Raw genomic sequence first — 72,089 nt, 5'->3', positions numbered from 1 at the left:
ACACGGCACTGAGATGCATCTTCCGGAGGTTCCAGTGATCCCAATCTCGGGTAGTTGTCGGGACGATCATCGCTTGGGAGTTCCTTGTTGCATCCTGGGTTTGGGTTCAGATTAGGGGTTCTGATCTTTGTTAAGTTTGCCGGATTCTGTGTACCCTCGTGCGTCCCCCAGGTTTTCCCCCCCACAGTAGCTAGCTCCAGGCTGCCTGCCATTGGAGTTTCCCCCTGTCACTCTTGTAACCACTCCCTGCCAACTCTTGAGAATTCCGTGCTCGTCACCCCATTCCCACGATCCCACTGGCCCTGAAGCCCCGTGTCCGCCCCCGTCGTGTTCCCATTGCTCGCTGTGGCACACGTCACCGCCACGACGTCTGTATTTATTGGGCAGGGAGGGCTCCCGTCCTCCCCTGTCCCACCCCTATACCCTTCCGCAGCTCCCCAGCTTCGGGGCCAGATTCGTCCAAGCGAGGTTGGAAGCAGGCTGCGGCTTCTCCATCGCGGTTCTCGTGGCCAATAAAGCATCCAGCTGCCACGCAGATGGATTTGGACGAATTCCCGGCCTCTTCGTTTCTTACCTTGCACCGACGGAAACACGCGGCCAGCCCACCCCGGAGCGCAGCCGCAGAAGCTCCTGGAAGTAGCGGCAAACACCGACCCTGACGAGAAGCCGAGGAGCCCAAGCTGGGCGCTCGGGAGCCGACCGAGGCCGGGAAAAGTAACGCACAGCCGCTGTTCCTAGATCATCTCGAGAAACAGCCCATCTCCGAGCGAGCCACGTGTATTAACTTGCAAATGAAGCCTTATCGGCAATGGTTTCAACATACGTGAGGCAACCCCCTTGCCCTGGCTTGCTTTCTTTATGTCTGTATTTTAATCATATAAAACTTCTACCCATATATCACTTTATAGGTGCGAATTATACATATTACACATAACAGTTTGATAGGAGGCGGAGTTGGTAAATATGGCTCTTCAGCAATTTTGAATCGAAGACCCAAGCTCCCAAGCTAAGCCAAGAGTTGGGGTCTGTCCAGAGACACAAGAGTTGGATGGAATATTTTAAAGGTGGGCCAGCACTCATGCTTAAAAGAGTAGATCTGTATGTTGTTCAGCATTATTTGCAACACCTTTTCCTTCTACGTAACTTAGAACAATTTGTATGTGTTGTCCTATATTTAAGATTACTTTGAATTTGGCATCCTATCAAAATGATGTCTCCTTTAATTCTCTTTAGCAATGGTATGTGCCGATTTCCACTCTCATCTGTGATGATCCACTCTTGCCCATAAAAGGTGATGTTGCTGTGTAGCAGCCAGAGGCCCTGCAAGGCCTCCCTGGCAGTCACTCGCCTAAGATAAGACATGCATAGTCATGATGAGTGGACCAAAGCAGCCCCTCTTCCGCCCTCAGACCCTTGTTATCTCTCTGTAAGGCTATAGGTCGTATTCTCCTCAACCCGGGCCATTGGACAATTTCCAACACCCTAGAATCCTACATAAACCCCCATCTCTGCCCAATTCGGCAGAAGAGCTGTCACTGGAAACCTTCGCAGGAGCTGCCAATAAAAGACACCGCTGTGGAACTCCATACAGACTTCTCCTCTCTCCATCCCTGCATCTGCCGAGGCACATAGCAAGCAATGAGCTGAAATCACTAAGAGCTGAATTCACTAGAGCTCAAATCACTCCAGAGTTGCTCACTAAGTTGCCTGTGGCTGGAAGCTAGCCTGAGGGCCCAGACAGGCTGAGCTGATTAAGCACAGCGCTATCCGGGACACCTATGGCGGCAGCTGCCCGGGGGGCTGGACGGACCCCTGGGACCCCAGACTGCCATATTGCTGTGCAGTGCCACTGTAAACAAATTTAGGTTAGGCATAGGTATTTTTAGAAGTACATACTCTTCTATCCATGGCCACCACTTCGTACACAAATTTCACAATTTACATTCTACAATTAGGAATTCCTACACTCTGTTTTCCCCATGAACAAAATGCAAGCACAGGTTGTGCAAAGTGAAATTGTACCAACAATCTGATTTGGATGTCTGATAAACAAATTTCAGTTTCCAGATAATTATGCATAGCAGAAATAGTATTACAGCCCAAACTAATGACAGTATTTCTTGTATACATCCAAGTTTGGTGTAGCCTAATCCATTCATCCATGTGCAGTTCATTCAGCATTCCTGTGAAACAGAAAAGAAAGGAAATATGCTTGGTTGAAAATGCAACTGGCAATGTTAATTAAAAAGTAGGTTTTGAGATTCAGGTGGAATCTAAACTTCTAATTCACAAAGTGCTTGCCAGATGACTGGTGACAGATGACTGCTGCAGCTTCCCCTACAATTTCAAGGTGGGGTCTCCTCTGATCAGATTATTTGGAAAGAGTGAGACTGTAAAATTTTAGAAGTAGAACATGTGAAATCATGGGGGAATGTTTATACTCTTGCGGGAGTCTGTTAAAGGTGTATGGCACTCCCAGGCAACCACGAATTGCATTTTCTTGTGTTCCAGTAGTGAAAACCTTGGATATAAAAGATATGCCACTTCTATAAAAACATATCTCTTGAATGCAGGGCTGCCATCCATGATTGGGACATTTTCTGAAGTTGAGCTACCAGTTCTGCAAAATTTAGAACAGCAGCGGTTAAAGGCACAGTATTGGCATACAATTGTTTGCAACAAACTGTAAACCATGACTATTGCAGTCAGGTAGAAAAATTATAAAAGAAAGGCCTCATAAAATCAGGCCTGCTCTGTTAGATTGATGGCTGGCCTGTCTGTGGTAGATAGGGACAGGCGAACGGAAAATCTCGGGATGTGACGGAAAGCAAGACCCTTCCCCCCTCATCCTGCTATAGATGATCAATCACCCCTGAAGCATGCAGCCCCTCCTAACTCCAGCAGTTTTCCACTCCTTACTAACCCTAGCCAGACCCACCGTCCCCTTTTGACGTAGTAAAACCCCCTTGACTATTTAACCTCACGAGATGAGATAATAAACGCCATTTGACCATCCACCACATTGGTGTCTGTGCATGTCAGTGGACCGAGTGACCCGGGGAGGCCGGGTCGCCGTGCTGTGTCTTGATACCAGGTCGCCCGCCTTCTCATCAGAAGGCGACATAGTGGTGCCGAAAACCCGGGAAAAGAGAAACTCTAGGGTAACGGGTATCGTCTGGACAAGAGCAGCGGCCGGAACGGCTGGACCGATTCTCGGCGGGGGAGACGTCCCCGGACCAGCGACGGACATGGAAGCCATCGCGAAGGTCGTGAGTTCAGTTTATAAGCAGTGGGGGATTAAATGCAAGCTCAAGGATTTTTATCTCGCTATTGCGAGACTCTTAGAGCTTGGGGCGATTGAACGTCCCATGGAAATATTACACCCAGAGGTGTGGGAGAAATGCACGGCCGCGCTAGCTGAGGATACAAAGTCCTCAGGCAACAGCAAAAGCCTCAAGGCGTGGGGAAAAGTCGAACACGCCCTACGCAGGGCGCTAGAGGAGCAGAAAACATGGGGCGCCGCGCGCACATGTTTATTAGCTACACCCAAGCTGGGGGTAGGAGCGGCAACGCAAACCGCCCCCGAAAGGGATCTGCCCGGGAGCGGGGACCCGGGGGGCCGGACGCGTTCCCCCCCTCCCCGAGCCCAAACCCCCCCATGGAACCTCCCGAAAAACCCGCGAAATCCCCATCCGTCCCTTCACTGCCGATCAGCGATCTGGTGCCAGGAGCGCGGCAGCGCGCACAGTCCTTTTGGGAGGAACTGGCGAGGGAAGCCAGAGACGCAGAAAACGCGGCTCAGAAAGAGGCGCGGGCGGCGCCGCTGCCATACCCAGCCGAACATGGCGCCGGCGACCGAGGGGATGGGCGGGGCGCGGAGGCTCTTGGCGGGAAGAGCCCGGAGTCGCGGGTTCTTGCTAATGCGCATCCGCGGGGAAAAGAGGAGGAGGAGAGCGGCAGAGAGCGCACGCCCAATCGGGAGCCACGCTCAACGCTGCTACCATTTAAGGGAGAGACCTCCTCCTGCGGGCGACAGGGCAAGCCCAGGGGGCGGGAGCAGCACCACCCCTGAAGGGAGGGGCGGGGCTGGAGCCGCACAAAAAGGCACCGAAGCCCGGAAGTGCGCTGGCATTCGACTTCCGGCTCTGAGTCCGGCAACAGCAGCTCCACCAGCTCGGGAGAGCTGACGGAAGCCGACTGGGACTCAGAAACGGAGAGAGCGGAGCTAACGCGGTTTAAAACAAAAGCGAATAAAGCCTTAAGCCACATCGAAAGGCAATCACAATGCGAACCAGCCCAGTTTACCGACTGGGGAAAAATAAAAATAGCCTGTGCAGAATGGACCCCTTCAGCCGCGGTCCAAGCCTTCCCGGTGAGGATCACCGGACCAGAGGGGAACCAGCAAAGGATATATAATCCGGTAAACCCCAAAGACATACAGGCAATTGTCAAAGCGATCTCAGAGAAAGGGATCAACTCAGCTATGGTCTCCACCCTCGTGGACGGCCTTTTTGGCAATGACGACTTGCTCCCCTTTGATATCAAACAAATAGGTTGCATGATACTCGGCGGTGCGGGAATGATCGTGTTTAAGCAGGAATGGGAAGATAATTGTACAAAAGAGCTAGCCCGAGCTTCTGGGGTGGGGCAGCCACTGCACGGGTCGAGCCTATCCAGGCTGCTGGGAAAACATGACGAGATGGTTACACCTCAGCAACAAGCCGCACAGATGCGGGCCGAGGAAGTCAGGGCCACCACTCGAGCCGCTAGGGAGGCTATTCGGGCTGCCTCTCTGGTTGTGGCCAAGCCATCACCGTGGTCCACCATAAGACAGGCAGAGAGCGAAAGCTTCACGCAGTTCGTAGACCACCTGCAGGCGGCAGTAGACTCCTCTACCTTGCCTGCGGAGGCAAAGGGCCCCGTGGTGGCGGACTGCTTGCGCCAGCAATGCAACTCCGTCACCAAGGACATCCTGCGCTCCCTGCCAGCCAGAGCCAGCCTAACCGACATGATCAGGCACATCGTAAGAGAAGAACACCTAACACCCATCCAGGCAGCTGTTCGCACCCTAACCAGTGCCATGGCGTGCTTCAAATGTGGTCAGGCAGGCCACATTGCAGTGAGCTGTCCCCAGCCAGCACAGCAGTCCGCGGCGGTGCCCCCACCCCAAGCACGCCCGAGAGGGCCCTGCTGGAGCTGTGGGAAGAAGGGGCACTTCGCTAGGGACTGCAGGTCCCAGCCTCAGGGAAACGGGAAAGGGAGGGGGCGCACTGGCCGCACTCAGCCTCCTCCCACTGCGAATGCGAAGCGGCCCATTTATGCCAACCCCCAGTGGGGCGGGGGGCCCTCATACCCCATGCCCCCACAGGAGGCAGCCAGCTTCACACCCCCACCAGCGACACAATTGCAGAGTTTTGCAGCACCGCCAGCGGCACCTTCGTATCCACCACCACCACAAGCCGCGCCTGTGCCACAGGGCCAGCAGGGGACGCCCCAGAGCGGAACCCCTGGGTGGCCCTGGCCATGAAAATAGGGAAGGAGCCCCTGATGGTGTGGGGGACATGCCGCCTTTATGGCAGTCAGGATCCCCACGTCATAGGGCTTCAGTTCTGGGCGGACACGGGATCAGACTGCTCGGTTTTTCCCCAAGCGCTTTGGCCTCAGCATTGGCAATGTAAAGAGGTCCCCCCAGTGAACGGAGTGGGAGGGCCATCCCGGGCATGGAAAAGCACCCAGATGGTGGCTATAACACTCCACACGAAAAGGGGACCGGAACAGACGGTGGCAATCTACCCCTACATTCTACAAAGCTCTCCACCCTTGATAGGAAGGGATGTCCTTGCTATGTTAGGAGTCAGGATCACAAATTTATCATGAGGGCCACTGCCGTACACCCACCGCTGCCAATCAGACTGACCTGGAAATCGTCAGACCCCATATGGGTTGAACAGTGGCCCCTGTCAAAGCCTCGAATGGCAGCTTTGCTGGAACTGGTCAGCCGCGAGCTGCAGAAGGGTCACATAGAACCCTCCACCAGCCCGTGGAACACCCCTGTATTTGTAATTCCCAAAAGGTCCGGAGAGGGTTATCGCCTCATCCACGACCTGAGGGAAGTGAACAGGACGATCCAACCCATGGGTCCAGTTCAGACACTGCTGCCCACGAACTCAACCATCCCCAAAGGGCAGCCATGCGCAGTGCTGGACATCAAGGACTGCTTCTTTTCAATACCCCTGCATGCTGAGGACAAGGAACGGTTCGCCTTTTCCGTCGTGTTCCCAAACGGCGAGCGACCTAACCTCCGCTTCCAATGGAAGGTGTTGCCGCAAGGCCTCGTGGACAGCCCGACCATATGCCATATCACCGTGGACAGAGCATTGATGCCAGTCCGACAATCCTACCCCGCTGCGACCATCATTCAATACATGGACGACATCCTCGTTGCTGCACCATCAGCAAGCCAAGTGGATCACTTGGTGACCACGATCACGGAAACTCTCCAGGCCAATGGCTTTGAGATTGCGAACACGAAGATCAAGAGAGGACCCTGCGTGACCTTCCTGGGAGTGGGGATCACAAACTCCTACGTGACACCCCCCAAGGTGAAGGTCCGCCGAGACATCAAGACGCTCCATGACATGCAGCGCCTTGTGGGATCTCTGCAGTGGCTCCGCAACATCATCCTGATTCCCCCCGAGGTCATGGACCCCCTATATGACCTCCTGAAAGGAAAGCACCCCTGGGACCCCAAGGAGCTGACGCCGCAAGCAGCGAGCTCCCTCGACTTCGTCGAGCATCAGATGTCTACTGGCACGCTTGCCAGGTGGGACCCAGATGCGCCGCTCGATCTATACATCCACTTCACACAGAAGGGAGGAGTGGGAGCACTGGCCCAAGGGCCTTCCGAAAAGTCCCGGCCGATCCAATGGGTGGTCCTCGGAAGACCAACTCGTGCGTTTTCCCCGGGAGTTGAATGCGTCGCCAACCTCATCATGAAAGGCAGGAGACTCGCCCTGAGACACCTGGGAACCGAGCCGACAAGAATCCACCTCCCCTTTCGCAAGCGGCCGACCACGGAGTCAACCGCAATATCGGAGCACCTGGCCCTTGCTCTCACCAGCTTCGGAGGAGAAATCTCCTACGCCACCAGGTCACCTTGGACTCAGCTGCTGACCATTGTCGATATAGACATGCCGCCAAAGGTCATGGACCGACCGCAGCCGGGACCGACGGTCTTCACAGATGCTTCCTCCACGACTTCTACTGCAGCGGCAGTGTGGCAGGCAGAAGAGCAGTGGCATTGCGTCAAAACATGTGACCCCACACTGTCAGTGCAACAACTGGAAGCAGCAGCAGTGGTCTTGGCGTGCGGACTCTTCCAAGATGAACACCTCAACATCGTAACAGACTCTATATTCGTGGCAAGGCTTTGCCTGGCCATGTCAGGAGCAGGCGTGTCAACGTCAGCAGCGGCCTCAATGCTGGAAGAGGCGCTCTCCTCGCGACGGGGCACCGTGTCTGTCATTCACGTCAACAGCCACAACCCAGTCAAAGGCTTCTTCCAGACCGGCAATGACAAAGCGGACGCCGCAGCAAAGGGAGTGTGGACACTGCGGGAAGCTCGGCAACTGCACGAGTCGCTCCACATCGGAGCCAAAGCACTGGCAAAGAGACGCGGGATCTCGACAGTGGACGCAAAACATGTAGTGGCCACTTACCCTCACTGCCAGAAGTCACCCCTATGGACCAGTGGGGTCAACCCGAGAGGTCTCAAGGCCTCGGAAATCTGGCAGTCGGACTTCACCTTATGTCAACTGCTAAAGCCCCGAGCATGGCTTGCAGTGACAGTGGACACTTACAGCGGAGCGATCGTAGCCACACAGCACCCCAAAGCTAACTCTAAGGCCACAATTCAGCACTGGCTGACAGCTATGGCATGGCTTGGTATCCCCAAGCAAATTAAAACTGACAACGGTTCCAATTTCATTTCCAAACCAGTGCAAGAATTTGCCTCGAAATGGGGCATCACCTTAGTACAAGGTATCCCATATAACAGCACCGGGCAGGCCATAGTTGAGCGAGCAAACCAGACCCTGAAAGCTAAGCTAGAAGTATTGGCAAAGGCAGAGGGCTTTGCCAATTCCGTTCCCCCAGGAGACCAAGCGCATATACTGGCAACAGCTTTGCTGGCACTGAATCAGTTCCCTAGAGGAGATGAGGCAGACAGTCCTGTTCGAAAGCACTGGGTCACCCGAGCCCTAGAGGAGGGCCTGCAGGTCGTAATCAAAAACGAGCTGGGCGAATGGGAACGGGGCTGGAGACTGGTGCTCACAGGACAGGGGTATGCGGCGGTTAAAAAAGAGGGCAAGATCAGGTGGTGTCCACTTAAGTCAATCAAGCCAGACCTTCAGAATGAGACTAACGAGAATTGCGAGTTTCTGTTTACAGGACATGCTCGTGGGTCGTCCCCGTAACGCGTACATCCCGGTTCCGGAGGAAAACGACGAACCACCAAAACGCCAGACAGCACCCAAGAGTCCTACACCGGTGAGACCCAGACAGCAACGGTGGCTTTGTGCGATCTTGTTATTAGGGCTCATCACCGGAGGGCGAGCTAACCCAGACTATCACCCCCATCAGCCATTCAGGTGGGTCATGCAACATCTTTCGAGTGACAAGGTATTCAAAGAAATCACCACGGCAGGCACCCCATCCTTTGTGTTCCACATCTCCGACCTGTTTCCAGGACGACCAAAAATACGACCCCAACACCCACACGTCATGTACATGTACCTATCCTACTGGTGTCCGGCCTCCAACCCAGGGAAGAAGTACTGTAACTACCCAGGGTGGGGATATTGCGGACACTGGGGCTGTGAAACCATTGTCACAGATGCCAGACCATCAGGAGAAGGGTGGGAACCGCAGGAGCCCGGCCATGCAGATGCCTTCCAAATAGGCCGCTTAGCCGAGTCAGACTCAGACCCAATCTTCTGCATGATAGAGGCTACCTTTCTATCCTTAAACGAATCCAACCCAAACCTAACCAATTCCTGCTGGCTTTGCTACGATGTTAAACCTCCTTTCTATGAAGGAGTTGCTCTAAACACCCCCTTCAGTTACTCCACAGCCGAAGCCCCCCACCAGTGCAGATGGGACACTCCCCGTAGAGGAATCACCCTGAGTCAAGTCACAGGCCAGGGCAAATGCTTTGGCAATGCAGCCTTGGCAAAGCAGAAAGGCAACCTCTGCACCGAAGTCGTCAAACCCAACAGAAAGATCAACAAGTGGGCGGTCCCATCCGCATCTGGGATGTGGGTTTGTCAGAGATCTGAGGTGAGTCCTTGCGTGTTCCTTGCCAAGTTCAATGACGCTATCGACTTCTGTGTCCAAGTTCTGATTGTTCCTAGGGTCCTGTACCATTCAGACGAAGAGGTATACCACCTCTTTGAGGAACCCAGCCAACTCCACAAAAGAGAAATAATAACGGGAGTGACTATCGCAATGCTGCTCGGCCTGGGAGCAGCTGGCACAGCCACAGGTGTCTCGGCCCTCGCGACCCGACACCAAGGGCTTGCTCAGCTGCAAATGACCATCGATGAGGACCTGCAGAGGATCGAGAAATCCATCTCCTTTCTGGAGAAATCAGTCTCCTCGCTTTCGGAAGTGGTCTTACAGAACAGGCAAGGACTGGACCTCTTGTTCATGCAACAAGGGGGACTGTGTGCCGCCTTGAAGGAGGAATGCTGCTTCTATGCGGACCACACAGGAGTCGTTAAAGACTCCATGGCAGAACTCCGAGATAGACTGGCTCAAAGAAAGAAAGACAGGGAAACCCAACAGAGCTGGTTCGAGTCCTGGTTCAATCAATCGCCATGGCTCACCACTCTAATTTCCACCCTGATAGGTCCGCTAGCAATACTGCTTTTAACCCTTACATTCGGACCTTGCCTGCTAAACAGGCTGGTCTCATTTGTTCAAGCTCGCCTAGAACGGGCCAACATCCTGTTTATAGGCCAGCAACAAATGCTGTGAACCAAAAAACCGAGAACACTGCCAGTCGCAAAGGTTCTCTAAACTTCCCTTGCAAAGATTACTCAGGTTTACCAAAACCCCTTTTCCCTTATCAAATTATAACTTTGTACCTCACCTTAGTGCCTATGTTTATAACTACCTCATTCATTAGGAAAAAAGGGGGGGGGAGATGTGGTAGATAGGGACAGGCGAACGGAAAATCTCGGGATGTGACGGAAAGCAAGACCCTTCCCCCCTCATCCTGCTATAGATGATCAATCACCCCTGAAGCATGCAGCCCCTCCTAACTCCAGTAGTTTTCCACTCCTTACTAACCCTAGCCAGACCCACCATCCCCTTTTGACATAGTAAAACCCCCTTGACTATTTAACCTCACGAGATGAGATAATAAACGCCATTTGACCATCCACCACATTGGTGTCTGTGCATGTCAGTGGACCGAGTGACCCGGGGAGGCCGGGTCGCCATGCTGTGTCTTGATACCAGGTCGCCCACCTTCTCATCAGAAGGCGACACCTGTCATTTCTTCTAAGTGCAGCTAGCACTTTGCAAGTTCCCATCTGAAAACAATCCTGGTATGAATAGTTCGTTAACATAACAATCTATTCCTGGGTGAAAAACAACTAGCACCTGCATAAACATTAAATCTATCCCATGGGAATCAGTGAAGAAAATATGTAAACAATTTAAGAATAGAGAGATTTGATGGACAAGTAAAATACCTTTTACTAACCAATAGAGTAATTAGCAAGAAACCTACTCACCAATTGGAGTCACACACGAGGTCTGTAAAACTGTATAAAAATGAGTTATGTGAATAAAGAATGGGCTTTTTCCTGCATGAAGAAAAATGGAGTCTCATGTGATTTATTCCAATACATGTCTGTCTGTCCAGCTTTTTTCCTGGCCAGACAGGAGAATTAGGAGGAGAGTGTGAATGAGTGAGAATACCTCTTTCCTCCAAGTCTGTTAACACCCTGTCAATACCCAAGTACGTGGCTTCTTGTATTGTAGCTGTTAGGTTTGGAATATTGGGTACCATAGCTGTTAGTGGAGCTGTCTTGGCATTTAAGTGCCAGTAATCAACAGTTAACACTGACTGCTTTTCCAAGTCAGCATTAACTATAGAAGTTTTGTTTTGTGCTGCAGCAGGAATTTTTGTATCAGGGAGTACAGGTGCTCTATGAAATAACTGCACTACAGACTCCCAATTTTTGAGGGGGCTAGGGTCATCATTTGAACTGAAAGACCACATGTTGCTATCTGGTAAATGCCAGGTTTGGCCATTCAGAAGATCAAAATTCAATATGTTTTCATTATGATCGTTAATTGCAAAGTAAGTAGCCAACATCCACTCCTTGTGGGGGAGCAGCTCAGCAGATACTGCTTGCTACATTTACTCCAGTGATTTTAACTCTTTGCCATCCAGGTTGTACACTCAGCTTCTTGGCATCCTGCTGCATTAATATTTAATGTTGTGCTTCTGTATCTATTAGAAATTGTATTAATTGTTGATGAGAACCAACTGGAATCCAAATGTATGGACCATTGTTATGTATGTATAGATAGTATTCAATTTGTGGGTTTTTAATCTCACCTGACTTATGGCCGTAATGCTTTTGCAAATCAGCCACTTGGATTAAATTGTTTTTTGGGTATGGTTTGAATATTTCTCCTGCAATTTCACCAATTCTGTCAGAGGCCAGTGAATAATGTGCACAGGAGTGCAGATCTCATTGTTATCCTGATCAGATTTGAAATCAGGATTTTCTACAGTTTTATCATCAACACAATCACAGCAAATATCCCCATCCCAAGTCTCGGGGTCTATATGATGTACCAATTCGCAGAGTCACGTATCTAAAGCAGGATGCAATTTCTTCAGCAACAGTTTCTCTCTGTGTTCCACTACAGTGAGCAGAGTTTTAAGGTGGTCAGCCTCAGTTTAAAGATGATAATTTTTAATCCTAAATTTATCAACTTGGATTCCCAGTTTTTCTCCTGTTTCCCTCTCAAAGGCTAATGATGACTTCAAAACTTCAATTTCTGACTTTAAAATAGTATACTCTACATCAGAAATCTGCTCAGAAACAAATGAATCTTTAGCTTCTCATTGTGCACAAGACAAACAGGCTCCTAAAAGTGCACAAATTGCACCTTTACCTTTTCCCTCTTTATGCTTCTGATCAGCCAGACATTCACCACTTTCTCTCTATCCTTCCAAAATTTTTGAATCCGCTTCTTCCCAGCCTGGGAAGGGGCACATTTAAATTTTTGCAACAGACTATCCATGAAATCCTGCTAACTACACCAATTTTGTTTTGCTGTTGTGTAGCGTCAGAGACACTAACACGGACACAGACAGACACCAACTTAAGGAATAGTGTAATCTACTATAATGCAAAACCGCAAAGAATTACAAAAGGATAAGCAATGCACATAATCATTACTACAAAAGAATGCCTATGATGATTAAGAAAGATACATCACCAGTTACCCTAATACTTTATCCCTTCATCCAGACATCCTTTAAACATCAGCTGAGAGAAGCTATCACAGCGAAGGGCTGGAGAACCATGCCCGGGAACTGGGAAATCCTGCAGTACATCCAACTTTGCAGGATTGTCACAAGGCTTCCTGACTTTGCTGTGATAGTAGCCCAGCTGTTATACTGTTAAACAAACAAGCTGACATAGATTCTAGTTTCATTCTCCTGCTGGCTTTCTCACAAAGCCTGGCCAGAGCTCAAGGAGGAACCCAGGGAATTGTCTTTGATCCTACATCCCCCTAACAAAGCCAGATGTGGCCTTGTCTGGTTTCTAGATACGGAAAGGGAAATACATGTTTTGCCAATAAATGAACACACATAACAATACTTAGCTGAGTGAATATATATATAACATTTAGTTGGAAGGTTCATCTAGAGGTCTACTTTGGCTCAGGGCCTGTTGTTCAGGCCTTAGTACTTCAACTAGCACATTGCCAAACACCCCACATATTTAGCAAAAATATATTGTGTTTTGTAGTGGATATGGTACTTAATGAACCTTTTCCCTTCTGTTTGTATTCTAATGGTGGCCCAACACCACAAAGGCAGAAAGATGTAGCCTTCTAGTTAAGAAAAATTAATCTTCTCCATTTCAGATTAATTCCTTTGCAGAGTTTGCTTTAGCTGTATGAGGTGATGCAAAATAGAAAAGCAGTTGCATTTCTGGCCCAATGCATTTGTTGGGATTGGATTTGTGGGGCTTTGCATTTGCAGGACTGTGAGTTTGTTGGGGTTACATTTGCATGGCTTCAACTTCTGGGAGCCCAACAATATTCTAGGCTGCATCCAAAGCAGTGTGACCAGCAGGTCAAAGGAAGGGATTCTGCCCCTCTACTCCACTCTTGTGAGACTCCACGTGGAAGACTGTGTACATTTCTGGAGCCCCAACATAGGGAGGATATTGACCTGTTGGAGCAAATCTACAGGAGGCCATGAAGGTTATCAGAGGGCTGGAGCACCTCTGCTATGGAGACAGGCTGAGAGAGTTGGGGTTGTTAAGCCTAGAGAAGAGAAGGCTCCGAGGAGAACTTAGAGCACCTTCCAGTACCTAAAGTGACTACAAGAGAGCTGGAGAGGGACTTTGGACAAGGGCATGAGGCAATGGCTTCAAACTGACTGTGTGACTCGACATAAGCAGGCAGCTAGAACAACTGTTGGAAATTATAAAACTTTTCTAATTATTTTTTTCTAATTAATGGCTTTAATTAACTTTTAAATTGTTTTAACTAATCATAAGCAGTGTATTAATCATAAGAAGTCAAGCAGTGTAGTTTTCCACTCTGGCCAGCACATAGCTAACTTTCTTTTCACAGACTCTTATTGCTAAAGTGTGATTATTAGATTACTGAAACTTTTAAGTTTTGCTAAACTAACCCTGATAAGTTTCAGTGAACAAAGCTTGGGAGAGTTAAAAGCTGGACACCTGGAATCCAGAATTTATAGCCCTCCAAGGACATGTTGGAGTAACCAGAAGATAAAGAAAAGACTAACGAAGACATTTCAGCCTGAGTGCTGGAGACTCCCTGTCTGGGAAAAAGATAATAAAAAGACTGAAAAACATGGACTAACTGGCATAAGAAGTAAGAAATCAATAACCAATAGAAGACAGAAAACTAATAATGAAGATAATTATGTAATTTAAAACCAATGAACATTAATTTCTTTGTTTGCTAAAAATAATTACATAAGTGAAAATTTTTGAAAGTCATGTGCATGTACGTGGAGCCATCCCTATGCACCCTGGCCAGAATAAAGTAATGCCTACTCCCGAATACTAAAAGAAATAGTGCTAGAGAGTTTCATTTAACCCAACATTTTTGCTGACACAACCACAAAACTATGGCTGAAATGCAAAAAGTAAATTTGTTTCATTACCTCGCTAACCAGAGGATCCCGAAGCAACACCCGGGTGGAGACACACAAGTGGGAATACAGGCATTATTAGGCTCAGTCCATGCTAGTGGGTGGCAGATCTACTGTTTGCACCAATTTATCCAGGGCCTGTGCACGCATAGTTTAGCACCATGTTGTGATGTCGTCTGTGCTTTTTATGATCTCTGAGCTTTGATCTCTCTCCCAAAACAGGGAGTTCAAGAATGTCCATGAGAGTGCCTCCAAGTCTCTCCAAACACCTACGTTGTCTCTAAGCAGAAATTCTACTTCTCAAAACAGAAGATAAACAGCAGTGGATGTTAAAAATAGGTTAGAAACTGTTGCAAAATAGTTGATAATTGTTAAGCATGTACTGTTAGTTTGGTTATTATATTGTAAAAGGGGTTTAAAGGGTAGTTATAAGAAATATGGTACTCAATGTACCATATTACACCTAAGTAAAGTGCACCACCCCCAAGCGAAATGAGCCAGCCTGGACAGAACTGTAATGGGCCAATCAAGTGCCTTAAACCTTCATGCAAATGAAGGATCCAAAAAGAAACCAATCCAAAGGACAAAAAACAGGATAAAAAGGGGCATCTGACCCACTGAATTTGTGCCGCTCCACCTGGAACATCGGGGACATCACTGTTCAAGAAGACCCAGCGCCGGCGCTGCAGCATCCTTGATGGGAACTCTCCTGCTTGGCCCGCGGGCCCCCTTGCTTTAGGCTTTTTTATTATAATAAATGCTGAAATCACTTTTAGTACTGGGAATGTGGTCCCGTTTTTAACAGTGGACATAATATATGGGGTTTCCCACACTGTTATTCTCCAGGCCTTGGCATTCCCAGCTGCAAGGTCACTTGAGCAAATCTACAATCCTCCTCACCATTCTTCCACTTTTAACCCTTTCCACCCAACACTGACAGAGACTGGATATTTGGAAGAATTGTTTTTCCTGTGAGGGTGGTGAGGAACTGGAACAGGTTGCCCAGAGAAGCTGTGGTTGCCCCATCCCTGGAAGTGTCCAAGGCCAGGTTGTATGTGGCTTTGAGCAACTTGGTCTTTGGAAGATGCCCCTGCCCATCGGAGGAAGGGATTGGAGCTATATGAGCTTTGAGATATCTTCCAACCCAAACCAGTCTAGGATTCTGATTTGTGGTGCAGTGCATTTGTTGGGGTTGTATTTGTAGGGATTTGCACTTATGGGGGTTGTATTTCCATGGCCATACATTTATGGGGGTTGCTATCGCGGCCCTGCACATTTGTTTGGCTTCCATTTTTGGACCTGTTCCTTTTTGGGGCCGCGCTTGCAGTTGTAGGAGCGCTGCCGGCCTCGCCCGATGCCAACCATAAAATTAAACCCCGACTGTGCCCACCCGCCCCAGTTTCCGGCTGCCGGCAGTATGGCTATTGCGGGGCGACGGGCGCGCAGGCGTAATAGTGTCGTGTGACGAGGGGAGCGCAGAGGCGCTTGGTTGTGGTGGCGGTGGAGAGTGTTACCCGGATGTCGCGCATGTGCAGTGGCGTCCGGACGTGTCGGAGGCGACTGCGGAGCGCGAGCGGCCGGAGCTGCGGTGACGAGGCGACGGTGACGACGGCCGTCACTGGGCGCCTGGGTTCCCCCTCCCCCGTGCCGCCGGCCTGAGGGTGGGGGGACGGAGGCTTAGCCCGTTCTGCCGTACCAGCTGAGACGAGAGTAGGCACATTCCTGCAGCCATCGCTACCCCTCACCCCAGCCGCAGGCCGCGCCCGGAGAGCGGCCGCTCCGCCGCCGCCCGCGGCCCAGGTAACATCCGCTCTCGCCTCTCGTCCGCCTGCCCGCCGAGGCCGCCCGCAGCACGCCCTCTCCTACCGCTCGCCGCCGAGGTTGCCGCAGGACCGGGCCGGGCCGCCCCGCCGCGCTGGAGGCGTGCCGGCTGCTGCTCCGGGGAGCCGAGACAGCGGCTCCCCCCACCCGCCGCCCGGGGGCTTCTCCTCGGCCCCGCTTCTCTGGCTTCCCCTCCCTGGCTCCTTCCCCATCTCCCCCTCTTTTCCTGAACGAGAAAAAAATATGATCGCCCCGCCTTCAAACTTCTAGTATTATTTTTTTAAGATCCCGGCAACGGCTCTCCAACTGGCCTGTTCCCAGCTAAACTTTCCTCCGCTGCCGTTCGTGCAGACTGCTCTCATCCTCCTCTCTCCCGCACGCTAGAAAAACGCTCTAGGTGGTTTTATGTGAGCCGCTTCTCGTTTAATTCTTTGAAATCTGCCATCTTATTTGCAGTAACAAAGAACGGTGCTTTTAGCTCATTTTCAGACAGCATGGGGCTGCTCAGCACAAGGGGTATTAATTAAGATCCTTCCTTCACTCCCTCCCTCCCTGCATAGTTGAGCCTTATATGTTTTTCCTACAAAGATGGGTTAATTTGTGGGGTAATCTAGTTGAGAGTTAGGTGTGTTATCATTTAGTACCCAAATTGTGCTACTGCAAGCTAGTTCTTCTCAAACACATACGGTTGGAGTAGGATCGTGGTGTCTTTTACCACCGCTTCTCAAATTATCTTGGTTAATAATAGTGTGCCACTGTCAACAGGCAAGAGTGAATTCAGGCTCCTGCACTGTTGTTACTTTGTTCAGTAATGTAGATAATTCCATGCAAGGTTGTTGAAAGAGTTGTACTGCCCTATAAAATTAAATGTGTTTTTGTATTCTAGCATCATGATAAGTAGACAACTTGTCCTTCTGGCCCTCCTCTTATTTTTCTTGGTTGGATTGTGACTGGAAGGAGTTTCTTCTCACTTTGCAGTCATGAACCTCTTTTGATTTGCTTGTTGTGTAGGCATGTTTAATATTGATATAGAAACTTTATTTCAAAGAGCTGAAGCCTAAAGAAAAGCAGTGTCTCTAATTAGAATTCCTTTTTTAGGTAGATGGCTCTTTACATAATGCATTTGGTGGAAGCTAACACAATAGGGATGTGAGTTTTGAGAGGAATCAACAGATTTAGTGGAGAACAAAGGTGTGCTGAAAGCAGATCCGTGGATCCTGATGAGGAGCAGCCTTTGCTGTGCTGTTGTTAAGGTCTTGCTGGAATTTTAGGACTCTTCTATGTTGCTGACCTTGTGAAAAAATCTACTTTTGTTTGAGGCTGGAATTTTCTGTGTTTCTGGAAGTGATTTTTTTTTAAAGTTTGAGCAAGTGCAGAGAACATTATCTCTGTGCAGATTACAATAAAGATGTTATCTAATACACCTATTTCTAGGGTATCAAAACATTACATACAAGTGAAAAATCACACTGCTTTTGCCTGAGCAAGGTTTGATTCTTCCTTTTATTGCTTGGTGTAGCCATAATTGTTTTCTCTGTGAGCTTTTGACAAATTACTGTTTGCCCTTGTTGAAGGAAGCCTTCTGCAAGAAGAGGAATCTTGCAGGATCCTCTGAGGAAGAGTTCAGATTTGCCATGTCATTCTATGGCAAGGATTTTCACCACCTTCTGCTCTCTGAATATGGTCTCTCCTGCCGTTTCTGGGTTTTTATCCTCATCCCCAGGTGCTAGGATGAGGAGGGGATGACCTCTTGCTCAGTGGGACCCCAGGGGTGCTCTCTCACAAGTGAGGTAGTTTGAGGTGCCTAGAACTGTATTGTGGAAATAGATCCAATTGTAGAAGAGCTTACTGCCCTTCTCACTCTCATGGTGTAAGGTGCAGTAGTCTTCCTTCTCTGACCATACAGAAGTCTATATTGAAAAGAGGAGTTGTTTTCAGCTGTATGCTTTCTCAAAAATAAAAATGTGGAGAGGGGAGTGGAACCAAAATGAAAAAAAGAAACTTTCTAGGATTTAAAATGTATGTGTATGTAGTCACATCAGCGTAGTAGCTCTACCTTGCTCACTGTGTCCTGCCCCCCTCCATGCATTCAAAAACAAGATATGGATTGGGATGTGTTTTTACTGTTGTATTAGTTTCTTGAACAAGATTAAGAAAACTGGAACTGTGTGCAGCAGAAACGTTTGCTCTGTTTATAGGATCAGTCTGTTGCATTTGTAAAGTGCTTTTCAAAGCAGTCAAAGTGCACAGGTTGAAGCTGAGAGGAGTAAAAAATGCTGAGAGCTGCACTTGGTAGCAGCTTCTTCCACAAAGAAATGGTTGCTCCTACTTTTTTAACTGTGAATTGATGTTAAGATGAAAGAGTTGCCACTCAGTTGTCTTAAAACTCTTTTCCAGTTCCTATTATGCTGTCATATGTCTTACATTTTTGTAGCTACTGACAGTGAGATGAGCAGAATTGAGACTTATGATTCAGGTATGCACACAAAATTAGTATTCTGGGGAGTGTTGGCTCTTACTGTACAGAACAGTGTGTGTAGTACTTTCTTAGTACTCTCTCTTGCTCTTTAATGCTAATTGTTCTTATGTCTACAAACACTTTGTTCCTGTTCACCCTTTGGGCAAGTAGATAATAATCTAATATGCTGGAATGTATCTGCAGTTTAATAATTCATATCTTCATCAAATCATAAGCTGCCTTTTTATTGGTTTATGGATTTTTCTTTATCATAAAACTTATACTACTGCATTATTAAACAGCAAAACTGTAGTAATGTTTTGGTGGTTAAAAGCTATCAAATGTATATGCTGATTTTCTGACATCTTTGTGTTTGTCTAATTTTGGAGACAAAAGCCTTTCTTGTCCTTTATTCATGTGAAATGTTCTAGCAAGATGTCAATTTGTATGCTTTTCTAATTAGCCAGTTTGTTAGCATCACATTACTACTTAGTATCAAAATGCTGGAAATCTGTTTGGGATGGCTGTTACTAGTAAATCACATTCCAGAGTATCAGTGGCAGGTTCACTACCCTATTTGTTTACAGTAGGATTTATCATATCAGTGTCGGGCCTGGATTAACTGTCTTGCCCAAAATGTTGGATTACTGATTGCCTGGATCATATTCCTTTGGGCTACATCCCTGATTTCCAGCTCCATAACTGCTTGGGTTGTCTGCATAAGTGTATTGTTTCCTTTTTTTGTTGGGGGTTGATTGTTCTCCTGAAATTGCAAAATGTGGCTTACGGTCACACTAGGGCACTTAATGGGAGTTTAGGTGAGGTCTTCAGGCTATATAGGATGTATGGAAGAATTATGGTGTTTGTTCAAGTTTGCATCAGTCTTGAAGGAAGAGTTTCAGTTAATGGTTACATATCAATTCTCTGAGATAATAGTGTGTTTGTTGCAGCTCATCAAGGGTGATTTTAATTATCTGGCAATCTGAACTTCTTTTGTCTTACAGATTTACTTATTCAGAGGCTTTTATTCTTGTTCCAATACTTAGAGTATTACAGAATACTAGTTGTTCACTTGTTTTATACCTGTTAATACCTACCTGTTAATACTTAGTTATTGAAATAAATTACTTTCTATAACAGAATTATAGAATCGTTAAGATTGGAAAAGACATTTGAGTCCAAACATAATCAAGTACTTCTCTATAACTTTGTAACTTGTTAGCATTTTATATTACTTGTCCCTTTTTTCCCTGTTCTGCTCTCATCACACTATAGCAAAAGGGAGAGAAATACCTTTTTGTTCCTTGGTGAATGAAGCTGAGAGCTTTACTACAAGCACTGTCTCCTGCTGCTGTTTTTCTCGTGTTCCCTGTCTCTTCTCTCTGCCTCTTTTTTCCCAAAGCACTCTCACCCATTTCTGTTTCCATGAAATTCCTGGGTAGAGGGAATTAAGAATTTCTTTGCTCAATATATTTGGCCCTATGTATTCAACTGTAGATCTAAGCTTGAACTGTAGTGTCCATTTGTAAAACATAAAAACTTGGATTGTCTCCAAAATATACTAATACTTCAGAGAAAATATGTCATGGCACTTATCAATTATGTGCCAGATTGATATCCACTGACCTCACTCCCTCTTTTTGGGGATCAAAATTGCAAGATTAAAGACAAGATTTCTGTAGATGTAACTTCTAAAAGGAGGCTCCTGAATTAATGAGCAATTATGCATCAGCAGTGTTTAACAGTATTCAAAATCTTAAACTGGCCTGGTGTTATGGGTTGGCACTGGCACAGTGCTAGTGTACTTATGAAAATATATTTTCTTAAATGGTTACTGTGAGATGTGATTAGAAACAGAGTAGAGTAGGTTTAAGTTTAGAAATAAAGAAAAAAACTTATACTATAATAAAAGAAACACACAAGATTTAGAATGAAAACCTAAAACATTCTTTTTCTTTTCACTTAATTTCTACTAAAGTATAGTGAGACAAAACTTTGGATTTTCGATTAAGTTACTACTTCTTAGATAATTAATTTTAGTTTATCAAGAGAGAGAGGAGTTTTTCTTGTAATATAGTCTTTTACAGGAAACAGTTGGAATTTTTTATGGTTTTATGTTACACATGGCACTACTCGGAGAAAATCTGCTATTGTGATATCTTCTTTCTATATACAGTGTTCTTACTACTGTCTATGGACTAGAACTGTTTATAGGGTTCTTTTTAAGGTTGTTTTGCTAAGTACTAGAAAATAACAATTTCTTATTTTGGGACAACAGTACCCCTTATTTTCTCCTCCCCTGCGGCCAAGGGTTTTGAGAACAGAGATTTAGTTTGACTAAAACTTCCCAAAAAAACTCACTTCTTTATCAACCCACGACACCTGGCTTTCAAAAATGCTGCAGAATCAGCTGCTCCTACTGAGCACAGTGGCAGCTGAGGGGTGACTTCAACATTTCTAAAGATCGTTACACTTAAACAAGGGTTTATTTGCTTGATCTTAGTCTTCTGAAAGTCAGCCATCAAAATTCCCATTCATGGTTTTAGGGATGTAAAAGACCTGCATGTCTAATTTTAAGCATCTTTATTTAAAGCTCCTTTAACTAGTAGCTTTATCAAGTGACTTATTTGTGTTTACTTATGTGTATCTATCTGGGATGCTGTTTTATATTTAAGGAAAATTATGTTCTATTTTGTTTTAGCTGGTAAGCTTTGAGATTTACGTGAATTCGAGTTGCTGTGGAGAATGAATGGCAGGTTAAGCTTGACTTTTAATAGAGTCTTACTGATTTGAAGCATTAAAAGAAGCTGGTATTGAGGGAGAAACTTTAATAGCTAGGTAAAATGATCTTACTCAAATTTATAGATAATTGTTTTCCTTTGGGAGAAATTAGGTCCGGAAGCATTCTTACAAAAGAAAAGTATTGAAAATGGAGGGGGGGAGGATTTGCGCTGGGTTTTTTCCCCAAGTATACCAAAATGTGATGTATTCAAGTTGAAATCAGAAAAAATACTAAGTAGGGAAGAGTTTGTTTCCTTTTATAATTGTGCTGGATTTGTGTTGCAATATTCCTTTTACAAGGAGGGAAGTCATGTTAATACTGTAACTTGTGTGATACGTTAACTTTCTAAATTAACACCCCACTCTTATTTTTGTGCAATGCATTTGTTTCCAATAAATAGCTGCTACTGCTGTACTTCTAATGACATGGAAAATTCCAGTGCAGAAACAGGTCTTTGCCTGGATGTGTTCTTCAGATAATGAGAACAAACATTTTTTTCTTTAACAATTGAAATCACATATATTTTATTTACAGTGCTGGGAACAACATGGTAGTTTCAAAAAGGCTGCTATTTTAAGTTTACTTGGAAAATGTAAATGTAGTAAAATCACTTATATGTATTTGCTGCCAGTTTATTCAGAAAGCCAGACCACATAGTTCATAGAATGGTGTTAGTGAAGCCAGAGCTGCTTGAAGAATCAGAGCAGCTTTTTGACAACATTAGACTCCTTTTCTGCAACTGCACAAAATCTGCTGTCCTATGTTTCTGGATAAAGCAAGATAACGTGTAACAATTGTCTCATTCAAAATCAAGAAAATCAGGCCAGCTATAATTTGTGGATTAAAGGAAACTTAAAAAGGATCATGTCTGCTGGCTTTGAGAAGAATGGCTTCATGACTAGAAACCACTGCAGGTTCTTAACAAGTGGAGTTTAATGGCTAAGTGTGTTAGGAGGGACTTGGTCTTGAGCTTATATTTAGTGTAACTAAGACAGTTCTGTTTGAGACAATTCAGAAGTGCTTTGTTAGTGACTTCAGTCGAATTGTCTTGATCCAGAAGAAGCTGGATCCAAACAAGAAAAGACAAATGTGCCAGTTGAGGTTTTCATATCTAAAAATACACACAATACTAATTTACATAAATGTGTATTAAGTTAATGGCCAGGCAGAATTTTTGCCTTTCTGGTTAGCAAAGAGAAATAGAATTGATTGGAGGTCAGAACATAGTTGAACTATTTGAACAGAATTATTAAATGAAGATGACAGATTATTCTGGTGTGTATTCATGCTTATTCACTATTCACATTTTGTTTAAATCAGTGCCACTTGATTCCCAGCCAGTATTTTCACTTGTTTTCATCCTGCCAGTATAAAACATAGGAAATCATTGTTACTGTTCTCCTTTTCCTGATTCATTTAATACATTTCTATATGTACATACTATTTGTACATATATATAAACTATAATCTTTATTTAAATATTGTTACTAGGGGAAAATAAATCTTATATCTAAAACTGTGCAAGCAGTGTCTTAAGCATGTTTTAGCTATCATGGGACAAGAAATGCAGTTTTGTCACATACTTTTAATATCCTGCACTTGAAAATAAAAGAAGCACAGAGCCACAGACTTCCTTAGAAACATGATCTGCAATGTTAAAAACAAATCTAATGTAGATATTTTTTCCTCCTAGGTTTTACCAAGAGACAGTACATCTAACACTTAACTTGGATCATCTCTTGTTCATCAGCTTGAAAATCATAACAGCCCCCAAAACTGACATTTGATCTGAAAGAAAAAGCTGTGACAAATGGACAATATGTCTATTACTAACACACCAACAAGTAATGATGCTTGTCTGAGCATTGTTCACAGCTTGATGTGCCATCGACAAGGTGGAGAGAGTGAAACTTTTGCAAAACGCGCAATTGAAAGTTTAGTTAAAAAGCTAAAGGAGAAAAAGGATGAATTGGATTCTTTGATTACAGCTATAACCACAAATGGAGCTCATCCTAGCAAGTGTGTTACAATACAGAGAACGCTGGATGGGAGGCTTCAGGTTAGTATAAGTGAAAATCAGATGTTTTCCTCCTAGTGAAGCTGGAGCAAAAGTGAGTGACACAGGATCCTAGAGTGTTGAGGAAGAGTAGCTCTTCTCTTGCATCTACCCTTGCCCCCATTTGTAGGCATGTTTTATGGCTGGAGCTCTGGACTGCTGCAGTAGTTTTTTGTTTGTTTGGTTGGTTTTTTTCCAAAAGGAGCAGAAGGTATTGGATCAGCTGTTCTAAATGAGTATGTGTGTGGTAGTAAAAACCAGGGTCATGTAACAAGTTTGGCTGTTTATCCTGGTATTTTCACTACAAGCTTCTGTTAGCTCTGTGTTGGTCAGAAGTATAAAGACAGACCTATTCTAAGAAGGTACTCCAAGGAGTCTGCACTGAGAATTTATGTTAGCCTTATATCATCAGTACTCAGTACCTGTATAGCTTTGGTTACAATTTCCTTGTTCCAGGACAGATGTCATGTTTGGTGGCTAGCTTTCTGTCTACCCTAGAAGCATTTTTTAATTTTTTTTTTTTCATTATAATGGAATGGCATTCTTCTACTTGTAAATTCCTTATAGTGTAGCTCAGCACCTCGTTCCTCTTCTGGGGCAAAGCTCCTTAGTCATCCATGGTGGGGAAGGTGACCATACATGCTACCTTAAGCACAAATTCTGCTTCTGCCATTTTGTATCCAGTATTTTTTTCTTAAGAATCACAGTGTTGATTTAACCATAGCAAAACCCTAATAGAGATTTATTTCTGTTGAGTACAGAAGTTGGGTAAACTGTACATCACCCTTTTTTTCCCCATATTTTGATGATGGAGAAAGGTTGTGTTGTTGTTTGTCCTCTTCCAGCTTTGCTCCCTACTAAGTAAAATGAAATGTATTTCTACTTTCCCAATCAACTCTTGTGTCTAACTTTTTAGGTGGCTGGTCGCAAGGGATTCCCTCATGTGATTTATGCTCGTCTTTGGAGGTGGCCTGATCTTCATAAAAATGAACTCAAGCATGTTAAATATTGTCAGTATGCTTTTGACTTAAAATGTGACAGTGTCTGTGTAAATCCTTACCATTATGAGCGTGTAGTATCGCCTGGCATTGGTAAGTAGACTCTTGATTTAAAATGGAACAGTGGGAATAAAGTTTAAAATGTTTTCCTTTTAAGTGTAGAAAATACAGGCCTAAATTAGAAACATTACTTTTTAATGATCTAATTATAAATTACTCTCATATACTCTTGTCCATCTTCTTAATGGAATTATTCTTTTATTCTAAATTTAAAAGAACAATTTGTTGCTTTTGTTTAAGTCTTTCTGTTGGCTTTGCACACAGTTTTTGCAGTTAATGTGTATCCTAGGAATAATTTAACATTGAGACTTGTGTTGAGATAGAGGGGATATAATATGTAGTCTGTAGTACCAATTTGTAAAGTTTATAAACTTAATGTTCAAAAGTTGTTGAAGATCTCTGAATATAATTTTCTATGCCCCCTTTTCTTTTTCTTCTTTTTAAAGATCTCTCGGGACTGACACTACAGAGTTCTGGTAAGTAGTTCTGTTTACTATTGCATTTCTATGGGTGCAAACTGTGTTAAATTCTTCAGTGTGTACACAGTTTATTCCATTGTATCTCCTTAGGAAAGATTATAGAGAGCAGACAAAAATGCATTTTTCTCTCTGGTTTTGGGAAAACCAGCTAAGTAGCATATAAGAGGAGTGATAAATTCTTTAAATTGAGGCTTCAGCTGAGCTTCTCAGTATGTTCTGTTTTCATTGCTCACAACTTATAAGTCCCACAAAAAAACCCCAAACAACAAAACTCTCACCATTGAATGCTGCTAATTAATAAAAAAACCCAGACACCCAAAACCATGTGCACCTGTATGATATGCTAATTAATTGAATTGGGAATAATAGATGCTTATGATGTAATAAGTAGTTTAGCAATAAACTGGTATAAGTTCTGTAATTAATATGCAATTGAATGAAGGAGTCTAATATTCTTGCTGTCTCAAACTTGAGAGAAATTGGACATTAAATCTCTAATGAACATTTTTCAGAAATTATGAGATTGTGCAGCTGGTTTCAAAACTGGTATTTTTTTTTCCTTCAGGAAGAAATTCATAGAGAAATTTGGATTACCCAATATTTTTAGCAAAGGCAACTTAAAAAAAACCCAACCCACCCAACAAACTCTTAACTTCACAAGCTTTAGCTTGTTTGCTCACCTCTGTAATTGTTACATGTGTCTTCTGAAAAATGATCCTTTTATACAGAATCAAAGCTTACTAGCCAGCAGTTAAATACATAAATGTTTTCATGTCATGCAACTGTTTTTGCAGCAGGAAAGAAAAAAAATACTGTCACATTTTAATATATTTAAGTCTGCTTATGAGCATGGGAGCTAATGTAGTGTGTTATTTAAAGATTCTCAATAGGATATATAGAAATTCTTGTAGTGGCAATGGTAGTAATTTCCTTACACTGTAGGTGGAATATTCTGAATTAGTGGCTACATTATTAAATATGGAGTATTGGTGTATTGTCTTTGAATGTGATGTTTCTAGTCAATTTGGATGGGAGTTGCTTAAAATTATTTAAGGAATGCATGAAGTTTTTTATGTACTGTGTTAATGAATTGTTTTTCATAGGAGATTTATTTATGTTGGCATTTGTATACTAGGAATTGGTTTGTTAACTACTTCGTTAACATATATTTAGGTGCTTGACAAAAAGCATGTTCCTCCCTTTTATTAACCATGTCCAATCACACAGTGATGGACTCGAAAACAAAATGCTATTGGAGTCTACTATTGTGGGACTAAACTGCTTGTTTGATAGCAGTAAGCAAAATAAACAGTTTGCTTTTCTATTCAGTTATGCTTCAAAATTTCTTGCTGCTGGCTTGAAGTGTTTATTTGTATTTTAGTGGAGTGCTTTAGCAATGTTTATATAGGTTAAATTCCCCCCCCCCCGTTTTAATGGCATTGTTATTGCTTGAATGTAGTAGCACAATCTGTAGTTAAATCTTGAAAATAGATTTGCTTTGCATGTTTAACTGTTTGTTTCTTCACAGCTCCTTCAAGTATGTTGGTGAAAGACGAATACGTTCATGATTATGAGGGGCAGCCCTCATTGTCTTCTGCTGAAGGCCATTCAGTCCAAACCATCCAGCATCCACCAAGTAACAGGGCATCTACAGAGCCTTATAGCACCCCAGCCATGTTAGCTCCTACTGAGGCTAGCACTACCAGCACCACTAATTTTCCCAACATTCCTGTGGCTTCAACAAGTAAGAACGAGATTATATGAAATACTAAACTCTGAAAATGTGAAAGCTCAAAAATAATCACTGATTTTTGACAAAGTAGATCTTGTATTGGAACTGTGCTGCTGCCACACTACACTGGTAAAAGTGTGTGGCAATATGATCTAGGCAGTCTCATAAGCATTAACATAAGGGTTTACCTTGGAGCATAATTTGAGTAACTTTTCCTGGTGGCCCAGTCTTTTTTCAGTGAGACTGACACTACATGACCGTTACAAGACTCTTGAATATGCCCAAGGTTCAGTAACACAATGTTAAAACAATTGGCCAGTAACAAAAATATTATGGCTATTATTTGATTATTGTTGTAGAAATGGAAGAATTTTATTATTTTATCACAACAGCAAATGGGATAACAAACAGATATGCTGTAAGGTAGCAGTATCAAGATGTTTTAAGGCAATTCTTTAGTGTTCCACAATTGACAAAATGTATCTTCCAGTTTTAACTTGATTATTTTTATAATGGCCCACTGTACTACCAAAGTGACAACCCTAATTAATATTTTCATGAGCCTGTGGAAGTACTGCGTTGAAGTTTTTTGTTACTTTTTTGTGTGTATTTGGTACAAGTGGAAGAGTCTGGTTTGCCAACACCAAACCTCACATTTCACTCCAGCAGGACAGTAAAGCATTATGTGCGCAGCATCCTGCAGCCCTAATGTAGGGAAACCATGAAGTTTGGAGGGGTTTCACATACTCATTGTCACTTTAATATCAAAGATGTGTGAATATGATGGATTTCATGTTATCAAATTTGAATTATGGTGGAATTATGTTTTTATAATGTCTTGAATTTTAGCTGGCCACTTTTTTGTTAAAGCTAATGATGGTTTTGCCAAGCTGAGATGTGGTGTCTGTCTCCAGCAGAGAAAAAAGGATAGGCAGTTTAATTGTATTGCTTTTGCACAACAGTTTATTGTCAATAACTTTTTCTCATCAGTGTTATAATTGTTGGAGCCAAGTGGACAAGAAAAAAAGGCTCATTTTTGGGTTTTAGTTTAAATTCTCAATGTATTAAATTCCGCTAGCCCACAACAGTTTGAGAGTGCAAGTGCACTTGTGAAACTGCTGATCGGTTTAGTGTTAATGGCTGAGCTGAAGTCTTTTAAAATCAAATTCTGTTAACCTGTTCTGTAATATCTGTAGTTTTACTTTAAAGCTTAGATAATTCCTGAAATACTTACTTGGGAGGAAAAAAGCCCAGCAACTTTCTCAGGAAGGAATCCAGTTATGTGTGCAGCTCTATTCAAGAACTATTTCAAAAAAAATAAAATACCATTCCCTATGTTTTGGATGAACACAAATGAGTTCTCCTTAGGAACAGTAGTTATAACATGCTGAAAATAAACAACTTATTGGACCTGCTGCTGGCCTGTTTGGATTCACACCAAATCTATTCCAGCTATGTTATTCAGTAAAACCTGACATTTCTTCTTTCCTTTCAAACTGAAAAATGAGACGTGAACAAAACAAAGATGCACTTGATAAACGTGGTTCTTTGCATACTTTTACTCTTTAAAATATTAAGGTTGTCAGAGTCAAAATTAGTTGATGCAGAGCATCTTGCTTCAAGTTGCCCTAAGACACTCTGGTGGATGGAAAAAAATACTGAAACCAAACTTGTAGGAACTGTGTATTGCAGTTCCCCTACTTGGGTGTATTTTCCTACCCAGTAGTGCTGAGCTCTTCTTAATTAAAATTTTGGAACGTTCATTAATAGGTAGTGTGTTCTTTTACCAGGTCAACCTACCAGTATATTGACAGGTAGCCATAGTGATGGACTCTTAAAGATTGCTTCAGGGCCTCAGCCAGGAACTCAGCAGAATGGGTTTACAGCTCAGCCAGCTACTTACCATCACAGTGACTATATATATATATATATATATGCACTCTTTTTAGTTTTCTAAAACCAGTTTCCAAATGTCAGGAGAAATAGAGGATTAGAAGTGAGATACAGAAAAAAAATCCCTTTAAAACCAGCCACTCCTTTCTTTTTCTAGATAGTACTACAACTTGGACTGGAAGTCGGACAGCAGCCTACACACCTACCATACCTCACCACCAGAATGGCCATCTTCAACATCATCCACCTATGCATCCTGGGCATTACTGTAAGTAGTGCAGATTTCCAGATCACTTAATTTTCAATTTTGTTGAATGGTAGGGGTTCATTTGTGATTACTGTTTACCCCCAAATACTTTTTTGTTGTTGTTGTTTAATATTACAGACCTACCATTACTGTGTTTAGTATTTTCTGACAGTTAAGTATAAAAGCCTGATGGACTTTCCTCTGTTAAAGCAGCAGAGATTAGAAACTCAGATAGCTATACTGATACCATCTATATTATACATGTCTTACTATACCTAACAAAACTAGCATTTCCTTTCTAAACCTCTTTTTTTAAGGCTTTGCAATTCTGTACTAAATATTTCCTTTGCTGAAAAGGAAGTCAATTTAGAATGTGTTGTTTTCATATTTTTCTTTCAAAACTTGGAAGTTCTTGGCTGTTTTTATTTTCTGAAAATTTTAAAGTCATACTAAGCTTTGGAAGACGTGTGTCCACGTACCCTAGCCAGTTTAAAAGAACCTTGTGAAAGCTCATGCAGTAAAGTACTTGTCAATAAACTGGTCTTGCCACAGCCTGATTCATGAGTACATTTGGCACACAAACTTGAATCTCTTGTTTTAAGGTACAGGAGATGGGGAGGAAAAAAGTGATCAAACTGCTAGTGTAAGTGTCTAGCATAGTATATGTATTATAAGAGTATAGTGGGGAAAAAACCCACCCAAGTTAAAGTTTTTCTAAATTTTGTGGCAAAAAGCTAGAACAGTTCTTGGTCTTCTAATATAGTACTTAACCAGATCACCTGTTTGCAGCAGTCATGGTTAGCAGAGGGGAGAATAAACTGTGAGCTGATATTACAGTGAGTTTTCAGCTTGTCTCTATCGAGAAAATTGTGGTTTAGATACAGTTATTAAGTTTCATTACTTTGGTCTGTTAGGATCCCACTTCATCTGTCATCTAGTTTGTCAGAAATACCAGAATGTAAAAAAACTTTAGTGGTGCTGTAGATATTCTATAAATGTTTTTCAGTGCATGTATCTTTCCATAGTTACTATTTATAACTGGCTGGTGGTACTACATAGAGCTTTTCTTGGCTACTGCCATCTCTCATTTCAGAAAGTCACATGTTTTGACACCTACCAGCATTGTGCTTCTTTTGATATCTTGTTGCAAAAGCTGCTCTTACTTATAATACTATGTTTAAATTTTTCCTTCTTGTTCTCTGCTGCCTGTAAAGGACCCAGTTAATTCATAAAAGTCAAGAGATTAAACTGACGAATACCAAGACTATATTAATTGTATTTTTTTTTTATTAGAAAATTATTTCTCTAGGGCTTCTTTCCATCTTCAGTGAGTTTCTTATGGTTAAGTCCACAGCATGCTGGGCAACTTGTTTTGTGATTGATGAAACTAATGAAGTGTGGTTTCTGACAGACTTGTATCACCTGCCTCTATACACTGATTCTCTCCTTGCACAACTTGGGGACAGATGTGAAGTCCTATTTCTCTTATGTCTCAATGCTATATCTGGTTTCTGTTCTCTCCTGGAGCCGGGTATGGCTTGAGCAGCATGCAGCCTTTCCTTCTGGGATACTAATGGAGCTCTTTACTCAACTTCTGAATTTTTAGGAAACCTCCAGGAGTGTAATTTTTCTGTGGGCATTTTTATCCCCTGTCAGATTAGGCCAATTGATTCAGAAATTACTGGGATTTATAACATCAGGCATCCTCACAAGTCTTTTTTTAATAGGAAAACAAGCGAAGTAAGAAAACATTATTTTTCCACATGTAAAACAAATGGCATGTTTTCTTTTAAAGGGCCAGTTCACAATGAACTTGCATTCCAGCCTCCTATATCAAATCATCCTGGTGAGTAAAATCTAACATGTAATGCTAACTTATAACTTTGTGGTTTAAGTTTGATTTTTTTTTGTATCAAGTACTCTGAAATTTGAGAGATATAAATTCCAAAGAAGAGGAAGAATTTTGTGATTAGGTCTTGTTTTGAATTTGGACATCTCTTGGAATGGTGACATAGGCTGTGAACTGAATTTAATTGAGATGCCTAAGTCAAAGATTGCAACCCTCAAGCCCGCACTGAGATGGTGCCTACCCTGGAGGTATCAGAACTCTGAATATCCTTGATCCTAAACTTTTCAAGGTGCCTGTAGTTGTACTTTTTGCCTGCTTAGAAATATAATGGAGTTTAGGTCATGCCAAAGTTCTCTTCAATCCATAATCTAGTCCATTGTTACATCCAGATGCCCTGAAAGATAGATATTGTGCTGCTTAGCATTTTGGTGCTGAAGTTCCTCATTGGATCTTTGCATAAAGATTGTTCTTTACAAGAGTCTTCATTATCGGTAACAGTTCAGGGAGCCAAGAAGGTTTTGTCTTGTGGTGCAGGCTAGCTCTCATGTAGGTACAAGGTGATATTCTGTTTTTAACAACAGCAAGGCTGTTGCCTGCATAGGGAGATCTGCATAGTGGAAAGCCTAAAAGTTTAACTTGTTTATTAATTGGCTAGTGACTAAATCCATACCAGAAATAAAAATGTTGATAATTGCTGTCTAAACTTAACTGTAGCTGAATTTTATTTCACATTATTTACTATGTCTCTTTCACTCTATTGATTTCATCCTATTCAGTCCTCAGAGACATGAGTATTTATTTGAAGATAAAAAAACTTAAAGTAATTTAGGCACCTTTGTTTATTGTTTTCTAATAAAACCAGAACAGTTTCTTGAGGCAAATAGGTGTACTGTTGGGTGCTGCTGTTTATAATGAATGAGTACCACTTACAGCACAGGAAGAGCTCTTCTTCCTGTTGGCTTATCAGGCTGTTGTGTTTAGGTCCTACTGCACTAAATATGTCCAGTCATTTCTTGAATGCTTTCAGGGATTGTGACTCCACCACCTCCCCGGACGTCCCATTCCAATGCTTAACCACCCTTTCAGTGAAGAAATTTTCCCTAATATCCAATCTAAACCTCCCCTGGCACAACTTGAGGCAATTTCCTCTTGTCCTATCACCTGTTATTTGAGAGAAGATACTGACCTCCGCCTGTCTAAAACCTCCTTTCAGGTAGTTGTAGAGAGCGAGGTCTCCCCTGAGCCTCCTTTTCTCCAGGCTAAACATCTCCAGAGCCCTCAGCTGCTCCTCATAGGACTTGTGCTCCAGACCCTTCACCAACTCTGTTGCTCTTCTCTGGACAAACTCCAGCACCGCAATGTCTTTCTTGCAGTCAGGGGCCCAGAACTGGACACAGGATTTGAGGTGTGTCCTCACCAGTGCTGAGTACAGAGGGACAATCACTTCCCTGGTCCTGCTGCCCAAACTATTCCTGATACTGGCCAGGATGCCATTGGCCTTTTTGGCCACATGGGCACATTGCTGGCTCATGTTCAGCTAGCTGTCAACCAACACCCCAAGGTCCTTTTCTGTCAGACAGCTTTCCAACCACTCCACTCTTCTTCGAGCCTGTAGTACTGCATGGGGTTGTTGTAACTGAAGTGCAGGACCCACCCGGCACTTGGCCATATTGAACCTCATACCGTTGGCCTTGGCCCATCGATCCAGCCTGTCCAGATCCCTCTGCAGAGCCTTCCTGTCCTCCAGCAGATCAACACTCCCACCCAACTTAGTGTTGTTTGTGAACTTACTGAGGGTACACTCGATCCCCTCTTCCAGATCATCAATAAAGATATTAAACAGGGCTGGCCCCAATACTGAGCCCTGGGGAACCCCACTAGTCACTGTCTGCCAAGTGAATGTGGCACCATTTACCACCATGCTTAGGGCCTAGCCATCCAGACAGTTTTTAACCCAGCGAGGAGTGTACCTGTCCAAGCCATGGGCTGCCAGCTTTTCCAGGAATATGCTATGGGAGACAGTATCAAAGGCTTTGCTGAAGTCCAGGTAGACATATGTTATGGTTTGATGTTGGTGTAGTGTTAGTGTTTTTATGAAAATATACTTTTTTAAATGAGTGTTGTGAGATGTGATTAGGGATAGAGTAGAGCAGGTTTGAGTTTAGAAATAAAGGAAAAAAAAATATTAACTTATTACTATAATAAAAGATATACACTGAATTTAGAATGAATTTTTAAAGATATTTTTCTTTTTATTTAATTTTTAATAAAATATAGTGAGATAAAATTTAGACTTTTAATTAAGTTACTACTTTTTAGATAATTAATATTTAGTTTATTAGGGGAGAGAGGAGATTTTTTTGTATTATAGACTTTTAGGAAACACAATTGTAATTTTTTGTGGTTTTATGTTATATATGGTAACTGTTTGGAGATAATTTGTTATTGTGATACTTTTTTTTATGTTATCGTGTTTTTACTACTGTGTATGGACTGAAACTGTTTATAGGGTTCTTTATAAGGATGTTTTGTTAAGGATTAAAGAATAACAGTTTTTTATTTTGGGATAACAGTTTTTCTTATTTTCTCCTCCCCTGGGGCTGAGGGTCTTGAGAATAGAGATTTTCTTTTTTGAAGACAGAGGGCACTATTACAGTTTTTAAATTTTTTTTCTTTACTTTACTTTTGTTACTTTTTTGGTGTTACTGCAGCAGGTCACTTTTTTGGCTCTAACTATTACATCTTCTTAAAAATGTAGTCTTTGTTGCAGGAGAAATTGGTTTAGTTTATGGTTATATAAGAAAAGTTTAGCTAAAAGTCACTCTATTATTTCTATTTATTTGGGATTCTTTCTCTATCTTTTTTTGACATTTTGGGCTCTAGGCTGTCTTTTTTTCTTTCAGATTAAGGAGGATTAATGTTTTACAAAGTTTTTATTGTTTAAGAAGGGCTGAAATTTTGGCTTGCTCAGAACTCTCATGGCCAGGCACCTTCCCCCCCTCCCTTCTCCTTCTCCTCTGCCGGCATACTGCTGGCACATGATATTAAATTTTCAGGTGGCTCTGCCTGTCTCTCTCTCTCTCTCTCCCTCTGGGGCGGGGAGCAAAGACATCTCAGTTTCTCTCTACTCTTCTGTCTGCAGGGGCCGACCCGGTTCTAGTCTTTTCACACCCTGGGCCTACCTCTCTTAGGCTGCATGGCTTCCACTCCCCCGCCCAGCCTGTGGCTGGGCAGGGGAGGTCTACACTCTTCTGCTGACTGGAACTAAAGAGAGAATTCTCTTGGGAGTTTTCTGCTTTTAATCCCCTGTGTTCTCAGAGGCACGTCTAATGCCTTCAGTAGTCACTTTAAACATCAATATCTGAATCTAATTACTAATTAGTTTAACCCCAACTTCCTGAAAAAAACTCACTTCCTTATCAAACCAAAGCAACATAGTAGCTCCTTCCAACTGCCATCTTTCTTTCATAGCAAATTTTTTAAATAGTAGGAGTTAAAAGGCACCACTTGGCTATTAAAACATGCCATTTTGTTCTGCTCCCTTGCTTAATACTTCCTTGTTTTAGCCCGTACCTGACTGTGTGCAGACAAGGTCACTATGTGATCTTTGCTTTTTCTCCAGTTGCTCTGCTTTGCAAATCTGTTTTGCTTTGCAGGGAGGATAGAGAAAACTGACTTCAATTAGGATAGGAGGCAATTACTCCTATCTTAAGCCAGATCTGTTTCAAAGTTAGTTTCTGCTAGCCTAGCCATGAATAGGCATATATATCTATTACTTCTGTATGCTAAAGCTATAGTCATATAGTGCAAGAATGCAGATGGCTTACAAAATCTTACTGGAACTATAAACTGTACAAAGATTTGTAAAATCTACAAAAAGCCCTAGCATTATGTTGTGTCCCACCCCTACACGGAAAGGAGCACCCAATGTTTGTAGATGCCTGTGGTCAGAAAAGAATGGCAAAAGCCAAAAGGGTCCAAAAAACCCTCACAAAGTTTTATTAGTAAACTATGTACTCTGCATGGAAATTGGTATATATTTTTCCCCTTAATAATGATGATGATGCTAATAATAACAATATAATAAAAATAAAGAGGGGAAAAAATAGAAAAATGAAAGGGAGATCAGAAAGGGAGGAAAGGGGATCATCAGTCCTGGGTCCAGCATCAATACAGATGACAGGGAGTCCTGGGGATGCCACCTAGGCTCTGTGGGGGTACCTTCTTATAGGTAGTTTTTCCCTGCCCTGGGATTAAGTTCCTCCCTCTTCATGTAAGTGAGTTAGCATGTGCAGTCTGTTCTTCTGAATCTTTCTGGAAATTAGTCGGGGGATTTGAAGTTCCTTTGGTGGTCTCGATTCCCCTCTATTGGTCTTGCCTGCTCCTTGATCCCACTTCTGAGCTTCCACTGTATGTTGTGTTGTCACCATGGACCTGAACAGGAAAATTTGCTCCAGAAAGGTGCTGCTGTACCTTCATAAGGCCCCCCTTTCCAAGGCACATCATGTTCTAGCTTGCCTGCTTGAATGGTCATCAGTGTTTGAGGCATAGCAGTGCATTAACTCCTTACTGCCCAGGCTTCTACACATTGATGTGTGCTTTAATAAAAAAGACAAGTCCATGTTTGCTGTAGTATGTAGTAATTTTCTGTGCTAGTAGATGTGTCTTTGTCTATCTGAACTTCCTTATATGAATGTGCACTCTTAGTCTGAATGACAAATGCAGTTGCAGAAGTCTTGATTGATTATCTGAATGGGTTTGTTGGGGTTTTTTGCACCTTTCAGTCAGTTAATTGTATATATTCTTTAGCTCCAGAATATTGGTGCTCAATTGCATATTTTGAAATGGATGTGCAAGTCGGGGAAACGTTTAAGGTCCCTTCAAGCTGTCCAATTGTTACTGTTGATGGATATGTGGATCCTTCTGGAGGAGACCGTTTTTGCCTGGGCCAGCTTTCCAACGTGCATAGAACAGAAGCCATTGAGAGGGCAAGGTATTCTGCCGATCCCAAAATCTCCAGATGTCTGTGGTATTTGAAAATATTTTGGTTTGCCTTCAGTGTGTGCCTCTCTTTTGAAATCACAAGTATGGTATGTTTCTTTGAACTGAATTAACTATACCAGAGTAAATTTTTCTAGGCTGCTCCTGTAACACATTCAAAATGTGAACTGTGTGACAAAGCCCTTCAGAGCTTTGCAGTAGTAGCATGTTGCTTTTCATTGCTTTCAAAGGCTGTGCCTTCAAGGATAAAATTGGCAACTCGTGTCATTATATATGCAAACTGAATATTAGTTCTTCACACTAGAGAGTGATGTGAGAATAACTGCAATATACAGATTTGTCAAAGGAGCAAAGGAAGGTTGATAGAGAGCTAGTTGGATTTTCATTCATTCTCACCATGCACATGCTATGCTTTGATGTGGAACTGAAGCAATCTTTCAAATTTTTTTCCACTCCTTTGAAACTAAAAGGAAGAAAATTATTCCATGTCTTCAGAAATGTTGCCTTGTGACAATCAAAATGCTAGTTTGCTATAATGTGATCCAAACAAACATACAGTTCTGCATTAAAATGTTGCTTTGTATATGTACTCGATTGACTTTCTATTCTAGAATACTTGTGGGATTTTGCACTTCTGAACAGAACTGAGTGTGTTTGGTATCCCAACTCTGTATTGTTAATGACTGAGGTAGTTGCAACTCAAATATCATTGCTTCTGCATTCTGTGTTTCCCATAGATCTTTACATGGTATTACAGATTTATTTTTTTTTTAATTTACAGATTTTGCATAACAAATGCTAACTTACACCTAAGATAATAACTACAATTTCAAGTCCTTCTATGAGCAGAGTGCTGGAGAACTGTTTATGGTTTATTTAGGAAAGGTCTTATTTATAGTATGTATACACAGATGCATTGGATCTGTTTTTATTTTAAGGTTGCACATAGGTAAAGGGGTGCAGTTGGAGTGCAAAGGAGAAGGTGATGTGTGGGTTAGATGCCTCAGTGACCATGCAGTCTTCGTTCAGAGTTACTACCTGGATAGAGAAGCAGGGCGTGCACCAGGGGATGCAGTTCACAAGATTTACCCAAGTGCATATATAAAGGTTGGTTTGATGTTCCTAGATGAAAATTGTAGGGGAAATAGCATGTATTTGAGTCTTGTAAATGTTAGAGAAGCTATGAGACAATGAAATAAATGTAACTTGGCTTTGAAAAACCCTAAAAATTTCCATTTGACAAGTCACTTAAGATGACTTTTAAAACTGACTAAACTGAAAGTGTCATCTAGATACTATGAAAGTAACTAATTTTGTATTTTGTCACAAGCAATCTTGATAGCAGTTTTTTGTATTTTTAGCCTTACAGGTTTAAATTAATTGCTACTAAACTTTTTAGCATAGGTTATCTGTTTCTTTACTTTCTCTCTCCAAAACAAGAAAAGTTGGGAAGTTAGGTATAAATGCAGTAGAAGTGTATGTTAAAGTGCATGTTAGTGTTATGAACATGAAGTGATCCAGAGGTCACAGAACATTGCATGGAAACAAATTATTTTGAGGATGTTCTTACTTAGATGTGCCTCTGCCATACTTGAAACTTTATTAAGGACAAGTCACACTTGTAAAAGTACATTTTTTAATTAAACTGCTTGAAGTTTACATTGATTTTTTTTAACAAGCTTTCTAGTATGAGAACAGAGTTCCTGTGTATATATATTAGTGCTAAACCTGATCACAAAGATATAAAATACCACCAACCTGAAACCTAGCTGCTAAAACTTCAGACCTGTCAATTATTGGTATTTCTTTTAAATAGGCTAACACATTTCAGTAAAACAATGAAGAATAAAGTCTGACAAAGTTAAAATGGACTTGTTGGCATCCATTTTTATATGCCTAATTTCTGGAAATACTGGGATTTAAAAGTTAGGATTTTATCAGTCTGTAGTATCCTTCACACTTTGATCTTGCAGTCAGTCCCACACATGATACTTCTGTAGCCTGCTCAGTTCAGCCAAGTTCTGGTAGTGGCAGTAATGTCATATAAGAAGAGTCTCTAAGAATCAGCTTTAATGGATTATTTCTGTTAGAAATTAAACGAGTTAGGGAAGGTTTGCTTTTACCCAAGTGTATGGAGAGATTGTACAAGTTGCTTTGGGAGAGTAGAGAGGTCCAGATTATTTGGGCTGGGAGTTGAGAAATTATTTTCTTTATTGCTTTTGGTAAATCTAATAGTTCAATATTATTATTTTTTTAAAGGTGTTTGATTTACGCCAGTGTCATCGTCAGATGCAACAGCAGGCTGCCACAGCCCAAGCTGCTGCTGCTGCTCAAGCTGCAGCAGTAGCAGGAAACATCCCCGGACCAGGATCAGTAGGTGGAATAGCCCCAGCCATTAGTAAGTGCATTAACTTCTTGGTTTCCTTTTTTCCTTACCTGAAAACAAATAACACAGCTTTCCCTCATAACAGCACCCGCCCACTGCCCCTGCAACAGTACAGACAGACTTGGAATGAAATAGCAGGAGTGGGGTAAGGTAGGGCTGGGATGGCATTTTGGTAAGTCTGTATTCATTCACTTTGTACCCGTTCCACGTACCATTTTTCACTCTGTGGTCTTCAGGGAATGTTGGATATGGAAGTGGCTGCTTATTGTACTGCAAGAAGTGTTGCAGTATGACAGAAAGCATGTTATGTACAAGGTCAAATAGCATAACTCTATTACTTTAAACAGAGATACTTTTGGCTGCTTGGATCCAAGCTCATAAAAATATTACTCAAAACAATAGGGATTACTTGGCAACAAAGTCCTTGACTATGTTTAGGAAAAATTAAGATCCCTGAGAAGAGGAAGAAGAGAGTGTGAGGGTGGGTTTTTTTGTGGTTGGGTTGTTTTTGTTAGTTTGTTTTTTAAAGTTATTCTGGGCTAGAGTTTTCTTAGTTACTAAATTCTAGATTCTTGAAATTGTACCTAAGTCCTTTTAAAAGTGTAAGTACTTACATGTCTCAGGCTGCTTTATGTGCCATAGTGTTTTCTGTATTCCTTGTATTGCCACATGGTTCTTTCCAGCTATCTTACAAATTGCTGAAGGCATCTTAAGGAAATGTGTTTAACTTTTGTCTTAGCCATACTTGGCGATTTGAAGTTTGCCAGCAGTATTCATCTTTTTATTACATGTAAGTAGTGTTGTTTGTTAATCCAGCTTCCTGCAGGTGGTCAGTCTGATTTCCTGTGCTGAAAATACAGCATTTGGCAAACATCAAGAATAAGTGTATTTTTACTTCTACATAAGGGTTACATGTATTGTATCACGTAAGACATTGGGTGTCATCCTATCTGCTTTATTATAGAGTTTTATATTTCAGCACCCTTCCAAGATTGCAGAATGATGAAAAAAAATTTAATTGTAAGAAACGCAAATTAATTGCTGCATTCATTATAGCAGAGATCTAGAAATATGGACTGGCCTTGGCTGTGGTGAGAGGGAATTGTATGTGAAGCAAAAGACAAGCAAACAGGAATGGCTAAACAAACAGATGATAGAAGAACATGTCTGAACACTTACTTGAAACTTCTGTTTAGGTTTGTCAGCTGCTGCTGGAATTGGTGTAGATGACCTTCGACGCTTATGCATACTCAGGATGAGTTTTGTAAAAGGTTGGGGACCTGATTACCCAAGGCAGAGCATCAAAGAGACACCATGCTGGATTGAAATTCACTTACACCGTGCCCTCCAGCTTCTAGATGAAGTACTTCATACAATGCCTATTGCAGACCCACAGCCTTTAGACTGAGATCCCTCTGCTGCATTGCTACAGGCCATTATATTGTGAGGGTGATGGATTGTAAAATACAGTACTGTTTATAACCTGAAGATATAATTTACTTTTGTTCTACTTAATCTTTTAAACCCAGGTTTTAAAAATGTGTTTGCCATCTTGCTCTAAGCAGAAAGAAATTAAACATTTGGATTTCAGTTATTTTCAGAACTTGTCATAATGCAGGGCTTAAGGTGAAAGGTAAGCACCTTATAGAGACTTTATAGTATTTGGTTTGTTCCCTTTGAAACTTTCCTTCTCTATTATGGTATCTTGGTGATAAGTCTCACAGGAGCCTTTTGTATGCAGAATATATATTATATATATATTTATATCTGAAAAGTCCTTCTACTAGTTACAAACATTTACCTTGTAGCAACTTTAAAGTTCCAGCTGATTTGTGATGTTCTTTTTAGGGAACAATAGTTAACAGAAGACTTCTTTATTTTTTTTACAATCTTGTTATGATTTTTCCAGATTAAAACATAGAGGCTGCCAAAAAGTGAGGAGTTGAGACATATGTTGTTGGCACTGATTAAAAATAGCAAGGAAAAAAATGTGGCTTTTCCTTCACTAGTTTTTTAAAAAAGATATCTTAGATTTTTATTTATATAGACAGGTGAATTTTAAAACACTAAAGGTAATGGATACTTTCAGTGCTGACACTCAAATAACATGAAATACCTAGTCTGCAAAGTTGCCACTGAAATTGCATAACAAGCACCTAATGGAAGGATCATATTTCCATAATTACTACTGACTTCTATGATTTTACTCAACTAAAATTTGGCAGGCATTTAAAGAAGTTGCATCACTCTTTTTACTTGCATATACCATTAAATCATGTATAATATTGCATCAGTGTTCAGTTTTTGTATCTGTTCACCATTTCCACTCAGGGCAAGATGGCAAACTTGTTTTTATAGCTTTTGGTTATTTTAAGCCCTATGCCATCAATGACCGTATCAATTGGCAATGACTTTGTATAGAGAATTTATAGTAAAAAAAACTGCTAATGTATTGTCTGTGTGACAGATACAATGTGTATGCTTTCTCTCTAGCTAATAGTATAAATAAAATTATGAAAAGCCTGATTTTTATAAATTTAGTTTGCTTATATAATGTAATTCTGCATCTTGAAACCATTGATCTTGAGCGATGGATTCCTTTCCTTTGCAAAACCTGCAGCAGCCAATAGTGGTAGGAATTTTTGTTGGTTTAAATTTGCCAGGAACAAGTCCAACTTTTCTTACTTCCACTGCTTCTTAATAAAAGCATGTCCTGAGGATATATCTTTTTGACTGTTTGATGGGGTATGGAGAGAGAGCAGGAATTCCTTCTTTTTTAGCATGTGTGTAGGGAGTTGGAGCTCAATTAAACAGGCTTAGAAGGACATACACTGAAGTCCTTCAAGTGCTGCAGGATCAGTCTGCCTGCTGTGCTGAGCTGACCTGGCAGCACAGCTGGAGTGGTTAACAGAAGCAGAAGTCTTGGAAGAGATTATTCAAAAGCTTTTGGACAAGTTTCTTGCATAGTTTCAGGAATCTGTAGAGGGCTGTGACACAGTGTTTAGTTATTGCTTCTCCCATATGCTGGAATTCTTATGAAGTCAGCAGTCATTGTTTCTCTTAGGTGTGGAAGTACAGAAGACAGATGATCTGGGAGTAATGGCCAGAAATTGATCCATTATCTCTGTATTTTCACTAACAGTGCTGTCTTCTTCAGACTAACTTCTAATGAGATCACTTTTTCTTTTCACTTATGTGGCAACTTCTTGATGTATGGGAAAATAGTGTTTGCTTTCCTCATGGCCTTTAGTTTAAAACCTTTTCCATTTTTCTTTCTCTCACAAGTGATGTATTTTGTCTGCAAAGCAAGCTGTTTCACAGTCTCAAGGAACACTCTCAGTAGAGGATTCAGACCACATCCTCAGAGAAGCTTATTAACCGGCAGCTTGGTTACGCTTCAGCCACAACGGAAACCTTGATTTGGGGGAAGAAATTAAAAGCCTGACTACATGTTTTTCTTGCCAGCCTTCCTATTAGATTATCTGTCCTGAGCTTACTGCTGGGTTCAAGGTGCCTCAGTGTTTGGAAAGTATGTAACCTCTTCTGCCTGATTAATTGTTTATAACAGGCTGTTCGTTTGATTAGGAGTCCATGAGCTTACTCCCTATTTAACTTTGTGGCTTTGCAAGGTGTTTTTCTTGGTGGATGACTGATCTGTATATGACTGCTTCACAGACAACTTTCTGTACCAGTTGCTTCTGCTTTGATTGTGCCAAACTTTGGTAAAATAGTGAAAGATTACTTCCACCTGTTGGTGTATTTGCCTGTACTATGGTCTGAAATAATTCAACTTTTAAGATTAGTTTTCTTTGCAGATGTTTTGCAAGTCTCCTTAAGTCTGCACCTACAGTGTAGTATTTAGATGGCCCAAACTGTTTGGAATAGAACAACAAAATAATGTCAGATGAGTTTATCAGAAACAAGCAATTGCAGGCTCCACGTCAGGAGAAATCTGAGCATTGTATGAGGCAGTACAAATACTGAAAAGGCATTCATCTTCTCCACCAGGCAGTTTCTGATAAGATGCTGTTGTAAGTGTAAAAGGTCAAAATGAGAGAATCTCATTCTTATTTCTTAATATGCATTTAACTTAATTTTTTGTACTTTTATGACAAGGCATAAAAGGTAGTGCATAATGGATTAGAAGCCCTTCAGTGGCTGCACACTGAATCTTTTGAGTCTTGCATTTGTCTTTTTCTGAGAGTTGAAGAAGAGCTACAGCTACTTGATAGCCATGATGACCCCTATACATGCAGCAGGCAGGAATGTCAAGGATGCCAAAATTGTGTCTCCTTCAGCTCTGAATGTTTCAAATTCAGCAAGTATTTTTTCAGCTAGCAATCTCCTGCTTGCAATCCTGTTCCCATGTCTGCTCTGCTTAGTTCTTTCAATGAAGCAATTACCTCTGTGTTTCTCACCCTTGATTATGTGCTCCTCAAAAAACACATTGTGCTGGAATACTATGTAATTTCACTTCATGTACTGGTGAGCTGGGATTAACACCAGAAGGTTTAGATTGCTTTATCTGTGTTACTGTTAGTTTTGAAAGCTAGGGCATTTAAGGTTAACATGGTAGAGATGTAGGAGAGAAAAGCTTTTCTCTGGAATGGTTAATACTTAATTCTACAGGAATCCCTTGGAAGGAGGCATAACCGCTAAACAGTGGTGGTTGAAAGTGGTTGTTCCTTTCATCACTTTTCTGGACTTGATGAGAATGATGTGCTCAGAGACCTGGAGCTCCTGGCTGTGATATAAACCACTTTGTTTACAGCTCTGGCCTACTGAAGACCTGAGAAGTACCCTTCTGCTTTCTAGGGAGGGACCTATACTGCAAACAAGACAATGGTCTCCCCCAGTCACCAAGGAGGTCTGTAGCAGCAGTACTCATTGAACCTGTGTCCAACTCCTGTGCCTTACCTTTGAGACCATCTTCTCGTAACACTTCTGATGACAGCATTCTCTCTGTGTGGCTCAGGAACAACTGCCTCTGTTCTTTTATTAGGAACCATTACAAAATTCGTATACCAGTGTATATAGGAGGGGCTTCTGCCTGTAAACCGTTCAAATGTTATGTCTTGATAGTGGTCTTTATTGAGGCATCTTTAATCTCTTCTTTGAAGAGTAAGTGCTTTAGAAAGAACTGTCTCCTCAATTTTCATTTTTACTCTGTTACACAGTGACTGGGTTTGCTGGTCACTTTAATGCAGCCAGTTAAAGACAGACACACGGATCTTCATCTAAGTGGGATTCAGACTTCATTTAAGAAATCCTCTTTCCTCCCCTCCTTCCTCTCAGGCCCCATGCTAATTAACATCTGCTCTATAAAATTCTAAGATGCTTAGTTGTCAGGTATTTTTAAGGATGCAGTTTTGGAGAGGTTACTTTCTTTTGGTTTTTGAAAGACTTTAAAAGCTATGGTCTTGCCTGGTCCTGCTGATAACAGGAGTATTTCCATGACTGGTATCAGGTTTTTGAGGACCATGGCATTGTTCTTGGGACTGAGATTTGCAAGTTGCCTGTCATAGGCATGTGTGTGAACCAGCTTTGTGCTCATGCTTTTAACCTCTGATGCACTTTGGTCCTGGACAGGGAAACAAAAATGGAAAGTGCTTCTCCACCAGCCCTAGGAGCTGGATGCTGAACATCTCCTTTTATTGTGTCATTCACTTGCAAAACACTCTTCTTGATTGTGTGTTTCTGAAAATTATCTAAGGTGTGTGACCATGCTGACCCAAAGCTGCTGCACATGATGCTGCTGACATCCCCAAGAACTGACTTGACTTTTCAGCAGCGTGAAAATTTCACTTGGTGAGACCTCGTGAAAGCAGAACTACTGTCAACAATACCTCAAGAGGTTTTGACACTGTTGGCTGCTGTTGTGCCTTTTGAGTGATACATCGCTCCTAAATTTGCAGGACTCGTATAAGTTCACCAAAACCACATAGCACTTTCTTGCTCCTGTACCTTTTTCTGTGTCTTTCTGGTGAAGTTTTGTAGCAGGACAAAGTGATTCAGCTGGATTGAGAGCTGTGAGGTACCCACAATCCAAAACCTGATGTGAGAGGGGTTTTTTTGAGCATGAAAGCCTAGTTAAGCATTTCTTCTTTCAGCCATTGCCTTTTGATAAGCGGTCAACAGAACTCCCAGTAGTTCCTTTGTAGCTTACTGTATGTTTTTCATTCAACCTAGTTTGTGGATAATATACTGTAGTTACCTTTCCTGAAATTCTGTTACAGAGTATGTTTTTGATTAAAAAAGGTAAAGAATCTAGTCTTTGGCTTCTTTATTTCACTCAGTGGAGAGCTTTTATCCTGTTTCTGGTCAGCTATCGGAGCTGCTAGCTCGCGGTCTTGAACTGTGTCAGGGCTAGGGGCGCTTGCTGGAGCAGAGCTGTGGTTCCAGAGGGTCCCTCCTCGGAGTCCCATGTCAGATACTTGGGTACAACAAGTATCAAACCCAAAGCCAAGGTCAGTTTCCAGTGTAGAAATGTCTCTGGGTGCCTGCAGGTGTGCAGATACCAGTCTGCCTTAAGCTGGTGGGGCACAACAGTTCTGTGGGTGTTCATGTTAATGAAAATTGCTTCATTTAAGCCACCAGCCAAGCTGTGTGTGGGTCTCAGAGGAAGGACCAGAGATCAGAATGAGTGCCAGGTGTGGGTGAGTGATTGCCATCCCATGTTAAAAGTTGCACAGGAGCTCTACTCCACCTGCTCCTGCAGTCAGGCTGCAGAACTCTTCCCAATAAATGAATCAAATACCAACCACCACAAGTCATGCAATGTAGGAATAAAGCAGGAGGCAGGTGATGTGTCTGTAATGCTGTGTCTCCTCATCTTCATAAGCAGCTGCATCCCAGGGGGAGAGAAAGGGAAAAAACATACACCAACTGTCTTAGTTTAAAAGACAGGTGTCTGCCAAGGAAGGCGGGAACTTCCCTTGGAAATGGAAAATATTACCCCCTTCCCTCCAAATTATTATAATTTTGAAATTAAGGCGCTTTCAGGCAAAGATATTGGAAAAGGAATAACAGTTCTTTACTTATATATGTGTGTATAACAAGGCAAACAAACAACAACAATGGCAGGAACAACAAACAAAAACAGAAACCCAGTAACAGCCTTCTCTCAGCTGTCAGGCACTTTCCCCTTTGGTGCAGTTATGGTCACAGCTGGCAGGGATGCTGGTGGCTCCTGGCTGGGCAGGGCAGGTGCGATGACTCCCCCACATCTGCAGGGGGCGCTGTGGTGTGAGCTTGTGGGAATCCAGGACATCCCTCTTGCTGCCCTGGCTGTCTCGAGACCCTGGCAGGGGGCTCGGAGACCTTGGCATGAAGTCAAAAACACCTGTGGCTTCGATTTTAGCCCATGGAAAAAACTGCCAACTTTGTATGAGGAATTACAAGCCACAAGGGTTTGAGTAGTGTAATAGTTGAATTAACACAGGGTGAAAAAGTAGAATTTTGGGGCTTTTTAGAATGGGGTTCAAGGGGACAAGATGGAGGGATTTGGGTGTGTCCTGACCTTCTTCTCCTTCTTCTTGTCCTCCATGTCTTGGTGTGATGGTGACACTTTTCTATTGGTTTAAGGTAGAGACACACTGTCCAGCATAAATGATAGATATTGGCACATTATTGTAAACATAGTACACGTAGTTTTTAGTATAAAATGTAAACACCGCCCTAGAGGGCAGACAGAATGCCATGGCCGACTTGCTAGACAGAGGTCAGCAGGTCAGAGAAACAATGTTATAGATAAGAGAAAATAAACAACCTTGAGAAGCCGACCCTACGCATTCAGACTTCTTCTTTGGCTACACGGGCTGGGAAACAAGGACTTTTACATTCTCGGGGTCATCTCAACACCCAGACCCTGAGATGAGCTCAGCCATCCCTCCACACAATAATGGCAGACGAGCTGGTGGAAGAGATAGAAAAGGGACTTCCTTTACAAACCCCCAGGGGCAGTCTCAATGCCCCTCCAGATGGTGAAATGGGCTGTAGCAGGAACCTCAGAAGCAGCAAGCTAGAATGGCAGAGTCAAGCAGACCCAGGGTGACAAAGTGTAGCAGAGACTCTAGGGCCATGCCAGAAGCTGCAGGGTATCCAGATGTCAGGTTAAAATGTAGCAAGAAGCCCTGAAGCAGTGGCAGAAAACAGCAGAGCTGGGCAGGGAATCACTCCCCTGGGTAGCTCACCAGCAATGGCTGGTCCAGAGGTTGGGCTGTGCAGAGGGGGCAGCCCCGTTAGGGGATGGGGTGCTCCTGGGTCCCGGCATGGCATGCACTGGCTCTGGGCTCCCAAGCAGCAGAGAAGCAGGCCAGTAAACTCCAGTTACAGTGCCGAAGAAAAAGAAAAAATAAAACTGGGCAAAAACCACAGGGCAACAGTATATCATCAGAGGGATCGTGCCGTGTGGCCACTGAAACGAATCGCCCCACTGGAAGGAAGCAACCCCCCCCTTCACCCCAACTCTCACAGGAATCTTGGGGTCTCATGCATCATGATACTCAGGGAACTGGGGGGGGGGGGGGGCAGCAACCACCCTGGACACAAAACAAAAAACAAACCCCAAAATGGATACGTCTGGATGTGACAGCCTGGTCAGAGAGCGAGAAAACTAGATAAGTTTTCCCAGAATCGACCTGAGAGACTTTAGGGAGTTGAAGATAAACAATGATAGCTTATTATTATAAACAACCTGCAGGTGTTGTTTTCCTACTCTCTGTTTTCTTGTTTTTCTCAAAGATTGTTTATAAGAAGGGTGTCTTGTTAATTAGCCAATCAGGTGAAATGTATTAACTGAATGACCAATCAAATCTACCTGGATTGGAACAGCTTATAAAAGGAGCAGTTCCAAATATATGGTGTGCACGTTATGCCAATCAGCCTTCTGATGAGTCTGTGTCATTTCTTACTCAATAGTGATATCTGGTGACCCTGATGTGATTTGCATTGGTCAGCCCTTTGTGGATCGCGGGACAGACGAAGGGACGCCTCAGACCCCCACCAGAACTCTGCCGGGACCCCGCGGCACCCGTCCAGCCCATCCGTGTCTGGACAACCTCTGTTCCTCCAGAGAGGTAACGACCTTTCCCCACATCCTCCTGGAAAGGACTGGGATTGCAGTTTTGCCCTGATAGCTTAAAAGCTCAGGCGGGAACGAATTCCCCAGCAAAGCAGACAGTGTTATGAACAGTTTCCACGTGTTCCCCAGAGATGCAGGCAGGGCCTTCCTAGTTCCCATGGCACCACTAAAAAAACTACTAACTCTAGCTAAGTACCGATATTGAAATGCTAATTAGCTAATTGCTCTGTTTGTTTTCTCTAAACTACCTGGAGATAACTGGCCTCCCACCCCTCCACGCTGCCATTCTGGGACTAACATGCAAATAAAAACCCCTTAGGATCATGGGAGTATTTTTAGGAGATAAAAATGAATATAAATCAAAAACTGAACACAGTAGAGGAGTCTAGACAAATGCCCTAGCTGAGGAAGAGGGAAACACATCCCCTGATTGACTTTTAACCGTCGCCATCACCTAAGAAAGAACAGACTATATTAGGCTCTGAGAAGCAGGGAGATAGGGACAGAGAGCCCTGGTGCTGTCACCACGGAAGGAGCAGGGACAGCTGTTGTTCTGGACTTCAGCAACAGACTCTGCACACCACGCCTCCTCATCCTCGGGCCACCGGTGTGCCACAAGGAGAGAAGAAAGGACAGCTGCTGCTCTGGACTCCAGTGACAGACTCTGCACGCCTCCTTCCTTTCGGCTGCCTGGGAAAGCTACGACTGCGGGGGCGAGCTCTGCGTCGAGCCCCCTGCCCAGCTGATCTTTTTAATAAAGAGCTGAACATTAATAAAGGCATTAGCCCTGTTCATTTCAGTCAGTACCTCTTGCTGGAGCTTGGGGGCCAGTGTTTTCACGATGGGGAATCACCCATGATCGTTTCTGTGTGGAAGGATATGATTTCGTTTATTGGAGTCTGTGTCAGATGAGTCGCTCTGCACTCTGCTTGCCTGGGCCAAATCTCATGAGTTTCTGGTAGATATAAAGACCGCTTTTAGTCTGCAATTGTGGGAGGCATTGGGCTACCAGCTCATGGAAGAAGTTGGTAATGGGGATTCCACCACGCCTCGACTTTTACCTGTATGGGGACTCCTGTCCCGTGTCTTCCGAGGCCACACCCAGAGGGAAAGCAAATTGGAAATGGGGGCCTCAGAGGGCAACAATGTTGCCTCTGGGGGTGTCAACACCCCGGGGGGAGGATCGGCAGGCCGGGCGACTGCCGGCTTTTCTCCGGCACCACGTGGACCGGCAGGGGACATGGGGACACCCCCGCGGAACCTATCTCTCGCCTAGAGATTATGTTCCACCGAAATATCCTCATCCCTATGATTATGTGAGACTAACGTATCCTCCTCCCACAAAACTGGCACTGCCGAATGCGATAGCCGTGTCCTGGCCGCACCCAGGGGATGGCCCCTCCCGGTTTATGCCGCTTTTGACCCCTCCACCACCACTGGCGGCGCCAGAACTGTCACTGCCACACCCAGTGGATCGGCTTTCCCCTGCCCCACAAAGAGCGGCTGGCGAGCTGCTGCAACAGCTGGCCCTGCTCCAGCCACCAGTGATGCCCGCCTCCACTCCGCGGGATGCAGCGGACATGTCTGTGTTTCGGCCAGCCTCGCCTCGCCCAGCGAGACAGCTTTGCGCTGCCCCACAAGCCGCTTGACCCCGTCTGCCGGCCCCACCTTCCCCCCCTGCAAGCCGGGGACCGACTCTTTCACGGCCGGCAGGAGCTGCTGCTCCCGACTCAGATTCTCCCTCCCCGCACCGCAGGTGAGGGCGGAACCACCTCCGTCGGCGGCAGTCACCACAGCCGGACCAGTCGCTCCGTCAGGTCCCTTGTCGTCAGCCATGGAGCCTGCGCAGATGTACTGGCCACACCCATCGTCAGCGCCTGCCGACGAGCATTTGTTCCAGCCAACGTCACACCCCCCGCCAGCTTCCCCCCCCTTTTCCATGGTGCCTGTGCAGACGACAGCGACAGTGACCGCGGCACCAGCAGCATCTCTCCAATCGGTAAATCACACAACAGGAGCTGTGTTCCCTTTCGCCCCCCCCACCTTTAGTTGCAAAACAACTGCCTCCTCCTACTGCCTGCATGGCGGCTGACTGGGTTGACTTAATGTCTTTTGCAGCTTTGCCATTACAGCCCACACCGGTGGCAGCCATGCCTGTAGCCCCCATCTGCAACTGGGCCCCCGGCCGCGGCACCGCTGGCGGCCGGCCCCTCCACAGCAGGGCTTGTAACCAGCCCCTCGGCTTCGCAGTCTGCAGTCGGTCCCTTGACTTCGGAGCCTTCGGCCAGCCCACCACCCCCTGCTGCCCGCAGACTGTCCTCCCCATCCCTGGATGGAGACAGCGACAGCGATGAATGCCAATGGCCAGCCCCCCGGCGGGGGCATGCCCTGGTGGCAGAGTGCCAGCACCGACATTGTCCCTGAGTAATCTCTGGACTTTGCCCTCCTATCGGGTGACCTTGTGCCCCAAGAACCCTCGCCGCCTTTGGGAAGCAGTTAAGATGCAAGATTAAGAGACTGGAGATTGGAACCTGCTAGAAAGGGTGGGAATGCCACGCTGTGAAGCTGACACCACACCAGATCCGGGGGAAGGTGACGCTGTTGAGTCAGGGACGGACAAAATGACTCCATGGTTCAGAAGGCTAAAAGAGCATTTATTAAGAAGTAGCGAGTGCTTTTATAGTCTGACTCGCTGAGGTGAAATATGATTGGTCTCAAAGTAAAAACCTTTCACTCTGTTGGTGAACTATGAATAGCACATTCTGTAAGAACATAACTATAAACAACATGAACAGAAAGAGAGATAATAATTGTTTGAATTCTTTCTCCTAACTTTCCCAGGCCGAAGCCTGAGAGAATTCTCTCTGTTCTCTCTTCATCTGAACTGAGAACCTCCACAGGAAGGGGCCACGGATGTCAGTCAAACAGTTAATCCAGCATCTGTGGAGGAGATACAGGTGGTTCAGGAAGACAATGTTCAACCACAAAGAGTGATTCGAGCTTTTCCCGTGTATAAAGCTGTCCCAAATACGGGACAAGCTGACAGGCATGATGTGATTGCCTGGCGGGTGGTTCAAGATTTGCAAGATAAGGTTGTAAAATATGGCCTTGGCTCTGCACAAGTTATGCAGGTTCTTAGAGTGCTAAACACAGACCCACTTGCTCCATTTGATATTAAACATATAGCTCAAATATTGTTCCAGCCTGTGCAATTTAGGGTTTTTCTGGACAACTGGAGGCAGGTCGCTGAAAGGATTGCAGCAGACAACAGGCAATTGCCTCAAGGAGATCCTAGGTTTTACGTGGGAGTGGACGTTCTCCTCAGAGAATAGGCCTTTTCCAATCCTGATCTTCAGGCTACCTGGGACCCTGCCGTTCTTGAGCAGAGTTAAAGGGTAGGATTTAATGCATTGCTAAGAACTATAGAAATGGCCTCTCCCAAACCACGATATGCGACGATAACTCAAGGGGCAGATGAACCCTTTCTGCCATTTGTTGAGAAACTTGCAGCAGCCCTGGAGAAACAGGTTGAGGATGATATCTTGAGGAAGGTTTTATGCAAGCAGTTAGCTCGGGACAATGCAAACAGTGATTGCCGGAAGATCATAGATGCTCTTCCAGGTGACCCAATGCTAACAGACATGGTCCATGCATGTGCCAAACTAGATGCTGTAGACCACAAAGTATAGGCTACCCCGGAACGAGTCCCACAGGGTAACCCTCAGTTAGCTGGTCAACAGGTGCCTGGATAGCGTAATTAAAATCCCCACCAGGAAGACGGAAGGACTCTTGAGCTGCTGGAATCCGAGCGGGTTTATTCAGGATTGATTGAAGGAGTAGGGAAGCAGAAATAGGAGCAGGGGGACAACCACACTCAGGTGAGGCAGACTCCGAGAGCCCCGGGGAAGGAGGGGCCAGAGTATATAACTGGGGAGGGAAGGAGTAACTAGGGTACAAATGATCCAATGGGAAGAGGGTGTAAGGGATGGGGTAACACAAACTGGGCCAGTGAGGGAAAAGGGAAGGAGTGGTTTACAGAGGGAACCATTAGGAGCAACGAGAACGGGGAACTTTCCAGAACTTGGGGAGATGACAACCATAAACTGACAGGTGATGGGCATGTGCTCATTTGCATTGGGGGGCAGAGGACTCTGGGGAAATGCCTTATGCTAAATGACTGTAGTTTCCCATGGCATTCCCACACTGTTCTCCCTATGGGCACATCCCACATCTCCCCCTTGTCTGTTTATTAAATATATGTCCCCCAAGGTTTTCACAAGGGTCTTTTTGAAGAGAGTTAGAGCAATGGAAACAATAAAAATTATAAGTACAATCCAGAGCAGTCCTCTTAGGATGGAGGCCACCCAGCTATGAACACCGCATTGTGTAAGTATCTTATTTATTGCATCCACAGCCTGGTTTTCAGTCTTAAGGTCTTGTATTTGTGATTGGAGTTTCTTGATGTTGGCTTGTATGGAGGTGCTTCTCGAGGTAAGGTTAAAAAAACACAGTCCTTCAAAGTCTTCACAGCTATGGCCATGGGCGAGTAACAGGAAGTCGATGGCTGCTCTATTTTGTAAGGTGGCATGTCTGGTGGTTTCTTCGTCCGCCAAAAGATCTGACAGTGTGGCGGATGTTATGAACAGTTTCCAGGTGTTCCCCAGAGACACGGGCAGGGCTTTCCGAGTTCCCATAGCAACACTAAAAGAAAACAACTAACTCTAGCTAAGTACCGATATTGAAATGCTAATTAGCTAATTGCTCTGTTTGTTTTCTCTAAACTACCTGGCCTCCCACCCCTCCACGCTGCCATTCTGGGACTAACATGCAAATAAAAACCCCTTAGGATCATGGGAGTATTTTTAGGAGATAAAAATGAATATAAATCAAAAACTGAACACAATAGAGGAGTCTAGATAAATGCCCTAGCTGAGGAAGAGGGAAACACATCCCCTGACTGGCTTTTAACCGTCGCCATCACCTAAGAGAGAACAGACTATATTAGGCTCTGAGAAGCAGGGAGATAGAGACAGAGCCCTGGTGCTGCCACCACGGAAGGAGCGGGGACAGCTGTTGTTCTGGACTTCAGCAACAGACTCTGCACACCACGCCTCCTCATCCTCGGGCCACTGGTGTGCCACAAGGAAAGGAGAAAGGACAGCTGCTGCTCGGGACTCCAGTGACCGACTCTGCACGCCGCCTTCCTTTCGGCTGCCTGGGAAAGCTACGACCGCGGGGGCGAGCTCTGCGTCGAGCCCCCTGCCCAGCTGATCTTTTTAATAAAGAGCTGAACATTAATAAAGGCATTAGCCCTGTTCATTTCAGCGGACGTGGCATTGGCCTGCTTACTAAGCCAGCACTCAAGGTGAGAAAGCTCACCGAGGGCCTTTGCTGCTGCGTACCATGGTAGGAAAATGGACACAGCGACCCTCTTTGACTTACTCCAATCGTAAATTTGGGAATCACAATTTGGGTCAAATTGGGTATAGGATCTCTTTTTGTGGGTCAATTGTTTTTCCTTTTTCCAATCAAAAATTTGGGTTTTGTTGGGTGTCAGGGTAGTAAGCTGGCCAAGGCTACAGGGTCCCCCTTTAATCTTGGATGGGATCCCTGGCCACACTCTGTCACCACAGATAAGAAACACTCCCTTAGGGAGCACCTTGGGATATGGAGAGGACTCGGACCATGTTAGGCTGGTGTAATTGCACCAGTCGGTCATGTATTTTTTGTCATTTGGTGACACATCTTTCCTGATTATCTCTTGAGGCTCTTGTTTGATTGACTTATAGAAAAACTGAACGCAGAAGGCAGCTTTTGTGTACCCCAGTAAGTCCAATTCCTGGGGTTCCTGTGGTGCATGTGGGAGGGTTCTTGTCCACCAATCCCAAGAGTCCACCAGGTTAGGTTTCTTACCTGTGTATGGGTAGTCTTTTTCTGACAGAGGGATTTCCATCAGGCATGTCGAGAGTGGGTCTCTATTCTGGTTTGAAAGCAAAACCAGTGAGAGACTCCAAGTCAGAAATACAATTTATTGGGAAAAGGAAAAAAAAGACAAAAATACATGCAATGATAGAAAAGGAAGACCACTGACAAAGTCAGAATACAACCTGACACCCCTTTGGCCAGCGTGCTGGTAGCAGTCCAAATTGGAGTGGCTGCAGTCCTCCTGGAGTGGCAGATGTGGTTGCTGTGTCTTCTCGGAAACCTGTGGAAAGGCTGCCTTTCTGTCTAGAAATTCCTGGATTTATCCAGGTGGGAATGCCTAGCTTCTCTCCCTGGGCGGAACATCTCACAATGGGCTGATGTTATTTTGAGTCACAAGGTGTGTTCTTAATCACCTGTTAAACAGAACTGGCTCCTGGAGAGTGTTATCTCTGAGTCATGTGGCAAGACATTGATGGGCCTATTAACAGGAGATAAGGAAAACTGTCCAGATGCAACTGCTACTCGGATGGTAATAGGAAACATCTTGGTGCTCAGTCTTGGACAGTCTCCCACCCTGCCCATGGCCATGCAAAAATTGTCTTGCTTGAGGGACTTTGCTAGTGTTATCCAAATGTTCTCCTTTGGCTGTGGGACAAGCCATGCATCAGCTGCCTGGAGACACAGTAAGATGAAAAGTGTGGTGGCAGCCATCTGGACGCTCTGGGGTGCCTTAAGTGTTGTCTGGGTAGGTGTCAGCAGGGTGGCCATCACTGCTCTGGGTGTGTTCTAGTACGATAACAAAAGAAAGCATTTGTAAGTAAAATTCTGTTTAGTTCCTGTCCCTCCTTTCTCCCCCTTTGTTAAACTTAATAGAATGAAATAAATAACAGGTAAGGTCTAAGCATAAGGGGTAGGGGGTCGAGGGAAAAGGTAAGAGGGGAAAGGGAATGGGACAACAGGAGAAGGTAAAACTGGGTTTGTCTCAGCTGGTAGCGGAAAGTGTTTTCTTGTGATGAGGACGTGGGAGACGATCTTTGGTGGAGTGGTGTCCTTCTTCTTGCGTCGTCTCCACGCGACTGCATTGTCCGGTTGGGCTGTTTGTGGTGCTCCAGGAGGGTGTTCTGCCGGGAGGTCATCTTGTGGCAAGGCGGCCAGGTACAGTTTCACATACTTCCCAGGAATCCACTTGGGGCCCTGCTCAGTGGAAACACAGCCATATCCTCTCCCCCATGTTATGAGCGGGTACGGGCCCTTGATGATCTTAGATTCTGGGTCCTTAATAAGGACCGGAGGCCTTTCCTTTAAAAGTGCTCTAGTGTTGTTATGAAAGTGCCGCAGAATGAGGGGATTCGTTTCCCTGTCTGAGCAGTTCATGAAATTAAAAACATAAAGTGCCTTACACAGTCTTTCAACAGGAGCTATAGACAGGGCCAAATCATTTTGCTGTTCTAGCAATTTCTTGATCTCTTTATGTGTTCTTTCAACTACAGATTGCCCAGTGGGGTTATGTGGAATACCGGTGGTGTGGGCAATCCCCCATTGCTGCACGAATTCCTGAAAGCAAGTTGACGTAAAGCCTGGGCCATTGTCAGTCTTAATGGATTTTGGAATGCCCAGGGTGGCAAATGCCATATAAAAATGTTTGATGATATCTTTGGTTTTTTCTCCCATGTGGAGGGAGGCAAACACTGCTCCTGAAAATGTGTCAATTGAGACATGTATATATTTTAATCGCCTGAAAGGGGCATAATGAGTGATGTCTGTTTGCCAGAGTTCCAAAGCCCCCAGTACTCGGGGGTTGACCCCCGTCGCCACAGCAGGAAGGGCAAAGGACTGGCAGTTGGGGCAGGTGGAAAGAATGGCTCTGGCTTGTTCTTTGGATATTTTGAACTGTCTTGAAAGTGCAGGTACATTTTGGTGATAAAAAGCGTGGCTCAGCTGAGCCTGATGAAAAATGTCAGAGTAGGGTAGGTTTGTCAGAAATCTGTGCGGTCATTGCTAGCAGATCTGCTCTCCGGTTGCCCTCAGCGATGGCACCTGGCAGGTCAGTGTGAGACCGGACGTGCAGAATATGATAGGGTTGCTCCCTGTGGGAGATGAGCCAAATTAATTCTGAGAGCAAGCCATATAATTTTCTATTTTGAATTTCTTTGAGCAAGGCATGTTCTGCCCGCTCTACTATCCTGGCAACATACGCTGAATCAGTAACTAAAAAGGTTGTTGAAATTTTTTGAAGACTCTCACAACCGCAGAAAGTTCTGCGATCTGGGGGGAACCCTCAACCAGTTGGACATCAGACTCCCACTTCTGAGTGTCTGGGTCCTTCCAGGTGATCACTGACTTGTGGGACTTGCCTGACCCATCAGTGAACACTGTGAGAGCGTTTTTCAAAGGACTTTTACTTTTAAATGTTTTTGAAGCCAAATACAGAGTGTCTTTGAACAACTTGTGTTTCGGATAATGAATTGATATCTGGCCGGGATAGCTGTCTAATGCAATTTGTAAATTTTCATTAGTTTGTAGTACTGAGTCCAATTGTTCCAAATTTAAAGGTAAATAAATGCATGCCGGATCACAGCCTGCGAGGGTCTGGAGGCAGTGGCGGGCTTTTATAACAAGTTTGGCTATTCATTCTGCTGGTGTTGTCACGGTTTTGTGTGGCTGGTGAGGTAGGAAAAGCCACTCAATGATGAGGAGTGGGTCTTTGAGTGTACTATCCCATTGAAATAAAAGTCCAGTAAAGTTTGGGCACTTACCCAGGACGCAGAGGTTCAATGGCAGGGACTGGACCACACGGTGAGCCTGTTGGGACTTCAGGGCCTGTGCGACTCTCTCCAGTGCTCCACGGGCGTCTGATGTTAGTTGACGTGGGGAAGCTAAGTTGTCACTTCCTCGCAGGAGGTTGAAGAGGGTCGCTAGCTCTTCCATGGTGAGCCCCAGGAAAGGTCGGATCCAGGTGATGGTGCCACAAATTTGCTGAACGTCCCACAGCGTCTGTGGGTCTTTCTTGATGGTCAATGTCTGCGGTGCGATGGTCCTCCCGGTGATGATGAAGCCCAAATACTTCCATGGTGCTAATAAGTAAATCTTTTCCTGTGCAAGCTGAAGTCCAGCCGCCTTGATGGCCTGCACAGTTTTCGAAAGTGCTGCATCTAGATAAGTTTTTGTGGCAGCACACACTAAAACATCATCCATGTAATGAAGTATTATTGCCTCAGGGAAGATTCTCCTAACAGGGGAAAGCACTTGTGCAACAAAAGTTTGACAGAGCACTGGAGAGCACTTCATTCCCTGGGGCAAAGTGGTCCACTGCTACCTTTTGTAAGGTTCGCCCCTGTTGATTGATGGTACCGAGAAAGCAAACCTGGGAGCATCTCCAGGGTACAATGGGATGTTAAAAAAGCAGTCTTTGATGTCTAACAGTGCGAGCTGCCAATCCTGGGGAAGCATGGAGGGAGAGGGGAGGCCTGGCTGAATGGGGCCTATGTCTTCAATGGCATCATTGACCCTACGTAGGTCTTGGAGCAGGCGCCACTTGTCCCTGCCAGGTTTTTTGATGAGAAAGACAGGTGTGTTCCAGGGGCTGGTGGAAGGTGTTAAATGCCCCAGGCACACCTGCTCCTCTACTAATTCATGGAGCGCCTCTAATTTCTCCACTGGAAGGGGCCACTGGTCCACCCATACTGGTGTGTCGGTTTTCCAATTGAGAGGTGGGGTGGTGCGCTCTGCAGTGGCCCATACTAAAAATCCCACCTAGGGTCAGGGATGTCAAGTTGGGCTCCCCATTGGGACAAAACGTCCCTGCCAAGTAGCATGATATTTGAGGAAACCACGAAAGGCCTAATTGTTGCAATTTGCTCCTCCGGTCCCTCCACGCTTACCAGATATTTGCTTCTGAGGGAGTTGACAGCTCCCCCCACGCCGGAGATTGTGCCGCAAGGGGGCACCAACTCCCAGTCACGCGGCCACTTTGCTCGAGGGAGGATGGTGACATCAGCTCCAGTGTCCACCATTAAGTCCAAAGTCACTGACTTCCCCTGAAAAGAAATGGTAGATATTATTAATGGTCTTTCCTTGCCGACGTTTTGAGTAAAGAAAACATGCTTGTCCTTGTCCTCATTGTCAAAGTCCTGCCCCTCCAGGATGTATAGTAAAGCAAATGGGGCCCATTTACAAAGAGTAAATAGGGGGTTGGTGCAAACTACTGATACCGTGATTTTGTTGCCAGGATCCACAAAAAACACCTCGGGGATGATGGTAAGTTCTTCTGGTGTGTTGTGGCTGTCCCCGAGGAGCAGGCCTGTCATGATAGGGTGAGTGTAGATGTCCCGCAGGGACTCTCACAAGGTCCTCGTCTGGGAGCAAAAGATGGACGGCGCTGCAGAGGACTCGACAGTTATCCTGATTTAATTGGCTGGTTCTACGGAAGAACCGGAGCCTGTCTTCATGGCTGCGGTCCGCAGAAATGTACCATCTGGGCAGTGGTTTTCCTGGATGGTAGGCAGGCTGGTGGGCAGGCCGGAGTGCTGCAGTTGGCCATTTGGTGTCATCACGCGGCCCCGCATCGCGCTCTGCCGCCTGTTTCCCGGACGGTATTGCCGGTGCTGTTGAAAGTCCCTGAATGGAGGCCTCAGAGATTGTAAATGTGGTTGATAAAGAGGTTCAGGTGGCCAGTGGGGGCAGTTAGCTTGTATATGTCCTAGTTGGCCACATCCAAAGCACTGAACATTATTTAAATTGACTATGGCCTCCCCCACTCCTTTGCTCACAGTTAAAGCCACAGTATGTTCCATGGATAAAGCCTTCGAGCATGCCTCGACCATCTGTGAGATGGTAGGTTCTGGATCTTGAGGCAGTGCTCTCAGGACTTTCTTGGTCTCTGAATTTGCATTCGTCATGGCCATCTTTCTGAGAAGCTCCTCTCGGGCTTCTACATGGTCTATCTGTCTTTCAGTGGCCTCTCGTAAATGATCCACAAATTTAATAAAAGTCTCTTCTGGGCCTTGCAAAATGGAGGAAAAGTTTTGGAGGGGGGTTGTCCCATCTGGAATTTTTTAAAGCACAGCCTTGCCAGCATCTCTGATTTCATCTAATAGGTTATTTGGCAGTAGAATTTGATCTTCCGGCCGACTAAATTCCCCCTCTCCAGCGAGGGCCTCAAGGCCTTTGCTGCCCTCCCCCAACACTTCATTGAGGTCATACTTTTTAAGAGTGGTTTTAACAGTTTTTTCCAATGAATTTCCCATAGCAGGAATTCAGTTTGTGTAAACAGTGCTTTGGCTATGTACCTCAAATCGTGTGGGACTAGTGTGTGCCTAGAGAAAGTCAAGTCCAAGACATTCTTAAAGAATGGTGAATTTCTGCTGTAATCTTTGGCTGCTTTTCTTAACTCTTTGACTTCTACGTAAGTTAGCTGCTCCCACCTGGGTTCCCTTCCCCTCTTGTGGATGACTGGTGCCGCAAAGGATCCCAAGTCCCGTGCAAGATCAAGGTCCCTGTTCTTAATCATCTCCTCCCGGATCCAGGCCCAGCCTCCCCCCGGCTTGATGTTAAAGCGGGGGCTGTCACTGTCTTCATCCTCATCAGAGGATGAGGCAGGACGGGCTAGGGCACAGAGCCTATGCCTGACCGGTGGGTCTCGGTGTTGTGAGACCCGGCAGGCCAAGATGGCCTCCTTCCGGCCACGCCCACCTCCGGTTCCGTTGTCGTGGGAACCGAAAGCTGCGGGGGGGGTGAAACATAAACTTTAAGAGATTTAGAGATTTTAGAGGAGCTAAGATTTCAGTTAGAGATAAGCTTTACTAGAGTTAATTAAAATAAAGGGATTTTGTAAGTAGGCCTTGATGAAGTTAAGAGTTAGTAGTTAACTAAGAATTGATTGCTTGTCAACACAATGTTTAGTTAGCTGGGTTTATAATGAAGAATATAGAAACAGACAAATAGCTTTTAGGAACATAAGACAATTGTGGGCCTCCTCTGTTCTGAAACCAATTGAAGACAAGGAATGGGAGTTCTACCAAGGTTCATTTGTCATATTTGCATTGAAAAGGTAGAAAGGTCAAAATGAGGAAGACTTCATTTACTTCCTCATTTTGGGACCCCTCCCCATGAAAGGGACCACCGACCCATTTCAAGGAACAAACTACGCATGCTTAATAGCTTTTGAAATGATTAGCATACGAAGCGAGTAATGGGATGTACCAAAATGATGAATATGTATTTGTATTTTGGATATTCAATTCTTGTGTGGATAAAAGGACTCTGTAATCATTTGAAAGGCACAGTGTGTATTTGGGAGCTATCCCGCACGCTGTCCGGTGTCGCAATAAACATACACTTTCTAACTTTAAAACTGTTAGAGAGTTTTTGTCCGTCACAGTTGGATATTGGTGCTAGATCAATATCCATATTTCTTTAATAAATCAGGGGCGTGGCTTGACCCACCCACCGAGGCGTGGCCTTCCTGTGGGCCGGTCCCACCCACAGGGGGCGTACCCAGGGGTGTGGTCAGGGGAACGAGCGGGGTGGGTCCCGACGACGTAACAATCGACGTGGTGGATTGGGAGGGACCCGACGCGGGGGCGGCACCCGACGAAGGAGGGGTGACAAAGGAATGGCGGGAACCCGAGGGGGTGAAGAAGGAGGAGAAACAGCTCCATGTTGCGTTTTTCTAGAATGGTGGTGCTCAGCCATGTGGCCGGCGCCATTTTGTTTAACAGAACTATCATTACAACCGGGAATTAAACCGGAGTCTGGGGACTTAGGAACGAGGGAACGGGTGAGGCTCGGGCTGGGGTGGCCGGTCCCAGCACGAGGAAGGGACAGAGTGGGACGGGAGACAGCAGGGAGTCGGCAGCAGCTCTGTGCCTTTTGGCAGGGTCTGGCTCCCGACCCACCCTTAGGGGAAGTGGGATAAGGGTTGGGGAGGGAGGAATGAGGAGTAGGAGAACCGGGGAACGAACTCTCCCCCTGTTGTTTAATTAACTTAAAAATAGAATCAAACACAGGATAAAAGTACACCACTTTAAAACTCCCTGCAACCTGAATATCATATATACATTTCCCAACTTTCCCCCGAAATAAAACAGAAGACACATCTTCCCTGGATGCATTGGGAAAATGCTCAAAAATGAAATTAACAAAAGCTTTCAATTCCCTGTTCTTAAATGAAACATCCCCCAAAACAAGGGTTGTCTTAACTTGGAGGTAAAACTCCCTGTCTGGTTGGAGAAAGGCGATTGCCCATTTTTCTCAACAGCCGAAAACTCCCCCCACAAAGCAAAGGAGAAACAGAAACAAAAGAGCCTGTATGAGGCGCAAAGCACCTGGCAGCTGATGCTGCAGAGACTCACCCAGAAGGGACACAGGCAAAAAGAAAAGAGCCTTTGGGGGGTGGTGGGGTCCTGCCGGTCCTGAAAACTCCAAAAGCTTCCCCCGAAGCTGCAGTGATGGACGTTTGGAGGGTGCCAGCAGGTCCAGGGGAAGGAATGTTCCTTGACGAAAGCGCAGCTGCTCCTGGGGCTTGTGATAAACTGTGGTAACTTGTTTGTTCATCAAAAGAATTAGAATATTAAAGGGGGAAATATAAAATTAAAGTATAAGGGACCAGCTTGCTTGTTAAGAGATAGGGGAAGCATCTGTGAAGTTGGGAAACAGGAAGCAACTGCTACAAACCGCAAGGCTACAGGCATATTGCAAGGCTATAGACATATTGCAAAACGCAAGACCACAAGTATGATTAATCACCATTTAGGGAGCTTTTCTTAGCTTCTCTTGCAGACACAGGCTAAGGATGTTGGGGGATAGCCGGAGCTGATTATGAAATCAGCGACCACCAGGCAACGGCCACCGGACTGGACAACGTAGGAGTGCTCCGGGTACGCCCATCACTGTCCGGAGCCGATTGTGAAACCAACGATCACCTGCCTCGACACAACGCAGACACGATGCAGAGGGATGCTCAAGCTACGCCCACCGCTATCGCAAGAGACGCGAATGAAGAAACCTCCAAGAAACTATAAAAGAGACTGAATAAGGGGAGTGGGGCGTGGGGCACTGCAGTATGGGACACTGCAAGAGGGGCGCTTAGGAGACCCCTACCCACCCAGCGCTGTTTTGCTTGCTACTGCTTGCTGTAATTAATAAAATTCTAATTGACCTTAAAAAGGCTGAATCAAATTATTCGCCTCAATTTATCACAGGGCTGGCACTGAACGACGCTTGAAATCCTTAGGAGTCCAGGTCACAGATCCAAAATCCGAAGGAGACGTTCTGGGCTGGACAGACAGGTGTCCAGTCTGTTCGGATGCCAGATATAGGCTACCCCGGAACGAGTCCCACAGGGTAACCCTCAGTTAGCTTGTGATAAGTTAGAAAAGACTCTTTGTTCATCAAGACAGAAAGAAGAAGCCTTGTATAGATAACAGAAAATCAAAGGAGAAGCCTTGTGTAGATAACAGAAAACCGCTAGACAGAAACTAGTTAGTATGTTAATTACTTAAGCTGGGTGTGTAATTAGAACTTAAGTGCATATAGAAAAGACCATTGCAGGGCCGTGGACTTTCGCCGGGGAAGAAGAGAGGAGCTTCCTTCGGGCGACCAACAGAGAGTAGAAGACGACCCCCCAGCAACAGAAGGCGCAAGCGCAGAGTACACCCAGAGATACCGCGGCCCCGGGAAAAAAAAAAAAAAAAGTATAAAAAGACTGTGGGAAGGGGGAAAACGGTGTGTGGGCCGTTTTTGCGGAGCGGGGACTCCCCGGCTGCACCCAGTGCTGTTTGCTTGCCATTGCTTGCTGTAATCAATAAATTTCTGATTGACTCTTGAAAGGCTGAACAAATTATTCGCCTCAATTTATAACAATCTGGTGCCGTGACTCGCATAAGGGCTATCCGTTGGAAGCTCCTCACGGGGAGGCGCCCTCGCTGCCTTGGCAACGAGCCCCGTTCAGGAGTCCTTCCCCTGGGACCCTTACCGACGAACCCAAATTCGGTGGCAAGCAAAGAATAGCCGGCAACCCCTTAATCTTTGTGCACGAAGTCCCGGGCGAAGATACAGGACTGTGTAAGTACCTTTCAGTGGTCCTTCGGGGCTACTGAGGTTGCCCCGTTTAAAGGGAACGGGGGCCGCTCGGTTGGGGTTGGGATCCCGGAGTGTGATGAATGAGACGTCTCTGTGAGACGACGTGAGTGTGGACCTCATAGTAGTGCGTTTCCCACACCCGGCGACGGGCTGGGCCATGAATTGAGGGAAGCGTGGAGGTGTGTGTGTGAAGGCACTCCAGAAGATGGGACAGAGGAAAAGCAAGTCCTCTGGTCCCATGGGTGGGGGAAACCCTGTAAAGCTTCCCCAGATTCCTCCAGATAGCCCATTAGGACTAATGATTAAAAGTTGGGATTCCTTCCCCTCCAGGAAAGGAAAGGACAAGGTGAAAATGGTGCACTACTGCATAGAGGTTTGGGGAGGGAAACAAATAAGAGGAGAGCATTTGTACTGGCCAGTGTTTGGCTCATTTGAGGATTGGATATGTCAGGCTTTAAATATTTACGTGATTCTAAAGAGCCCTCGAACTCAGAGGAGAGCGAGTACGCCTCCCTCTGGATAATGGGGAAAACTCACACTAAGCTGTTTACACTTAGTACTAAGGAGAAAAAGAAAAGATTGAAAGAGGATACAGACCTACCCGATTCCACCCCTCCACCCTACATACCTCCTCCCCCTCCATCACCTCCTCTACCACCAGCTCCCCCTCCCCGTTCTCCTCCCCGGAACCTTTACCCAGCCCTGCCTCCACATTCACCACAACATCCTGACCCCTCTGCCCCGGCACAAAACGACTCAGCAAAAGATGACTCAGAGGGGGATGAGTTGAATGCTGAGCTCCAGGGGAATAACCAGCGAGTAACTAGAAGCCAGACTAGGAAAAGGCGGGAGGAATTGGGATTGTTCCCACTCCGAGAAGCAGGAATGGGGATGATGCCTAACCCTAATGCAGGGCAACCGGGGCAACCAGCCCAAATCTTAGGAGTTGGATATGTGTCTGTACCCTTGAACTCGGGAGATGTGAGGGAGTTCAAAAAGGAAATGGGACATCTCTTAGAGGACCCCCTTGGAGTCGCCGAAAGATTAGACCAATTTCTGGGTCCGAACGTTTATACTTGGGATGAGATGCAATCTATTTTAGGTATATTATTTACCTCTGAGGAAAGGAGGATGATTAGAGATGTAGGGATGAGAATATGGGATGATGAACACCAACAAGGGCCCCTCGCAGACACCAAGTGGCCTATGCAACGCCCTGACTGGAACAACCAGGATCTGCAACACAGAGCCCATATGGCAGATTTGCGGAACATTATAATACAAGGAATAAGAAGATCTGTCCCTCGAGGACAGAATATTCACAGGGCTTTTCGAGAACAGCAAAAAAAGGATGAAGACCCCACAGAATGGTTGGAAAGGTTGAGAAAAATCTTTCAGTTATATTCTGGAGTGGACCCTGATACCCCAGTAGGGGAGGCCCTGCTAAAAACACAGTTTGTAGCAAACTCATGGGTGGACATTCGGAAGAAGTTAGAAAAATTGGAGGATTGGCAAGGAAGAGGATTGGATGAATTATTGTGAGAGGCGCAGAAAGTTTATGTAAGGAGGGAGGATGAAACTCATAAAAAGCAAGTTAGGATGATGGTAGCGGCAGTTCGAGAAGGGCAGAAAACTGCCCCCTCTCCTTTACAGAAGGGGGCAGCCGTGCGGGGAAATAAGCGAATTCCAAAACGGACTGATGGGATTGATGAGAGGAAGGAGGAGAGAAGAATTGCCTGCATTTACTGTGGGAGGAGGGGTCACATTAAGCGGGAATGCCGACAAAGGATGGCTGATGAAAAACAGTTTCAGGAAGACTAGGGGTGTCGGGGGCTCTATCTGCTGGGGACAAGAGAAAGAACGGAGCCCCTGGTAAAGCTAAAGATAGGTCCCCAGCAGCAAGAATACGAGTTCCTTGTGGACTCGGGGGCGGAAAGATCAACCGTCCAGACCCTTCCTCGGGGGTGTAAAATTTCATCTGACACGGTACAGGTAATTGGGGCAAAAGGGGAGCCTTTTGGAGTACCTGTGATAAAAGATGTCTTTTTGGAGACTGATTCTAAATTGGGGGTGGGATCCTTTTTATTAGTTCCTGAGGCAGATTATAATCTACTCGGACGGGACTTGATGATTGAACTAGGAATAGGAGTGGAAGTAATAGAGGAGAAATTGAGCGTAAAACTGTGTCCCCTACGGACCGCGGATGAAGCTGAAATCAATCCAGAAGTGTGGTACACCCCCGATACTGTAGGAAGATTGAATATCGAACCTTTTGAAGTAACCATCCGGGACCCTGAAATACCTGTGAGAATAAAACAATACCCTCTGTCTCAAGAAGGGAGACAAGGGTTAAAACCCGAAATTGAGAGACTCTTAAAACAAGCTCTCCTCGAACCATGCATGTCTCCTTTTAACACACCCATCTTACCTGTAAAGAAACCGAATGGTAGCTTTAGGCTAGTTCATGACTTAAGAGAAATTAATAAAAGAGCTGTTGAAAGATTTCCCGTAGTAGCTAACCCATATACACTTTTAAGTCAATTAGGCCCCGAAAATAAATGGTACAGTGTAATAGACTTAAAAGATGCTTTCTGGGCCTGCCCTCTTAAAGAAGCCTCCAGAGATTATTTTGCCTTTGAATGGGAAGACCCGGATACCCATCGAAAGCAACAATTAAGATGGACTGTCCTCCCTCAGGGATTTACAGAATCCCCTAATTTATTTAGACAAGCATTAGAGCAAATATTGGCAGATTATTCCTTAGCCGAAGGAACAGCTTTGGTACAGTATGTAGATGATCTGCTAATCGCAGGCAAGGAGGAGGAGATAGTAAGAAAAGAAAGCATAAAGCTACTAAACTTCCTGAGTTTGAAGGGACTTAAAGTTTCAAAGTCTAAGCTACAGTTTGTAGAGGAAGAAGTTAAATACTTGGGACATAAGTTAACCAAAGGAACTAAGAAATTGGATGCTGAAAGGGTCCAAGGTATACTCTCATTACAAGCCCCACAGAATAAGAGACAGATACGGCAGTTGTTAGGACTTTTTGGATACTGTCGACAGTGGATAGTGAACTTTAGTGGGAAAGTTAAATTCCTGTATGAAAAATTAACTCAAAAAGGATTACTCAAGTGGACACCTGAAGATGAGGACCGACTAAAGGCCCTAAAGGTTGAATTGGTAAATGCACCAGTCCTCAGTCTCCCTGACCTAAAAAGACCATTCTTCCTATTTATTAATGTGGAAGAGGGAACTGCATATGGGGTGCTGGCCCAGGACTGGGCCAGGAACAAAAAACCAGTGGCGTATCTCTCAAAACTTTTAGACCCTGTTAGTAGAGGGTGGCCCACCTGCTTACAAGTAATTGTAGCTGCTGCTCTCTTAGTAGAAGAAGCAGGGAAAATAACCTTTGGAAATGAGCTGCGGGTCTTATCTCCTCATAACATCCGGGGAGTTTTGCAACAAAAAGCTGAAAAATGGATAACAGATGCCAGGCTGCTTAAATATGAGGGCATCCTAATATCATCCCCTAAATTGACTATAGAAACTACCAGTTTACAAAATCCTGCTCAATTCCTATATGGGGAACCAACTACTGAGCTGGCACACGATTGCCTCCAACAAATTGAGGAACAAACCAAAATACGGCCAGATTTGGAAGAGGAAGAACTAGCCTCAGGGGCCTGGTTATATGTAGATGGATCCTCCCGGGTTGTTGAGGGGAAACGGAAATCTGGATACGCTGTGGTGGATGGAAAAACCTTCAGGATAATAGAATCTGGCCCCCTTAGCCCTAGCTGGTCAGCACAAGCATGTGAATTATATGCAGTACTCAGAGCATTAGAATTGTTAAAAGAAAAATACGGAACCATCTACACTGACTCTAAATATGCTTATGGGGTAGTACACACTTTTGGTAAAATTTGGGAAGAGAGAGGATTAATTAACTCACAAGGAAAGGGGTTAATACATGAGGAATTAATCCGACGAGTTTTACAAGCTCTCAGATATCCGGAAAGGATAGCAATAGTGCATGTCCGTGGCCATCAGACAGGAATAGGAGCCTCCATTAGGGGAAACAATTTAGCTGATCAAGAGGCCAAGAGAGCTGCGCTACTGACTTTAAAACATAAGCTTGAGGTTACACAAAGGGAGGATTGCTCTGCTTGTGGAGATGATTCAGGAACAACACCATGTTGGTCAGGTTGTAAAATGTTTGGAGATGATTCCATCAGAAGTGCTTGTGGTAACCCCCAAAAGAAACATTGCTGGTATCATGGCTCAAAGAAATATTTATTAACATTCACAGTACAAGAAAAAGAAAAATTAGACCAAATGGGAATACGGGAAAAGGAGGAAGGCAAGTGGGTATTACCCGATGGTCGAGAAGTACTCCCGAAAGGAGTAGCCATGAGAATCCTGCAGGCTATACATGATAAAACCCATTGGGGCACTCAGGCCTTAGTCGATCAGTTTGCTATCAAATACATGTGTATAGGGATCTATACTCTGGCTAAACAGGTAACCCAACGCTGCCTGACCTGTCAAAAGGTAAACAAGCAGCAACAAAGAGAGAGACCAATGGGTGGGAGAGAGTTAGCACAAAGACCTTTCTCTCATATACAAGTAGACTTTACTGAACTACCCAAAATAGGGAGGTACAAGTACCTGTTGGTATTGATAGATCACTTGACACATTATGTAGAAGCATTCCCCACCGCCAGACCAACGTCTCATGCAGTGGTTAAGATACTTTTAGAACAAATCATACCTAGATACGGGATGATAGAGATCCTAGATTCTGATAGGGGCCCCCACTTTACTTCAAAAATAGCAAAAGATATTGTCACCGCCCTGGGGACCCAGTGGAAGTATCACACTCCATGGCACCCGCAAAGTTCTGGGAGAGTGGAGCGGATGAATGGGGAAATCAAGAAACAGCTAACTAAATTAATGCTAGAAACAAAGATGTCTTGGGTCAAGTGTTTGCCCTTGGCTCTATTAAATATCCGCACTCAACCCCGCACTGATGTGGGGATATCCCCTTTTGAAATGCTATTCGGAATGCCCTATGATATGGAGGCCCCTGTAGATCACCCTTGTTTGAAAGATTCTCAGATCAATACCTATATTGTGCAAATTATGAACAGAAGGAGAGAATTGAGGGAAAAGGGGCTGTTAACTCAGAGACCTCCGTTAGACCTAGCAATACATAAGATTAAACCTGGAGATAGAGTACTCATTAAATCATGGAAAGAAAATTCTTTAACACCTCGTTGGGAAGGCCCCTTCGTTGTTTTGCTCACCACAGAGACTGCAATTCGGACCGCCGAGAAGGGATGGACCCACACAAGCCGAGTTAAAGGGCCGATCACTATGGCTGACCACTGGAGAGTAACGAGCCAACCCGGAAACCTGAAGGTCAGCTTGAAGAAGAACTAATGGACTCAGTGTGGGTAATCCAAATAGACCAAGAAGGGGAACAAAAAGGGTACACTTACCCCTTGGCTGATGATTATAGAGTAGTATCTGAAGAAATACGTTGTGACTGTTATCCTTTTGTGTGCTTTGTTTGTAAAACTTGCCAAGAACGGTGGTAAGTCCATTGCTACAAAGGAAAGCCACCTACTGGGATTTGCTCCAGCTGCTACAAGCTAGAGCGAGGATTAACAAGAATCATATTAGAGTTAGGGGAATTGGAGAATAAGTGGGTAAGGTTCAAATCAGAAGAGTGGTGGGAGGTTTACAGAAAAGGGGTTAACCCTGAGAATTTTTGTTTCCACCTGAATGAACCTGCCCCCTTGTTGCCCATATTGTAAACCGGTGTTGTCGGAAAGAGCTGAAAGAAATCCCGTGTGACTCATCCCCGGTCAAGGATAAGAACTGGGAGCAGTATAAGGCTAGAAGGGGAAAAGGGAATGGATGCGTTGGAGAGTACCGCTGCTGCCGAGAAGATGGTAATCCCCGCGGCTCGAAGCACCCGAGTCAGCGGGCGAGGCAGAGGGGAAAGAACCAGGCTCTTCCCAATCCCAAGTAGAATAATGCAGAGATACTTCAAATATTACCGACTGGGTATTGATAATCTCCCAAAAGGTACCGACTCAACCACCCCGGGTAAACAAAAAGGGCAACAAGCTAAAAGGGAAATGGTAGGAAATTATGAGTTAAATGCAAAAACAGGACTCCATCCTCCTTGGCAAGTTATCATTATTGTACCTCTGATTATGTTATTGCCAGGAGGATATTCTCAATTCTCACATCAACCCTTTAAGTGGATACTAACCCGAGTAGATGGGAAAGAAATCCAAACTCGGATATCATCCGGATCTCCTAGCTTTACACTGTCATTATGCACACTGGCCCCCATCGAACCATGTCTAAATAAAATAGGTTTCTATATGTGTGCAGCATCAAATCCAGGAAAGGGATATTGCAATTACCCTGGGGAATACTTCTGTGGGTATTGGGGCTGTGAAACAATAACGTCGGATTGGCCAGTAGAAGGAGATCAATGGCTTACTGTTTCTTGGGGACCCTATGGCTGTAAAACTCCACAGAAGGACTGGTCGGGCGGCATAGTCAGTCAGGGGAATTGTCAATTTGTGTACCTGAATGTAAGTAAACCATTAGATCCAGGATGGACAGTGGGACGGACGTGGGGTTTTCGGTACGTGGAACCCGGTAAGGACAGAGGCAACATGTTCACCATAAAGAAGGAGCCTATCTCACCAGATACCCGACCACTAGGCCCTAACCCGGTAATAGCTAAAGATGGAGAGCCAAGCCATGTTGAAATAATCAATAATCAAAGTAATGCAGGAATGGAAAATTCAACTGTTGTCACCCAGACAATAGCACCCCCTAGCGAGGACTCTCGATTTAACACCCTTTAGAAGCCCATTTTATGAAGCTATCAGAATATCAGAAAAGGCGAGACGTGCACATGGCAGTAAACCCCCCTTCATGTAATTGGAAAGATCCGTGGGGGCAAGGAATCACATTTGCCTCAGTAACAGGGAAGGGGAGATGCATTGGCCAAGTGCCCCAGCACATGGAATTCCTGTGCGAAATAATAACTACAGCAAAACGAGAGGATAAGCCAGCCAAGTGGTTACTCCCTGCTAAAAACACAAAGTGGATCTGTGCAAAAGGAGGACTCACACCCTGCATCTCCCTGGAAATTTTCGATGAGACCTCAGATTACTGCATACAAGTAGTCAAAATCCCCAAAATTATCTATCACCCTCAAGACTATGTATATAACCTACAAACTACCCCAGCACACCATCTACAAAAACGAGAACCTTTTACTACACTTACAGTGGCTGCTTTAATGCTCATGGGGGGAGCAGGTGTAAGCACGGGAGTGGCCTCCTTAGTAAAACAAACGAAAGAATTTCACTCTCTAAGGGTAGCAATAGACGAGGACTTAGAGCGAATAGAGCAATCGATATCAGCCTTAGAGAAATCAGTGAGATCTCAATCTGAAGTAGTTTTGCAAAACAGGAGAGGATTGGACCTCCTGCTCCTACAGCAAGGAGGGCTATGCGCAGCACTCAGAGAGAAGTGTTGTATCTATGCAGATCACACAGGGGTAGTCAGGGATACAATGACAAAACTAAGGGAAGGATTAGAAAAACGAAAAAGGGAAAGAGAAGCCCAACAAGGTTGGTATGAAACCTGGTTCAACAGTTCCCCGTGGCTGACTACCCTATTGTCCACAATGGCAGGGCCCCTAATTTTACTAATTTTGGGACTAACCTTTGGCCCGTGCATTTTTAATAGGATCATAGACATAGTAAAGAGGAGATTGGAGGCTGCTCACCTCATGTTAATAAGGGCCAAATATGAACCTGTACCGGAGGATCCTGAGACTAATGAAACCTTAGCCCTTAGCTTACAAGAACTAAAAAGGTTTGATGAACAAAATAAATAAAAAGAAAAGGGGGGGATTGTGATAAGTTAGAAAAGACTCTTTGTTCATCAAGACAGAAAGAAGAAGCCTTGTGTAGATAACAGAAAATCAAAGGAGAAGCCTTGTGTAGATAACAGAGAATCAAAGGAGAAGCCTTGTGTAGATAACAGAAAACCGCCAGACAGAAACTAGTTAGTATGTTGATTACTTAAGCTGGGTGTGTAATTAGAACTTAAGTGCATATAGAAAAGACCATTGCAGGGCCGTGGACTTTCGCTGGGGAAGAAGAGAGGAGCTTCCTTCGGGCGACCAACAGAGAGTAGAGGACGACCCCCCAGCAACAGAAGGCGCAAGCGCAGAGTACACCCAGAGATACCGTGGCCCCGGGAAAAAAAAAAAAGTATAAAAAGACTGTGGGAAGGGGGAAAACGGTGTGTGGGCCGTTTTTGCGGAGCGGGGACTCCCCGGCTGCACCCAGCGCTGTTTGCTTGCCATCGCTTGCTGTAATCAATAAATTTCTGATTGACTCTTGAAAGGCTGAACAAATTATTCGCCTCTATTTATAACAAGCTGGTCAACGGGTGCCTGGATAGCGTAATTAAAATCCCCACCAGGAAGACAGAAGGACTCTTGAGCTGCTGGAATCCGAGCAGGTTTATTCAGGATTGATTGAAGGAGTAGGGAGGCAGAAATAGGAGCAGGGGGACAACCACACTCAGGGGAGGCAGACTCCGAGAGCCCTGGGGAAGGAGGGGCCAGAGTATATAACTGGGGAGGGAAGGAGTAACTAGGGTACAAATGATCCAATGGGAAGAGGGTGTAAGGGATGGGGTAACACAAACTGGGCCAGTGAGGGAAAAGGGAAGGAGTGGTTTACAGAGGGAACCATTAGGAGCAACGAGAACAGGGAACTTTCCAGAACTTGGGGAGATGACAACCATAAACTGACAGGTGATGGGCATGTGCTCATGTGCATTGGGGGGCAGAGAACTCTGGGGAAATGTCTTATGCTAAATGACTGTAGTTTCCCATGGCATTCCCACACTGTCCTCCCCATGGGCACATCCCACAACAAAGTGTCTGCTGACAGTTGCTTTACATCCAGGCCAGAAATCCTCAGGTGGTGGATAACAGAAAAGAGGCAAAATAAAAAGGCAAGAAGAAGCAGGGAACACACAGGCAAACAGGACCAAATACCAATTTCTTGTGCTCTAGGTGCCTAAGGGCAGGTCATCATGAAAACCAATGTAAGTCTAAATATCATGCCAATGACCAGCCTTTGTCAGGCCAGGGAAATGGGAGGATGAGTGCACAGGGGAACTGCGCTCTGACACAAGTGATTCCTCAGGGCGTGGCACCAGCACAGGCCTGCTCAGCCAGTTCAGGGGCAGCACCCACATCTCTGCCAGGGTGGATGTACATACCGCAACCGCAGTCATCTTAGAATCCTGTCGTGAACATAAGGTTCCTTTGGATGCATTTGGACCTTTGGGACAGGGACTGAGCGTACTGCTTGTGGGAAGATCTAGTGTCACCCACCAAGGAATCTTTGTTTACCTAGGTGACACTGACTCTGTTTTTTCGGGTCAAATTTGTGCTACGGTTTCTACACCCACTCCCCCATCACTATTCCAGCAGGGACTCGGATTGCTCAACTTGTGCCTTTTCAGTCATGTGTCCCCAGGACTGGCCAGTGGAGCTGTGGGAATGGTGGCTTCGAATCCACGGGACTGCCACAAGTCATCTGGTCTGCAGATAATTCTGCTCAGCGACCCCAGATGATGTGTACCCTGACCTTATTGGGTGCCTGCCCTCCGAAGACCTGGCTTTGAGGTATGATCAACACAGGGGCGGATATGACAGTCATTTCTGTGTGGCCTC

General features: G+C 44.6%; 1 protein-coding gene across 6 annotated transcripts; it reads left to right on the top strand.

Moving 5' to 3' along the window:
• Nucleotides 1-16,044: 16,044 nt before the first annotated feature.
• Nucleotides 16,045-47,918, top strand: LOC128821393 (mothers against decapentaplegic homolog 4). 6 transcript variants are annotated; one of them, XM_054002386.1, is made up of 11 exons: nt 16,045-16,246; nt 23,201-23,566; nt 24,480-24,654; nt 25,068-25,097; nt 26,629-26,844; nt 28,883-28,993; nt 30,768-30,818; nt 35,631-35,814; nt 36,761-36,929; nt 38,082-38,220; nt 47,128-47,918. In XM_054002386.1, exons 2-11 carry the CDS (start codon nt 23,318-23,320, stop codon nt 47,340-47,342), a joined length of 1,539 nt encoding a protein of 512 aa, XP_053858361.1. In that variant the 5' UTR covers nt 16,045-16,246; nt 23,201-23,317; the 3' UTR covers nt 47,343-47,918. The 6 variants fall into 6 exon arrangements, 4 of the variants coding, with proteins under 4 accessions (XP_053858361.1, XP_053858362.1, XP_053858363.1 ...); XM_054002387.1 differs by lacking the exon at nt 47,128-47,918 and adding an exon at nt 39,405-44,478; XM_054002388.1 differs by lacking the exon at nt 47,128-47,918 and adding an exon at nt 38,294-38,372.
• Nucleotides 47,919-72,089: the final 24,171 nt, after the last annotated feature.

Source organism: Vidua macroura, chromosome W (assembly GCF_024509145.1).
Source record: "Vidua macroura isolate BioBank_ID:100142 chromosome W, ASM2450914v1, whole genome shotgun sequence".
Classification (NCBI taxonomy): Eukaryota; Metazoa; Chordata; class Aves; order Passeriformes; family Viduidae; genus Vidua; species Vidua macroura.
The sequence above is the reverse complement of the archived record's forward strand: the minus strand, read 5'-3'. Positions and strand labels throughout refer to the sequence as shown.

Bases quoted from the DNA above. Each gene is read 5' to 3' on its own strand.
- LOC128821393 (XM_054002386.1), top strand. From the start codon at position 23,318: ATGGACAATATGTCTATTACTAACACACCAACAAGTAATGATGCTTGT. The intron at 26,845-28,882 runs GTAAGAACGAGA...TTCTTTTTCTAG, and splicing joins CATTCCTGTGGCTTCAACAA to ATAGTACTACAACTTGGACT. The intron at 30,819-35,630 runs GTGAGTAAAATC...TATATTCTTTAG, and splicing joins TCCTATATCAAATCATCCTG to CTCCAGAATATTGGTGCTCA.